This window comes from Anser brachyrhynchus (assembly GCF_964034855.1).
Source record: "Anser brachyrhynchus genome assembly, chromosome: 3".
Taxonomy (NCBI): domain Eukaryota; kingdom Metazoa; phylum Chordata; class Aves; order Anseriformes; family Anatidae; genus Anser; species Anser brachyrhynchus.
In genome coordinates this window covers 101350963-101422832 of record NC_137696.1, presented here as the reverse complement: position 1 = coordinate 101422832, position 71870 = coordinate 101350963, and the positions used below count along the sequence as shown (strand labels likewise).

The 71870-nt window shown below is 44.1% G+C and overlaps 1 protein-coding gene across 4 annotated transcripts; it reads right to left on the bottom strand.

Annotated features, from left to right (window-relative positions):
* Window positions 1–16301: 16301 nt before the first annotated feature.
* ELOVL5 (ELOVL fatty acid elongase 5) lies at window positions 16302–52299 on the bottom strand. Of its 4 annotated transcripts, none has more exons than XM_080586015.1 (8): window positions 52182–52299; window positions 32852–32917; window positions 30759–30946; window positions 24100–24177; window positions 23283–23454; window positions 21683–21807; window positions 19681–19815; window positions 16302–18224 (listed from the first exon to the last, which is right to left on the bottom strand). In XM_080586015.1, the coding sequence occupies exons 2-8, from the start codon at window positions 32907–32909 to the stop codon at window positions 18093–18095; spliced, it is 888 nt and encodes a 295-aa protein (XP_080442141.1). In that variant the 5' UTR covers window positions 32910–32917; window positions 52182–52299; the 3' UTR covers window positions 16302–18092. The 4 variants fall into 4 exon arrangements, with proteins under 4 accessions (XP_080442141.1, XP_080442140.1, XP_080442143.1 ...); XM_080586014.1 differs by having other exon boundaries at window positions 32852–32920; window positions 52182–52290; XM_080586017.1 differs by lacking the exon at window positions 52182–52299 and adding an exon at window positions 51444–51813.
* Between the last annotated feature and the right edge of the window lie 19571 nt (window positions 52300–71870).

The following is a 71870-nucleotide window of genomic DNA, read 5'->3' as shown; positions in this document are numbered from 1 at the left end:
AAAGGAGCACCTTGTGGGAGAACTAGAATTTCCTTCTGGTCGCTTGCTTGGCAATGGGACATAACTTGCTTTGCCCCTGAGAAAACATAGCTGCTCCTCCAACTGGGCTGGTCTCAGTGTCCAAGTGATTGGTGGAAATTACAACAGTGACACAAGATCTGGCATTTTTCAGCTTTCAAAATGCCAAATTACACTTGGCTATCTGTTTTATCCCAGGTCCTCTCCCAGTTGCTCTTAGAAGAGAGGTTCCTTAGCTATAGGCCCAAGCTCAGTAGTATTTTGCGGCCTCCTAAGACGGTTTCTCTGTCATCCCTTGGAATCCCTCAGCTCCCTCCATGTGCCTCATTGGCCTCGTCTTATCCAAACCAATAAAATCATTTCCAATATCCTTTATTCAAAAGTTTTCCCTTTGGTCATCACAGCAGCCTCCAGCAAAGATCAACAAAGACCAGCTTCACTTCTGCCTCACATCTGAACTGGGAACTAGACAAACCCGGACAGACATCCCACCAGCATGGGCAACCCCTGCTTGTACTGATGAGGTGATAATTGTTGCCTCTTGCCTTGTCAAAATCATAGCCAACATGCTCTTTTTTTTTCATTTTATGTCCCATTGCTAAAGTTCATCACATTAGTATATTTCTAAGCTTATCTATTGCTCAAGACTGACCTGAAAAATAATCTGCTTCTTATGGGTTTTTCTTGTCCTTGCTATTGTGTCTCACACAGGAGGAGGGTACATAACTGAGTTTCTCGGGCTTCTGAGCAGGTGCTTGTCACCAACAATTTTCCTGTGAGCAGGAGAACACCCACAAGTTCACTTTCCTTTACAAAAGGCCTGTCTACCCCCACTATTTTCTCCTGGCCTTTCCTGGTCCTAGCTGTGCTAGCCACTTTGCGTACCTTGCTTCACTGGCAGCATGGTTTCGTACTGGGACACTGGTAATTCTGACAAGATAATCCAATGGCACTATGACTTCATCTCAAAAATTCCAGCCAGGTCAGCCGCAGCTGGAGTCCTCACACGCTAGCAGGTGATTTTCCTGTAAGGGGAGGCAGCGCTGACTACCTTGTGAAGCCTTCATGCAGCCTGATCTTCAAGCTCACTGAAATCTGGGTATGTCTCTATAAACCAACGTAGTCGGTTAGGTGCTGGAAGCTGTACAGGGTGCTCTGCCAGGGTTAGTTAGCTCTGCTGGCTGTTGTTTTTCCATCTTGCACTACATTGTGACATGGAGAGTTTCCTTCTGTCTTTCTGCTCAGTTTGAGGGAGGTCTGACCGGCCTTGCTACGAGTCCATCCACAGAAGCAGCACGTTATTGCAGGTTGCTCTGAATCTGCTCTGAACAAACCATTACCCTTTCAGGAGACGGGCCCTGTGTTTGAAACTAAATACAGTACAGTTTCCAGCGTATCTAATAACGCGGTGCAGCAATTTTGTGGTAATCTGATGACACGCTCTGGTGATTGCCTACATACCCACTGCTGTGCCACAGCACAAACTGCAGCGGAGTTTAGCAAGGATCACTGGCTTTTCTTACACCTTGTGCTCTTCTCAGCACAGAAGGACAAGCTTGTCTTTTCCTTTCTCTGTATTTCACTTATCCATTTGTCCTTCGTGAAGAGGAGTTCCAGAAGCTTTTTCAGACAGGCTGTCACTGAATTAGGCCCCCAGATTTGTAACTGCCTCGGTAACACCAGTGGGCGAGGGCAGTGCACAACGCAGTCCTGCCCCACGGATCTGGGGGAATTGCTGTTGACTTTAGAAACTGAAAAGCAGAGACCAAGAACGAAAGGTACAGTGCGGCTTATGCTGAGCCATCACAAGTTGTCACAAACTGCAGCAGGAATAACTCAGATCATACATTTAGGAGAAGACTCCTCACCGTGAGGGTGGTTGAACTTTAGAGCAGACTGCCCAGAGAGGCTGTGTGATCTTCGTCTTTGGGAGACAGATACTCAAAACTCAACTGCACAAGACCCTGAGCACCCTGAATTAACTGTGACGGTAGTACAGCTTTGAGCAGTGAGCTGGGCAGGTGCCCTCCTGAGGTTCTCTCCAAATTGTTCTATAAGTCTGTGTCCAACAGCGTCTTTTAACTGCTCATCCTGTTTTCTGTCTTACTCTAGAAGGTGTGGTTTTAATCAGTCTCAGACATTCGTGTGAGAGAAGTCACAGCCCTCCCCTCGAGATGTTATCACCCTTTCCTATTAACTAATGAGATGGGACCTCCTCCGGCCTTCCTTGTTACTGGCAGTGTTACTCTATGATGAATTCTTAAGTCTCTGAAGTCCTTCACCAGGTTTATGATTACATGAAGACTTGTGCTTCAGTTCAGTCAGCCTGTCAAATGACACAGAAAAATCTTCCTGTGAAGCCCTGTAGCCCCTGTCTGGCAGGAACTCCTGCTGGCTCTGTGCTTGTATTTACACACCTGAAACTTAAGGAAGGAATGTACCTGTGGTGTTATCCACCTCACACCAAAGACCTGAGGCCAAAGTTATTTTTCTGCTGTGTTTTTTTTTTTTTTTTTCCCCTAGCTTTCTTATATGTATATATATATATTAATAGTTGCATTTAGCTAGTTGCTTCTTTGGGGATAGCTTTAATTTTGTGGCAAAATGCCTTTTTATTGCTGTTGGTACATGTGTGAAAATTGCTTCTAACAAACATCCCCTTCCCCATGCAACTTGAAGTCTGCTAAGTAAAAGTCCTTGCAAAATGAGAAAGTCAGGATGTTCTCATCTCTTCTTCGCACAGTACGTGCATGCCTCCAGCTCACCTTGACAAAAGAGGCAAATTGATCTCCATATGAGGAATTACAGCTTCAGAAGTGCTGTTAAAATAGCCTTGTCCTAGTACATCAAACTGGCAGCAGTTTTCATACCTCCTGGAAACAGACACAAATTCCCTCTACCCCCTCCTCACCAGGTGAACCCTATGTCCTTTCAATATGGGTGGGCTATGCTTTAGTCATCTGCTTTTGGAAGTGATGCCTGCCATTCCTAGCTGCTGTTTGCCCCCTTCATTTTGCTGATCCTCCTTCCTGAGTTAAATGCAAAATACATTAAAAGTCTAAATTTTAAATACGTACAAGCAAGAGATGCTCTTATAAATTCCAGAGGTGATGTCTTTTAATCCTACTGTTACTGTGCATATTTGGGACATGAATGTTTTCTGGTATGTACTTTCCCTTGAGGCAGTCAAATCACTGAAAAGAGTCTCTGAAAGTTTCTGTACAGAAAAAAAAAAAAAAACACAAAAAAACAGAGAAAAGCAACATCAAGAAATGGGGCAACACTGACTACTGGCATTAAGAACTGGTTCTGCAGCCTGTCTTGGACACACATGGAAAGTGCACACTGCAATTGCTTATCAGGCCTTTAATGAGCAATCGTCACAGAGGTGGAGGCTGCTGATGTCAAGCAAAAGCTGAGCTCATTACATTTTTTTTTTCCTGAATCATACAATTCAGTTATTTATGTGTAAATGATTTGTGCAAAGGGGCTTTTCAGACATAGCTATAGAAACCACTACCACATTTATTAGTCACTTAACATCAAAAAAAAAAAAAAAGCAGAAGTACAAAAATAGTTGGAACCCAAAGTTTAAGTGGTTACTCGTTCATGGGAAGTTTCTTCTTTCCTTCACATTCAGTTAAGTCTTCAGAGGAAAAAAACCAGTCATCTGGTTCAGAACAAACATCTTCCTGAGGAAAACAATCAATGAGTGGATGGATTTTGGGATAAACATCTACTATTAAGATCATACCTACCATTCTGGGCAACACGGAGAAAAAACACAGGACAAGAGAAAAGGCTTCATGCAGGTGCAGGACACACGATAAGTGCTTACACATTGGTCTGGTCCATTTTCTCCTGCTGCTTTTGACAGTGCATGTAGTAAACTCATAAGCTAAAATGACTTCCAACCATTTTTGGACCATTCCATTGCTAAGCAGGCCCAGTAAGTACCCCTGCTTAAAACAGTGGAGTGAACAGCTGCTGGTTTTAGGGTTTTTTTTCTTCCTTTTTTTCCCTTCTTAGTGGTTCCTCATTTCTATGCAAACTGGAGCTCTGTGTAGTCTACAGGCAGAAGACGTGGCCAGACTTTCAGGGTCTTGAGAAATCACCAGTTTCCTCTGAGATTGCACGGCACAGACCCTCCATGCTGCAGATGCACGGCCGTAACTTCACATTCAGGAATCATCGTTGCAGCTGAGCTTTGCAAAGGGCACACTCCCATTTGAATCAGATGGGAAGCGGAAGCGGATTTGAAAGGGAAGTTTGTAAAGTGGTCACATTTTCCTGGGGAGAAGACACTGTCTGCCCGCTCCAAGTATTACTGGCTCCCCTTTCGTGTGATGTACCTTCATATTCAGCAAAACAAGATGAAATTAAAAAATGTTCCAGAGTCATAAAAGCTGGAAATAACAAACTTTGAAAGTCACCTAAACCTACTGCATCGTAGAACTGCTTCTTTCTGCCCCAAGCCAAGTGCAGTTTTTTGCCTGTTTTTCCAGTTTTTCCTTAAGGGTGTTTGTTGTTGTTTGTCTACTGTTTATTTTTTATTTTTCCTAGGGTAAAGTGCTCTGTGGCAACCCTAATAAATGAGAAATGGACACCTATGCTACAAAAGATCTCAAAAATTGCATTGTAAGTTCAACACTACACAGCTAAGGTATATTTTACATTTTTTGGTGGCAACTGAGCACAAACCTTAAAATTATTTGAAAATCTCAAGGAGAAGTTGCCAAATACTTTCAGAGAGTTGAAAAGAGTTGTGCATTCGGCGATCAGTAACGAGCCCAAGAGGAGCTTTATTCGGTGCAGTTTCACATCTATTAGACTATTCTGTCCTTACAGCAGTCTCCAGAGAGAGCCTCTGGCTGCTTCTTAAGGTCAGTGAGTCATTTTTATACAATAAATGATCTCGCTAGCTGGAAATGTTGGAAAGGCTCCCGGCTCCTCGGTGTCCATACATCAGTGAGTCACGTTAATCCCTGCTTTCACGGGTGAGAATGCACCCCACCCAGCCTGCCCCCAGCACTTTATTTCCTTTGTCTTGCTTTGTGTTTTTTCACTTTCCTAGGAGCATTAAACTGATACAGATCTGTGTATTTTTTTTTTTTAGTCTGTGGATAGAATAAGAATAAAGACAAAAAAAAAAAAAAAAAGGCAAAAACCTACCAACCATGATTCAGATTCCCCGCCTTGGCTTTGCCACTTGTAGGCACTAAGCAGTTAGCGGTGTTCCCACAGGTCCCTGGCAGTGCAGAAGGACAAGCTGTCCCGGGTCAGGAACAAAGCTGTCTTCTGCACACCACAAGGCTTGGAGACAGCAAGTGTTGACAGTCAGGACGCTGAAAGGCTTACTGGTTTAGGCCCAGGTGACACACGTGGTGTGGCACGCCGTGTGATCAGTAGCAGAAGGAATAGTTGGCCCCCCGAGGCGTGACTCCAGCACAGAGCGCAGCGGCATCTCTGAGCTGCAATCCAACAAACGGCATGGAGGAAGCAGACCAACATATCTTTGACAAATGCCCTTATTCCTCCTGGTAGGAGTTAGTAGGCAGTTCCCCTTGTGAAACATTAGCCTAAAACATTGCCTGCAAGCCCTCATTAACATCTCTCCTTACTTCCAACTCTACAAGACATTTCTCCTCCAACTTTTTTTTCTTTAGTTCATCACTATTGCTTGTTTTTCTTTAAAGCTCAGTTTCTATTTGACTTAATCCCTGCAGAACATAGATGCAAGTAAACAGCACTCTGTTAGTAATAGGGTAATTCAGTAGCACTGATTACAAACCAGGCTATTAACACTTTTTCTTCCATGCATTATAGCACAGGCAAGCTTTGATGAGGTTCTTGGGAGGTAAAGTGGCTTTTAATGGAGAAGTTTGTCCTTACCTATAGGAAGCGGAATGCAGAATAAAGGCAAGAGCTCATCAAGGGAGCAAACAGACCAAGTACAACCTGACTTTTTGGTAAAATGTTAAGGTAGCAAAGCAGGGACAGGACAAATAGCAAAGGGTTTAGGAAGCGAGGGTAAATTTTTCTGATAGTAAGTATTAACAAACATGGAACACATCAAAATGAAGGTGGGGCTGTTTGTCCAAGAAGTTAAGTTTTATTTGTTTATTTAGCTACAGCTTAAAAAGACAGGAGAAAAGCATGTTAGTTTAGCATCTATTGTGCAAGAAATGGGGAAGTTTGAGGGGTGGAACCCGATACAAAGAAAAGACATAAAGAAAACTCAGAAGAAGTTTGCAAAGACTTGAAACAGAGGGGTGCAAACATGAGAGATGACCATCACATGTTCTTGAGTGCATCTTCCCTGAGCTCCAGAGCAAAGGTAAAAGCTATGCTGCAGCCAGTGGGAAAGATCCTGTACAGAAACCCCAGAGACTGAGGAACACTTGCTTTGACTAGTAAATATCCAGCTAAGTTTCAGGTTGTTTGAAAATTGTAATTTAGCCCTCATGGGCTGTCCTCAAATGAAACATTCAGGAAGAGGAGGCCTGGTTCTGGAGGAGAATAAGGTAAGGCTGAATATGAATGTCTCCAAGGATGGAGATCCCATGGTTTCTCTGGGCAGCCTCTGCCACATTCGACCGCTCCCTGACAGGGAATTTTTCCTTATATCTTGTCTGAATTTCTCTTGGTGCAACTTGCACCTTTGTCCTTCCACTGCACCCCTTGTTCTCTTGCAGTGACCCTCCACTAAGATCCTGGCTCTTCCTCCTCTGTACCACCCGCCAGGCGGCTGAGGACAGCGGAGAGGTGTCTCCCCTCTACTCTGCATCTCCCTGGCAATCTTGGTGCTCCTCTTTAGTCGGCTAAGAACCTGGAAACACAGATGCTTTGTCAAGACACCCTCAAAAAGTGAGGACAATTGGAAGACTTCAACCTTCTTAAACTTTAAACTTAAAAAAAGTGCAAACAAACCACATCAAATTATCTCACGTGGCCTAAAGGTCGAGTGGAGCCAGTGAAAATAGTTACCGCCACCTGTTGTTAGTGGGCTGGCTATCCAACCTCACTCAATTAGAGGTTAACACGGGATGCTGCCTTCACTTGTTCAATTCTTACCCTGCTAATGTAGGATTGGATCTGAGATCTTCAGTTTCAAAGGACAAAAGAGTCAAGACAGAGCGTCCTCTAAGTTTGCATCTTGCAGACCTCTTCATTTCCTAACTGGATTACATTATTTTTAGAATGTGTTCAGTCTCCTTGTGACCTGGTTTCTTCCCATTATAACACGAATGATTAACGTATAACCTTTCCCTCGGGAAGAGCTGGCATCTCAACAGCCAGCAAAGTTATTACAGTTCTGCAACTCCAGCACACTTCTCATCCATTCATCATTACTTTGATAGGAAGTTGCTGCATTGAAGTGATCTGATCTTTCAGCAGCCAACAGGATAAGACTTGCCTTACAGGTTGTTGCTCTAGTATAGCAAACATCAGGCAGGCTCGCAGACACCCGGGACCGTTCCTCTTTCCATTTATCTTTTAGTACTGCTAATAGGAAAGTGTTTTTATTTTGCGTTTCTCCATAAAATATTTTGACAGAAATGGAAGCAAAAGGACAAAAGAACGACAACATTTCTTTCAGCAAAAGATAAAACAAATGGCAAGAAGATATTGGCTTAGGATCTCAGTGGTAATGGATACAGCATTCTCTCGGGGGGGGTTCTCAGGCACTTGCCAGACCACTGCAGTAATTGCCTGTGAAGGGGCAGTATTTCGATGCAAGAACGTCATGGAGGTGGGAAAGTGAAAGCCCAGGAAGACTGAACTAGGCTAAGGTAATATAACTACAGCTCTGAGTAGGAACTAAGATCTGGGATGTTAGATTTTAGACAAAAACTTAAGTTACTTAAAACAAACAAATGAACAAACAAACAAAAACCACTGATTTTTCCTTCCTAATTTCAGGGATTTCTTAGTTGAAATCCCTATCTTTTCTTCTGAATAGCAAGCGGTAAAAAAAAATAAAGAACCCAAAGGTAGCTGAATCTGGGCAAAAAGCTAAATAGAAACTGAACCTAGTGAACCCAGGCTGTGGAAAGCTAGCCAAATCCAAACTGTGGAAAACAGCAGCTACCGCTCTGCTCTTTCCTTGAAAGCAGGAGTAGGCATGATAGGCATGGAGAAGTAACTCTGCAAACTCTGAAGTGAAGCCTATGAAGAGCGTTAGGAAAGAGACAGCAGCGTGGCCTGGGGCGAAGGCCTGATGCCAGGAGGGAGGCGTTCCTGCACGGCCCCCAGCTATCTGAGCTGCTCGGCCTGAAACACTTCATGAGCTAACGTGACTGTCAAGAGCCTCAGCTGCCATTTCAGGATCAGTACTGGGATATTCTTCATGCTGCTCTGAATGTTGATTATTTCTCTATTGATATTTTAAATGACCTTACTCAGCAAAAACCATCGAGACCTGTGACAGAAGAGGTTTCAGTGAGCTCCATTCCTAACCTACGCCACAAGGCCGTACGGCACACAGCGACATCAGAGTACGTGGGCCAGGCCCACCTCCACAGTCCGTACAGATGAGGGGACAAGAGGCAGGCTGGCTGGCAGCCCTTGGACTCAGAACAACACCTCGAGAAGCAAAACTGTGCCCAGATGGTGAATGTGGCTGTGTAAAGGAAGAAAGGATGGAGAACACATCCTACTGCTACCCTAGGGAAACCCATCCTTGCATGGAGACCGCTCTGCAGGTATCAGGGCTGTTACTGGGTGTGCTCTAAGCTCCTACTGCTGAGGCAGCCGATCAGGGTGCTGATCTGGTGTCTTGTTCCCATCTATGCAGAACTTCCTTGGCCTTGCTGAAAATGAGAACAATTCAGCTCATATTCTCCAGTTTCTTTCCTTGTCCCTCTTCTCCTCAAAACAGTCACTGGAGCAATCTCCTTCCTTGCCCACTAGAGTCTCCCTCTGCCTTGTTTTTTCTCTCTGTCAGTTTATGCATTTTCTCCTTCCCCTGAATGTTTTCCACTGAACCATGTTCTCTCGTTTTTTCCCTAAATAGTCTCCTGCTTTGCCCAGCACAAAGAACATACAGTGGTCTTTCCTCACAGATGAAATCTCTAGAGAACTGCAAGATCTTAATTACCATTGATTCTAATTAACATATCCCAATCCTTCCATGCCTTGTGAAGCTGTTTTGGAAGCTCACACTTTTTATGCTCCTGTATCTGTGAACATTTTAACTTGTGATCACATTGAGGTGCCAGAGCAGGGAGGACAGTTTCTTCTGCACTACAGTGGTGCTGCTCTTCTGTCACCACCTTTCCTGGTGCTCTTCCAAGGTCAGACTTTTCGGGATTTGCTCACCCATCTTCATCTAGTACAAAGCACCATATTGAATGCTATTAAATAATTACGAGCCATCTGTATGTATTGATGATGATGTATTATATCATCATTGCAGATTAACATTTAGATGTGTTTGATTTGAGATTTAGGCTGAGTTTAATGAGTTCTTTCTTTTTTTCTTCCCTGCCTGAACATATTCCCTCACCTCTACCTGTAAAATGCTTTGAAATTGTCCTGGGTACCAGAACAAACAGATCTGCAGTCTAACCATTTTAATCAAAACAGTGCCCGTGTTTCCCCCCAGATCACCACTACTGAGCTTACTTGTGTAATCAAGTCAGATGCAGCACAAAAGCCATTAAGATATGCTCGCTTTTCACCTCCTCTTCCTTTACGACCCCTGTTTTCACACAAGGAAAAGCCATAGCTCTTGATTGCAAAGACTTTGCAGCGGTGAAGTAAAGGGCAATGTCATTTTATTCTTGTCTCCATTATGCAAAACCGCACTCTGATCTTTCTTACTGCTACGAACTCCCGTGTGGGTGTTCCAAGTATCGGACAGGAGACCCGTTTACCTAAAACTTCCCTTTCTGTTCAGTCCTCCTTTTAAAAAGGGTCTAGACATGGCCTTGGAAGAACATAGCACAGCGCAATTGCCAGGAAAAAGTCTCTGATGGAAGACTGTGAAGTCTGTGTTACAGTGTACATATTTATACGCCATTCTCGCTTGTACCAAATACCGGTATATTTGGCCCTTGTGCCAGCTGCAGTTTTTGTTAAATCCTGGTCCTACCGTGCAGGCAGGCAGCAGCCTGTCCCCACCTGTCTCCTCACACGTGCTGCCAGGAGAGGGCATCATTTTAAAGTAAATCTCAGAAAGACCGAGTTAACACCACTTTTTTATACCCACTTACCGTGATGCTCACCCAATTTACCAGGTTTCACAAGGACCTGCTCTGCTTCTCCTTCTCGAGCAGGCAGCAGGGTGTTAAAGGAGGTTACGCCTTAAAGGGGGTGTTAAAGGGTGGATTTTTGGCTGCGAGAGGTGTTTGCTTTTTTTTTTTTTCCTTTACCTTTAAAATAAAATCATAAAATAAAATCTCACGTTGGCTATCACTTTTTCTAAGTGCTCTTGCCGGCTGGAGCCAGGCAGTTGGCTCAGCACTTCTTCTGGAGATTTCTGAAAACCTTGTAACCTCGCTTCCTTTCCGACCCAACTAAATGGGTGTTAGCCAATTCTGATTTTCCTGTGTTACAAAGGAACTTAAATGAAATATTGCATATTGAAAAAATGTTGACGAACCAGGCAGACCACTCATCACCAAATTGCCCGGTCTGGCTCCAGGAGTTCCCACTCCTTTCAAAATCTTCCTGTACGGCTTTGTAACAGGGGGAATGGGCAGCAGTTTTCCCCCAACATTTCCTGCTGAGCTGTACTTACTGTAGAAACCAGAGTGAGATGTTAAAAAGACTTCTTAGCTCTTTATTTAAACTTCTGAGGATAGAGGGGCCTTTTTCATGATGACTTTCCAAAATCTTAAAAAAAAAAGAAAAAGGAAACAAAGCCGGTAATAGTTACGCCATCTGTATGCACAGCAAGTATGCCCTGGTCTTTTCTGCAAACTCATCACTATTCTGGTGAGCAGGAGCTCATTTGCATCAGATGTCTGAAGCCTGTAATAGCTCAGTGCACCAAGAGCGGCTCACACTCTTGCTCCCAACGCCAAGTGCTGTGGGAAGCAAAGGAAACCGATAAAGTGATCTTTCAAAGAGGGAATCCTATCCAAAGGTACACAAACACGTTGGGAGCTCAGCCCTAGAAGTGCCAATGGGACTCAGGTCCCATTGGTTTTAATGGAAGCAAGATACTTAAATAAGTACACAGGCTAAAGCTTTTTAAAATTTATTTATTTCAAAAAGCTCCTTTTTATGCTATATGATCTGAGATGCCGATTTCCCAAAGCAGCTGGTAAAACAGAACTAATAGCATTTAGTAAACATTTGGCTTCTAGTGGCAGATAGAGTAGCTCACGAAGACAAGTTTCCTGCTTGCTCAGTGGGATGTGACACCGTATGTCTAACCAGCTACATAAATACTGCGATAACCTTGCTTCAGTATGCATGGAAGACATTTCACTTGCTTTCACTTTAAACACCTTGACCATGCAATTTGTCATCACATAGCATTAACTCTGTGCTGGCTAATCCTAGAGAGAAAGTTGTGAATAAGGCAGAAATAGTAAAACTGTGCAATAACGTCTGTGCATTCCCCTTTACACCAAATCAGGAGAAGCAAATGCACGGATAGATACACCTCATACAGGATTGCACTTTCATGTGAACAGATTCATTTCTCATCAAGCTTTACCTGTTCCCAAACAAAACGCAATGAGACTGATTCTCCTTTCCCACTGCTGCCCAGCCCGTTTGAAAATCAGGGCTCCAGCTGCCTCTTCTCAGTGCGAGGCAATTCCTATCTTGGGGAAATTTAGGAGGTTTCTGCAGGCCATGGGCTTCCTCCGCACATGGTGCCCTGTGGTACCTGCCCTCAGCAAACAGGAAGTTCAACCATTGCCTTTAAAAATTTTCCAAAGATTATAGGCCAGATTCCTGGAATAGAAGTTGCCTTGTCATGAATTAGACTTGGAAGAAACAAGGTAAAAAAAAAAAAAATAATCCAGTTGCTTCACTCCAGAGAGCACAGTTTCCCAAATTACAAGAGCTCCAGCTGTACCATGGTGCTTGATGATGCTCTTTAGGCCTCCGCTCTCTCACTCTCTCAACAGGGCAGGGGAGAAAACAAGATGAAAAGCTTGTGGGTTGAGATAAAGCCAGGGAGATCACTTACCTCTTAACCTCATGGACGAAACAGACTCAACTTGGGGAAAAAATATTTAATTTATTAGCAATTACAATAGATTTGGATGGTAAGAAATGAAGGCAAAACCTAGAACACCTTCTCCCCACCCCTCTTCTTCCCAGGCTCAGTTTCACTGCCTTGTTCTGACTCTCCTACCTCCTTCCTCCTCGAGCAGTGCAGGAGGGATGGGGAATGAGGCCTGTGCTCAGTCCGTGACAGCTCCTCTGCCACTCCTTCCTCCTCATGCTTCTCACCTGCCCTGGCATGGATCGCAGCTCCTTTGGGATAAACCTGCTCCAACGGGGGCTCTCCACGGGCCGCAGCTCCTTCAGAGCTTGTCCATCTGCTCCTAGGTGGTCTACCATGGGCTGCAGAGTGGAGATCTGCTCCCCTGTGGTCTTCTGGGGGCTGCAGGGGAAATCTCTGCTCCAGCGCCTGGAGCACCTCCTTCCCCTCCTCCTCTCACCTTGGTGTCTGCAGGGCTGCTTCTCTCACTTTCGTCCACACTCCTCTTTCTGCTTGGCAGCGATTTGCTCCTCCTTGAACATGCTTCCATAGAGGCATCACCATCTCCTTTTTGCCGAAACGCGTGGGGGACGCCATGGAGTCCCATCCCCTGGTCCTACAAACCGAGCTGTGGTTAGAGCCCCATCCAGAAACTGACGGATACCGACGTTAAATGTGACCAGTGCCCCATCTTCAAGCAATCCCCTAGGCCTCCACACTACTCTGACTGGAAAACTGCTCCAGAGCCGTATTCCACTAACAAAAATATTCTTCCGATTTCGAGCCAAAGTTTACTCTTGGCAAGCTCATATCCATTTGTGTTGTGTCAACACAATTAAAATAGCTCTTCTTCCTTCATGCGGCCTGCTGTCATGGTGTGTGTGTAGGCGCCGATGGCATTCCTTCACAACCTTTGTTTTGCTCCACTCTCACTTTGCAAGACTCCGTTCCTCAGACCATCCCAGCAGCTCTTCTGTACGGCTGATCTTTTAGATGCAGTTTTCTTGAAAATGGGTGGCCACAGTCAGGGTTGGGGAAAGTGTATTCTTCAGAAGGAAAGCTACCAGAGCCTCACCCTTCTGCTGTAGCACATTCCTGTTCCTACTAAATACAGACTGGTTAGCAAATGAGATGTTTTTCCTTCTCTTTTTGTAGCAGCAGCTGCAAGTTGTTGAGCAGAAGATTATTGATTTTTTTTTTTCTTTCTCTCCTCTTCAGTCATTTCCAACGAAAACTCCCAGGGAAGCAGTTGAAATTCTGGTACTGGTCCCTGAGGGTGTGACTTAACACTTACACTAATCCCATCTCTCTTACTGCAGCCACCGAGGACATCTGTTGTTGTATGTAATCCCCCTTGGCACCAGCGCTGCTTCCTAACATTGCCATCTGCAAACAACGCTGCAAATACTCCTACTTGGTGTAGTCATTACTAAAAACATTATTGATAGGCTCCCTTCAGGCTGAAAGCATCATCAAGACAACCCATTTTCCCATCAGCTTGACCCTGGCTGGTGTGTAGAGCCTGTTGCTGGGTCACCTTACCCTTTAGTTAGATAATCAGGTCTGAGATGGAAATTTTTACCTATTCCCGATGGATGAAATACGTATTTCCTTTTAGACAATTATTTTTGTTAAATAATATCGGTAAGTTATGCGCGAATCACTTCCAGAAAACCATTTTTCCCATTTTCTGTTTACCTCTATGGACTCAACCACTCCCTCCATTTATTCTGAAGCCTTGCATCGTACTGAAATCAGGCTATGAAGCCTACCAGTACTGGGTACCAACCTTTTCCCTACAGAAAATATAGCATCTACATTATATATCCTTGAAACACGTGTATTTTTTTATCCTTCTCCCCATCCCAGCTTGACTCAGTAATAATTTTTTTAGACTAGACATTTGTTACTATTTTTTCCCCATTTTGAGATGATTTTAGTACCATCGACTTAAGATATAATGCCTCTTCTACTGCCACGTCTTTGAAGCCCCTGGGCACTCAGCTTCTCCTGCTTATCCAGATTTATTCTACTGAAATCAAGAAACACACAGACCCTGTTTTGTATATCCTTCAACTTATATTAAATGGTTTGAAAGTTTAAAATTGGATTCAAGTAGTTTCGTGGGTTTTTTTAGCCCTGTTCTTGCAATATCTTGGTAATTACAACTATTCACCTTTGTTGGCTAAACAATTCTTGGCTGGAGGGTGACAGTGACAATACAAAGTTAATCTCCTGTACCAACACAATTCTCAGCAGCATTTATCTAGCAAGAGAGAGATATCTCTATCCATAATTTAATCACCTCCTGCTCGGTTTCCAGCAGATTCCCAGCAGAACCCACACTGTCAAAGTAATTTGGCCTATGATTTATTTACGTTTTCCTTCAGCATCCAGCTTATTTCTACATCTGTTTTTTGAATAATGCATGCCTTGTAACAACATTTCGGTCACACACAACACACACATTTGTATCTGCTTGTTCCTCATCACAGCAACCAAACATCAGAGGTAGAGGCAACCCCTAGAAGACTCTCCATAGGGCTTTAGGGGCCTCTGCCCCAATTTTGGTTGTAAAAGTCCTATCAGAAGCTCCAGCACTTGTTTAATATCTGCTTTGTGTTAAGTAAAACTAACAATGAAAAAGACTTCCTAGATTTCCAGAGGTGTTCTCTGCTTTCCACTACCCTCTGCAAGCACCAGCAACCCCAACACCCGGTGACCCCAGCCCTAGAGGTGGCTCACACTGCAGCAACACAGCACTCAAGGTACTTGCATCAGAACAGCTCTAGGAAAGGCTACGTGATGGACATCCAAGGTTACCTACCCCAAGCACAGTTCAACAAAAGCATTTGCCTCCCTCTCCATCATGAGGAGCTGTAGGGTCCAAGTACTGGAAGCTCGGTCGGCTCTTGATGGAACAGCCTGAAGCTTGGCCACTCCCTTTGCAAATAGCTACCGAAGTGTTTTGTTCTCCCCAGCCTGCTTTTTCTCCAGGCCACTGGCAGCAGTTGGCCCTTTTTTACCTCTCCAGCCTTTACAACGTGAACGGTCTGTTCAGAGGACTCTGACAATCCCGAGCACCCAACCACAGCTGTATCTATTAAGAGAAGAGCAGGCAGTCAGGAAGCTGAGGCAACCCAAAGGCCCCAGGTCAGGTAACTGTAGAAGAGTGCCAAGGAGCCACAATCTTCTGGCCTGCAGCTGTGCACGTTACTGATGCTGTACCTCTTTCTGTCCATGGCTGAGCTTGGAGCGCAGCTGCCCGGTCTCCCCTGGCTCCCTGAGCAAGGCCAGGTCGGTGCCGTGGCTTCTGCCTTGCAGGTACAACCTGCCGATTTGGCTCAGCATCCGAAGAACTGCATTGCTCTTGGTAACCCTCCTGAGCCCTGTTCAGAAAAAAACTCAGTTTCTTTCTTGTGTACTTGCAAATTCGACTGTGGAACTATCTTAGCAATCATCTGAAGCACCTGGAGCTCCCTTCCAGGAGAGACCAGAATAACACAAAACCTCTGAGACTTTCAAACAAAATGCAAAACGCATTTCCTTGGTCTACGTTTCTTGTATTAAGAGCCTGCAAACTCGAAGACAGACAGCTATGTAAGTAGTTCTGCTTTTGCTAAGTCCATCACCAAGCCATCTGAGCTTGTTGCAGTGCACTCACATCAGACAGAGCTCAGAAGTGATCACTCAAGGGCAAAAGATTGTAGAGAAATTGCAAAAGTGTTCTTTAATGCTCACATTCTGGACAGAAGTATCGTTTCCAGTTTACAGACAGTGTATAGGAGGCAGAAAGTCCCTCTCGGCCCCTGTTAAGTTTTCTGCCGGCGCTCAGCCTCAGAGCCATTTGGGATTCTCTGCTTTCAGCGAGTCACTATTTCCACTGGGAGGTTTAATCCATCACACAGATAATAATTTCTACAGCCAGGCAATGGAGCCGTGTTCAGTAACAGCCAAAGGTTTCTGTATGGAATTTGATACCAAATCTCTGGTACGCTAAATTTCTCTGAGTATCTGCAGCTGTCATTCGGCCAAGAGAATTCCTTCTTGGCCTTGCGCAGGAAGCAGCAGTGTGTTAGATCTGTACAAACCCACTATAGAATTCAGGCAGAGATCATCAAAAGTGTTTTAATGATTAAACTATGTCAAACATTAACAATGTAGGTATATTCAGATGAGCCAAGGGTTTATTTCTAGCACATTTAGACAGCCTATTTTGAACACTGTAGCTGCTGTACTGAGCTATGTAAAGACTCTGCAAACCAGTACCTAGAAATGAAGACACACACTCAAGCTTCGATAATGTAAACATAACAGACACTGTCTCCTTCAAAACAAGGAATGAAAACCCACAAGGTTAGCAGGAGAACTTATTAATTCCCTAAAAGATGTGCAAAAATTTTTAAAAAGATTTAATTTAAAAAAAAAAAAGAAAAATTAAACATGTTAAAACTGGCATTTACATAAATATCAAAAACAGATAGCTAAACTTGAGCAATGACCAACTGAACGTCTTGCACAATTTCATTTTTCAGAGCTTAATGAATAAGATATTCATAAGCCAAACTCCACCACTGCAGACACCAGAATAACATCCCAGCAATAGATATTGGCTTTGCAATTAGCTCCTCATACGTGCAAGGCAAGATTTTACAGGAAGGAGCAACTTTAACAAGCACTCTAAACAAATCCTCAGATAGCAAGCCAAAACATTACTGGTGATATACACAACTCACATTACAGAAACAGGCATCTCCAGCACATTTCAGTAACATTTAAAAAACATTACATATGACTTAGACCGTTTCATTTTGCTTGTTTGGGGAAAAAAATGTTTGTTAGGCACATTTTAAAAATGAACATATGCTACATGAAGAACAGTACAGATACCAACTTAAATACAGACAATTCCGTCAGAAAAGCATCTTTCTGTCTTCGTTTTTAAATACGCTTTTGGATGTGTCACAGACTTAAACAGTAGCTTCTAAAGCGTGGATATGGCTATGGTAACAACACTTGAAATTCTGCCAGTTTCCATATTAAAAACCACTCTTCATTTAACATTTAAGAATTCCCAGAAATAAGAAAAAGAAAGAGAAAATAAAAGATGGGTCCACCCTGTATATACCCTAAACCTCAGAGACAATAATTAAGTCTTCCTGGACTGTGTAAGCGCCAATTAATTTTACATTAGTGACATACTTCAAATAAAAAAATAAGATCTATTAAAAAGGTAAAATAACTTTCCCATCTGGTTTGTGACTGTTTAGTCAGTTAAAGCCAAATATACAAAACTAAACGTGCCATTTCCAATTTCACTGTATCATGTAAGAGATACTTAACGCTGTGTATCACATACAGAACAGTAAAATGATCAATGGATTCTTCTAAATGACTTTTTAATAAAAAGTCAATCAACTGAAAAGTTGAAACATACCCTAATTTTTAAACCAGTAATAAGCTTTGGGCCCTGCTTTTTAATTTAAGGCATGTGTGTTTATCTACTGAAACCAGCATCGTACAAATTACCTCTACAATCACATGCACGATCTACAGTAAAAAAATGGAGTTTAGATTACAGTGTTTTCAAATTGTGAATCATAATTCAGCACCTATCATATTGACTAGTAAGGCAACAGCAGTGTCGTATACTACAATAATACTCCCTTCCACAGTCTATAGCGGGGTCAGTGACAGCCCAGAATTATTTTTAAACTTTAACCTACTTTTATGTTCTGTATACAGTTTCTAGGGTGTTTGCACTGGTTAAGTCCTACATAAATCACACTATTCTAGGCAGGAATAGTTACAGTAGCCATTAGAGTATTAGTGCACAACTCTTATTGTGCTTACAATCAGATGATTTTGTTGTTGGGGTTATCAAAATGGTTTTTCAGTTTGGTCTTCAATCCTTCCTTTGTTTTCTTTGTTTCACATTGTTCTCAAGGGAAGAAAAGCTGTTTGTGTACCCGTTCACAGTGGCTGTAGAGCCATTCTGATACTCTTTCCTCCTCGAGGATGCCTTCTTGTTGTAAGTCTAGAATATACGGAAAAGCACATGGTTTTGCTTAAACAGGTATAAACGACCACTTCCTCACAGTAGATCAAGACACACAAAAGCAAACTTGCATCCACCATGTTTAAAGACCTTGTGCTGGTGGCAGAGTCTAATAAGCTTTACCATTTTTTGTGTGTAAGGCTATACTATGTGTTTCATTCATCACAATAAGAGAATTAGTTCACTGGGAAAGAACAAGAATTGTAGTATGATGGTAGCATTGGCAGTACTACGTTAACAGTCACTTAGAAGCAGGGAAGCAATTTCATGAGCAGACTAGAGCCTAAGAATATACCCAAAATGACAAGTCAGGAAAGAGTTTGATGCAACACAGGTGACTATCTCCAGCAATGCCAGAAGAAGTGGATAAACAAGAACAGTTAGGGACGTTTCAGAGACAGAAATGCAAAACAAATTTGCAGCAGCTGACGTGTGAAGTAGGAAAGAAGTAAAGACTAACAGCTCTGAGGAGATTCAGGGCACCAAAAATTACAGGCAGTGGAAAGAATATAAGTGACAATCTTTTTGAAAGATTAAGAGACCTTGCCTGGTAAGAATGCATTGCCCAAAGCATGTGTGTGTGTGAAGGAAAGTTAAAATTTAAGTAAAGCTGATGAAGAAATTAAAGCAATATTTGGAATATACAATCAAGTTTAATTTGCATGTTCCTAAGAAGCAATTTATATGAACCACAGAACTTATTTTAAGAAGTACCAGATCATAAAGGTGAAGCCTGCTATGTTTTCCTGCTATATTCTGGACCTGAAATATTTGACTCTTTCAAGAGACATTTAAAATATGTCTCAGAATTGGTTGTCCGGGGGCTGGAGCTTGCACACGTTTGATTTTTTGAAGATGGGGACATCTCTGCACAGAGCCTGATTATGAACTACTCCGAACAACATAGATCAAAGTCCAAATCTGTTCAGACATGAAACAAATTTCACAGAAACACAATTCCAAATGATAATTTTCCATACAGAAATACAAGCCAATGCTTATAAAGGTGAATCAAAACCAGATTTTTGTACGTTGATAGTTTGGGAAGTTTCCCTGGAAATAGAATAAGCATTTACCCTTGTAAGAACAGTAGGGAACAATTCCTTTGTTTGCTTCAGAGGTTCACAGGCTGCTGTTTTATTTCAGAATGAAAAGCTGTTTCTTACATAAAGCTCCTCCTCTCCCTCATCTGCAGTTAAAATTGCATTAGTAAAATTTGTTTTTGTATTGTGATTTCTGATCATTCTGAATTATGCAGAGAACACACCTGAAGCTCTCAAATTTGAGGGCACACCAGCAAGTACAGTACTCTAAGAATGTATGCATATTACAGGAAGATAGAAAAAGAATACTTGAAGCATATCACCGGAAAGCTGTTTTTCAGAGAGATAAAACCAGCAGAATGATACACAGAATTGATGAATATTACTTTTACCTGAATGTAGAAATTTGTGAAGAGGATAATCAAAGAAATCATATATGAAATCTGGAAATACAGCCACCCCTGAGGAAATGCACATGGCCAAACAACACCACAGCTGGTCTGGAAGATTGTCAGGACAAACTGAGTCTGGGGAAAGAAAAAAATAAATAAACAAGAGAAAACAGAGCACGCTAATGCAAGATGGAAAATAGCCATTACTGACCAAAACCTAATTAGTTATACACAAAGCAAGTCAAAATATGTAATCCTGGGTGTTTGATAAATTTATCTTCTCTGCCTTTCTAAAAGTAAACGTGAGTTAGGAAGACTTTCAGGTGGCAGTGTTCTGTTGATTAAGTGCTTTTATTTAATATTGCTCCATTTTAGAGCACTAGTGTAACTCACATTAAATTGACTTATACGTATACTGAGGAACAAAGACCACCGCCTCCCTCGTGAGAGCTCACCAGGGTTTGACTCTACCAGCCTAACAGAGTAACTCTGCATCTCACTGCTTCAGTTGCGAAGATCTGGGTTCACATTTCGATCCTGCCACCCTCTCCTAGAGACTGGGACTACCCTACATGTGGCTCCAGTGGAGACGTTTTGGGGTTGAAAGCTGCACATATGAAGCAGGGAAGCTGGGGGTGGTCACGGAGAAGGACTGAGGTTCATTAGACCTGTTTAACTATTTTCAATGTTCTCTTTTGGGAAAAAAAAAAAAAGTTTGGGCTTAAGTACTGCACAGGCCCTTAGGCAAAAATTCACCCTTACATGAAGGCTACCACATTAGGGAATGTTTATTTAAAATAAGACAGCTCTGTTCTGCTATTTTGCTGCCCTAACAGTTATGCACGCAGAGCAGGCAGGGAAGTGGAAGTGGCTGTGACAATAGCCAGGGGAGCAGATAAACCACTGAGACACTTGCACTCTGCAGCACTCAGACAACACGGATGAAGAACAGGGCCTAAGTCTGGAAACGAAACAAAACAAAACAACCTGCAAAACCACAAAGAACTCCACTACTTAGCACTGTTCCTTCCTGAAGGATGGCTAAGAAAAGCAGATTTTGAGAATCAAAACTCTGAATTGCTGGTCGTCACCAGCAAATGTTATTAAACCTATTCACAGGTCTGAGAAGGGGACTTCCTAAGTGGGGAGAAAAAAATAATATAATCGTAACGATAAAAATCATCTCTAGGCTTTAGCTTCCCTGTCTATAAAATGGGGAAGAAGAAAGACCCATGCACATTTCCTTGTGGTGTTCAGACATGTTACACACATCGCAACACGTAGTATCACTACAGCATGTGCCACGTTGCTTAATTTCAGGGCTCTTTTCATCTCCAGTACACAGCATTCAGGCTTCATCACTGTACACACAGGAAACAATACAAATGGATGCAAAGAGTCCAACACAGAATTACAAGTGAAAAAAATCTGCCCATTTAAAGTGCAGAAGGAGACCAGAAATATTGAACAGTTTTTAATAAACCATTTGCAACTGCATGCAAAAATGGGACAGAAAATCCATTGTCCTGCAGAAGTAGAATGAAGGGCCTTGTTAGCTGCGGACTGTGTTGCACTCCATTTCTGGTCTGTCATCTCAACATCAGCCTGAGCAACAAGCACCCAGAAGAGCACACGACTCAAAGTGGGCTTGGAAGAAAAGCTTCTCCCTCCTCTCTGGCTCCTGAGTCCCTGAAAACTCAGCAGCATGATTCCCAAATACATCTCGCCACAAAACATGGGGAGGTGGAGAAAGATCCTTCTAAGCTGCTCAGCACTGATTTGTGTACACCATCAGTCCCTGCCTCCCTTTTGCCCTGAAAGCAGTACAAACAGAGGTGCAGAAGCTGGATTTCTAAGGTGATTTAGGAACTTGAAGATACAGAAGGTATTAGCCTTCATTTCCCCTTTTACATCCTGCCAAAACTCTCTAACTCAGTAAAGACAAGAAGTTCCCACTGGAAATACAAGAACCTGCTGAAGCACTGAAGAGCTCGTCACTCACCAGCTGCCCCTGAGTGATGTACTTCTTCCACCACAGATAAGGACGCATTGCTGGAACAGCAGACAACCCATAGTAGGAGTACATGAGGACGTGGATAAAGCTGTTCAGTGTGGCACCAAAGTAAGCTAAAAGAGCAAATGAGAAAGAAAGTACACTGCGTTACCATGAAAATGGTGTTTCTCGGAGCCCACAAAGATAACGAGTTCAAAATGTTACTATTTAAAATATGATTTCCCTTAGAACAAAGGCAAAAAACTCCACTCCCCTTAAACTTTTTCTGTTGACCCAACTGAGTGGTTGAAAAGCTTTGTAACTGCACACTTTATATCAGCCTTCCGATTGTTCTGTTTATTATTCTTCTACATTCTAGTTTCTCAAGGGTATTGAGGAAGCTGATAAAAAGGAGGCACGTAAACATGCCCAGCAATCAATAGCTTCTCTGATCTAATTTTAGGCTGATTTCACTTCCTTCTAGGTGGGAGCCCTTTTTGTCACTTATAATCAAAAGCAACAGGCATCTTCTGAAAGCGCAAGTAGTGCAAGTTAACCATTTTATTTGCCCTTGTTTACAGCATCTTTAGTCATTAAAGAAATTTCTGTTTTAGCTCAGCACCAAACTGTGTAGTACTAGATGACTGAGCCCAACATAGAGCTTGGAAAGGAAGAAGAAAAAAAAAAACAATCACCAGAAATAGCACAGAAGTATTTTCAAGACCACAGAAACTCAAGATAGACGCTAAGTACTTGCACTTTTGACTGTTCTATAAACAGGGATCAACTTCTTTAGAGGAAAATGTGTTTCCACATCCACATTTTTCATAGGTTCAACAGTATTCACTGTTGTGCTAACAACACAAAACAAGTAAGAGTTTCTATGTTGTTTGGCTCGGAAAGCAGACTCCTGAGCAATCCAGCTTCTTGGTCTGCACTGCTGCTAGTTCACATCCAATGGATTTGCAAAGGTTTCTCTTGGAGGAGTGTTCGACAAAGCCAGTACCCGTAAGCTGCACATCTGAACCACAACTAAGCCACTCTAATGCATTAAAGAATCAAAGCAAGATTTAGACAAGAGAGACATGGATATCTTCCATTTAGGAAGCATTTGATCACATTCATTAGTGCTCAGGGGACAAGATTTTAATTGAAATAATAATTTATAGCTACTGGTATAATGAAATTAATTTAAGAAAGTAACATCTCAAGTGAACTTGACAGAGTCGAGGGCAAGGGTCACTATTAGACATCTTGTAGCTGAAACAAACTTCTGGTCCTAACTTGGAAAATAAGTATTGTTTCATCTGAGGGTCTCCAACCACCAGAAAAATGAGAAAGCAAGGTTGACAAGTGTCAGACCTGGACTACTGCGGCAGATAAACATCACACTGCCAAACAAAATCTTCAAACCACATAGCCATGTATTTTCTATATGCTCTGCAGGCATCTTAACATCTGCAAGCAGTAGCTGCAATTCAGCAAAGCAGGTTAGTATCGGAAGGAACAAATCCTGCAGCTGAAGGTACCAGAGAAGTTGGATTTGACCAAAAGAATACCAACACAAGGCCTCTGCTGCAAACATTCCCCACCATAACCCAGTACTTACAGTGACCACAAGGCACCCAGTTCATAACAAACCACCAAATATTCAGCATCGTTGCATGGTGATAGACATGCAGAACGGTGATCTGATGATTATTTTTCCGCAAAATGAAAAAGAAGGTATCCATGAACTCAATGAGTTTGGAGAAATAGTACCACCAGAGGACACGTATGATCTAGAAAGGAGGAAACAAGTTTTAGAAGTATTGCGTGTTGTGGGGGCTTTTAACTCTTTTGCCAAGTAGGTAAAATTCAAACTCCGTCTTGCACTAGCTGGACTGAAGACTCTCCGCTGAGATCTTCTGTAACACCTTGGCACCGAGTTCTTCCATATGAGACCCAGGTACAAACCCATAACTACAGGTGAAAACAGGATGACAGAGAGTTTTACGAGGTTATTGCTGTGCACCTGTGGTGCCCTGGCAGAAACAAGACAACACTTAACCACTGGTGCTCCTGTAGTGCCCTCTGTAAAGGCACCGCCTGAATGGGGACCAGAAGAAATGATCACTATGTTTTCCCTCAGACAGTGAAGGGGGTCATGACACAGTGGCTGGATACGGACCGAAGACCAACTCCCTGTTTTTTGAGCTGGGAAAGCATGAAAATTTAAATACAGCTACTCTCTGAAACTGTAAATACCAAGTATATTGTGGATTAATTATTATGTTTAACTACACATTCCCCTTCCGTATTGCAGAAGGAGAAAAAAAGAACACATAATTTGAACAAAAACTACATCATCAATGCCTTTCTGCTCTCTACTTAGACTCAGGGAGACAATCTGAAATGTAATTAGCTCTAAGTCTCGATTACATTACCTTCATATCAGCTTCACCTCCACTGTGTGTATCCTGACAGAAGAAATTGTATCCTCCTTCCCATACTCCTGTCACCAGCTGGGAAGATAAAAGAACGAAGTGTCATTTTGGTGACAACACCGCGCCTCGCACCTTGACAGCTTGGGATGCCTGGTGCCAAGGCATTCTCTTTGTGACACGAGGCTCCGGGCACTTATTGAATCATAATGGAGGGTGAGTAACACAAATTCTTCCAATTGCAGCACACCAGAATAAAAATAGGAGGCAACATCTTATCCCGGCTTATCCCACATGGCGTGTGTTTTGCATGGACATAATCTACACAGATTTTTAAGAAAGATCTCTCCTTTTTAGCTGATGATGTCACTGATGGAAAAGTGAACAACCAAAGAAACAGTAAACATATTTCTCCTCCGATTATAAATTTTATACACAGGGATCTGACTACAATTTTTTCAGCTGTGTAACAGAGCAAACCCTTCAGCTTTGCTACCCTTAACAGCTAACAACTGATGCTTTGCCACATTTTGATTCTTCAGGATCTTTTTAAATAATTCACTAATCCCAAGCACATTACATCCTTCATTGCCCAAGTGATTTCCTCCACAGTACCTGCCGTTGCCTGCCTGACTTCCTGGCACATCAAACACCACAAAATTACTTTTAAGAGCAATGACCAGCTATTAGCCACGAGAGGATGACAGGGAACCCTTTGCCTAGGAGCTGGCTGAAACCTCTGGGGAAGCAAGATGAAATCTGGATCAAGCTGCCAAGGAGGGGGCCCATGTCCCACCCCTTTTCCCAGGGCTGATGAAGCATGCTGCTGTGCCCGAGCTCTGCATACGACGGGGCCGTGGGGCGGAGGCAGACTGCAAAAGGAGAGGCTGAAATGGGCTCTGAAGGAGGCTGGAGGAGGGGGGAAGATGGAGGAGCACCCAGAGGAGGAGATGCTGAGGGTGGGACTGGAGAAGGACAGTTATGGAGACAGGAGCAGATGAGAACAAGTGTGCCTTGGCCAGGGCACCGCTTGCTATTTAATTTATTTATTTTTAAAACCAAGGATGATGCCTCGGTGGTTCTGGCCTCTGGCTTTTCTGAAGCTGCCATCAGTGCTTCTATTAAATTAATAATCAAGACGGAAGGGCTTGCTTGATGTTTATAAAGATGTTTTTTTCCTCTTGGGAATAGCATTAGAAGAGGAGTAACAAATTTAGACTACTCCCAAGTGAAAAATGAGTTCTTTAGGTATCCAAAATACATTTTAAAAGCAGAGGCAGATATCCTGCACAAGAGACTTGTCCATTTTTGGCCTTATCTACACTCGTGCAGAATAAAAAAGAAAAGCTTTGCAAAGCCACAGTGAAAAACTCTGTACCATAAGCCATTTAAAATGATCAGTTGATGAGAAGACTACAATAACTGGTGCTATTAAACGCTGCTCAGAACTGCGAGTGGGAAACTAATTCTAAAAGGTACAATAAAGATAATCACTTAAACGGTCTACCTTTTCCTAATGTTCTTTCATGGCTCATTTTCTCCTTATATTAGCTTTTAAAATACCCAGTCAGCCTAGGTCATTATTTCTGACCTTCTGAGATGGAATTACCACTGCTATTTAGGGGGAAAAAAAAGAAGAAAAAAGACATCTAGTTATACCATAACAGATAGACCTGGAATTACCTCACGTAATGGACAAAAATCAATATTGCCACGCCACAGTGACATCAGGGCAGCCTTGCGTATCAGCAGCAGACCCAGGCAATTCCTCTATCCAAGCCGCAAAGGGAAGGCAGCCATGGAGACCTCTCCCTTCCACTGCTGTTTAAAGGCACCAGTTTTAAAGCGATGCACCAGCTACATCTCAGAGCAGGCCTTGCACCAAGCTGCTCTGACAGCGTCGAGGGAAAGCCCGTACGGCTCCTTGGGTGCCCGCTGGAATATCAGACAGAAGCCCACATTGTGCTGTAATAGTGTTGCTAAGAGCCTACAGATGGTTTCATACAGTTCTCACAGCTCGAGGAAGTGTGAGAAATAGAGGAATAATCACGTTTACCCTGTGATTACTCCACACAGCCAGGCTCGGTGTCCTGTAGCATCCCTGTGCTCCATGAACTTCTCCAAAGCAAAGGCTAGAACAGCGAAACCCCAAGCACCTTTCCCTGTAAGGGAGATAAGTTCCCCACCTACAGCTTGACATCAGGTGTCTGGATTGATTCCAGCCCTTTGAAGGGTAAAAGGGTAAAAGCATCAGTGTGAATAACAGGCAGCTTCAGCTAAACCTTTGCTTCCAGAAGAGCATATTGTAATATCCTAGGAGCAGTAGTAGTATCTCACAGCCATTGAGTTTTAAATGATATAAGCAAAGCAACATTTGCAGTAAATGGCAGTAACTTTTAACATATAAATAGTATAGTTGCAAAAATAATTTAAACCCTCCCTTTCCAGAATAAACTCAGTGGTCAAAACCTGCTGCCACTGCCACGAGCTGGTGCCACTGCCCACAGACCTTGCTTTGTGCACCACACAACACACATCGGCAGTGCTTTTCCAGAGGGAGCCAGCTGCCCTGCACCGCTATTTGTTATGTCCACAATACTTTCAGCACGTGCTGGAAGGCTTCAGAAAAGAAAAAAAAAAAAACAATTGGTCACTCTGATACCTGACCAACAGCAGTTCCCAAATGGCTCTGCTGTGTACCTTCATCTTCAGGTTGGCAGCAGCCCAGGCTTGCTAATGGCACTGCTGATGCCTGACCACAGGCACATCTCCTCTTGAGGAATTAGCCTGTCCAGAAAAGGCTGACTGTAATCATTTTCACCAGAGTCCACGATTTTTAAATGGCACACAAAAGAGACAGCTCCCTCATAATCCAGTTGAAATGGTACTCAAATTCAATGCAAAGTTCTTCGGTTGCAGGGCAAACCCTGCAGTTCAAGGTTGCTTTTCTGCTTGAGCAGAGCCTCTTCCCTCTCTCCGGCCTTTCATTTTCGTATTACTTTCATTTTGTAATTCTGTTGCTGGATTCTTTAAAATGCTGCGGCATGCGCTTTTTATCACATCTGCTACCGAAACAGACCAGCACGCTCACACCAGTGTGAAGTGGCTGCCACAGCGGGCTGACTGGGACGGGTTTGCTGTTCTCATGATACCAGCCAAGGTCTGAGACTTGCTGCAGAGGGCCAGGCGAGGGACCCAGCACTGCAGCACGCTGTCAGAGCGTGACAAGTTACTTTACGGGCTTCCGAACAGAGCTAGATCGGAGCAGAGGTTCACGTGTCCGATCAAAGAAAGGAAATGCTTGCCAAGACGCAAAACTGCCCCGGTGATTACCCGCTGCGAGCCACCTGCGGCCTCTCCTGCGAGCCCACACCCTGCCCCTCACCTTCGCTGCCTCACAGGGCACCAGCCCTCGCCGCCCCTGCCCACGGGAGGAATGCTGCTCCCACCGAAGTCCAAAGCCAGCCCTACCTCAGCCTGACCCCGCCAGGGGCATACGGCACACCTGTGGGTCCTTTGGGCACGCACAGCTCACAAGCACCCTCCACGGAGGTGAGTGCAGGGCCGGCGTCCCTTGGCGTGCACGGCCCGGGCTCCCCTGCTCCCCTTACCCTTTGTGCTCTCACCCTTGGTGTTCGAGCAACGCACTTGTTAATGACTGCCTCAGATTATAAGCTTGACGTTATATCAGTTAATGAGGACTAACATGAGTCCACATGGCCTCTCTCAATCACTAGGCATTGTAAATTTACATGAAATACCCTGTTATTTCCCCCTAATGAGCATGCCCTCCCCCTACAGTACAGAATGACGATGCTGCCCTCTGCTACGCTCGCAGGTCAGCCGAGGGGAACCTCTCCCACTCCCTCAGACCTGTCTTGCCTTTTAAATGATCTGGGACAAGCAGCCCACTACTCTCTTTTACTTGTACCAGAACACGCCCCACCTTTGTCTAGTTATTAAATGCCTGAACAAATAATTTACAATAATGATGTACGTGAAATACTACCTAGATATCCCAAATAAGAGGTATAAGACTTTTAGTGACTTTAAAATGAGATTATACCACATTACATCAGCAGACCACGTGGGGCAAGAACACAGTAGCTGGAATTATGCAAATCCCACAGTTTCTTTTCTACGTTACTGCATACAAACATTCAGACATAAAGGTCAGAAAACCAAGTAGGTCATCTTTCTCATCCTAGCTGGGAGCATGCCTCACTTTAATACCATGCTTTGTTCATAAAGTATTTAAACCGAGCTGTGATGCTATGATTCACGAGCTGACACCCTGACAGCTGCAACTCAGGAAAAACTCCCAAGCAGGATTTGAGGTATATTGTACACAAGCTATTAAAACAGCTTATTTTCGGACAGGATACTGAACAAGTTCATACATGGTGTTGTTTTATGCAGTATTTCCTCAAACTAGGACTGAAAACAGTTTAATTCAATTGAAATACAAAGTGACAAGGAAGGGAGCAAGGAGTAACATAAGCACTGTAAGGTATTATCTCACCCTCATCTCTTTTTGAATGCTTCAGCATTTTAGCTTGAAAGAGAGCGCATGTACCATGAAGTGCTGCTACTGATGAATCACTAATCCTTCAAAGGGAAATTTCAGTGCCTGATGTGATCTGAGCGAGGCTACCACCTGCTTTGCACTGACACGGGTAATTACAGCGGCACTGCAGCTAGAAAACATACCTGGAGGTTCAGGAAGCTGATTTTTTCCCTATCACCTGGCCCTTCGGCTCTCACCCTGCAACATCAAGCAGCACGGTGTTATGTCAGTAAGGCTGTCTGCTCGGCAGCATTTTCATGGGATCAGGCCTTGCTGCAGACCATTGCTTGCCCTCAAGACCAGCACAATATTGCTGCATCAGCAGAGATGCAGCACGGCATGTGTACAGCAGAGGACATCCAGTGGTCTTCTAAGACAACGTCGGCTACAGAAGAGCAAACTTGCTTGTAAGATGTTCTCAAAAGCATTTTCGTTGTGACTATCATGAGTTTAATAGTCTTCATAACACTGCAGTTTCGTGTGTTCCCATTTATAAAGTATATTTCCAGTAATACCAACGAACAATCCCGTAATATTATGTTAAGAGCAACATTCACTTTCATATAAAGTGTTTCACTTTATAGAAAGCAGAACCTTAATATTTCACTGTATTTTAATTGTGAAGGAATGAGATAATATAAAGGCTATTCAGCTGGTTAGAAGTATGAGGACTTCTCTAACACACAATAATCAATCTTTTCTTGGTAACTTATTCACTGTTAGCAAGAAAAGTCAGTTCAAATCTTTTCTATTGTTTAAATTTATCATTTTTTTTAACAGAGCAGAATATTACAATAACTTCCACTTGGAAACTATGAGTATTATTCCAAGTATTCAAGAAAAAAAGATCGGCTAATATGAGAATTTTATCCGTACTTAGTACAACTGAAGAAAAGTTTGCACTTGTAAACCTCCAATATAATAATTTGTATTATTTTAATCTCAAGTTATTGTGTAATTATAAATAATCTCATCATAAAAATAATAATGCAGATGTAGTATATAAGTGCACAGCAGCGCTACATTTTAAAAAATTAAAGAGATCAATATGCAAATTCTGGATGCACTCCTCACACACTTGTATTTAGAATATCCTGACGGGAAGATTAGAAATGTAAGCAAATCAAGAATTCAAGTTGTTCTAAGTACCTACTGAATCCCAAAATGCTCATCCTAAAGAATCAAGTGTCAAAATTCTCAATAATCCAACTGAACACAGTGATTTCTGAATAAACACTTCACTACACAAGAGAAAGAACTTGAAATTTAAATCACTTCCTATCTAAACTCACTTTGTAAAACACTATAAACTACAAACTTCAAGAATTATAGCTTTCATGTACTTCTAAGCAAATGTCCCCCTCCTCCACAAAAAGAAATTAGTAGTTTTAGTTCTTGTTTGTAATCTCATGTTGGAAACAAAATGCCTCCTTGCAGAAAGGAGAAACGCTTTTGGTTAAAAGCGAGCCAGAGTATTCCGTACATTAAAACCACATGCTCCAACGTCTACTGACTACATTCTTATTTACATTGCCATAGGTTTTTGGTTTTGCGTTAATCAAAAACATGCAATGCTGATTAAAAGCAGCTAAACTGCTCTATGAAAGCGGAAAACTTTACAGCGCCTAAATCTCTGTTAAGAAAGAAATTAAGTCCACAGAAAGTCCAATTCAGTTTGAAATACATTTGTGTGTTCAGATTTCAACTTTCAAAACCAGATGAATCACAATTGCCCAGATGTAATTGTTTCAACAAAAAATGACACAAGAGAAGCTATTCCAAGCTTGCAGAAATAGATGCAAAGAGTGCGTGCATGATTAAACACATTCAAATAAAACACGTTTTGTACTCCAAAACAAGACACAGTTTTGCTACCAAGTACTTTGCACAATCCACCAAAGCAATCAAGCTAAGCCTGTCTTTTAGGCAAGCAGTAGTTTTCTCCTCTGAGAAGGGACATTGAAGAACAGTAGCAACATTTTTCAGATGTTTCCCCAGATTTATGAGGAATATCCCCATAGATCATTTTCGACACATGCCAATATAATTAAGCCAGACAATGCAAAATAACCCCAGCCCAAACCCTTTCTCCTACCTCATAAAACATATACAGAGAAAGCAGCGTGAGTCCGAGGTTGTAGACCACTAGAATACCCCTGCATGAAAATGGTTGTTTGTTCCGCATGTACTTTGGTCCTAGCCATACGATTAGTAAGTACAAGACTGAGAAGATAAAGGTAGGTGTATAATTCTCCAGAAGAAGCCATCCTTTTACTCTGGGGTCTGAAACAAACAAACAAAATTACAAAACCTTAGATTTTTGCAAGTGGAAGAATTTAATGTGTCCAGAAAAAGCTCTACCCAAGAATGCTTCTAGTGCCAGAATTACCAGAGAAAGATGAAGGGAGAACAGCAAGTCCTTTCTATTAAGGGCCAGGTTGCTAATTATGAAAAACTTACACAAACAAGAAGATTTTAGTTATACAGTTGTTAAAGAAAACAGAAATAATCCTCTTCCCGAAACAAAGATATTCCTAAATTATTACCTAATTATTATGAGTGAAATACTCACTACTGTTCCAAAATGTCATTCATCCTGAATACCAAAGATGAATTTAAATGATAAAAAAAAAAGGCTTCAGTGACCTTTTTCCCCTTATTCTCTCAAATTAACCTTTCCAAACAGTACCCTTCTTATTTCCCCAGAACAAGCAAAGCTAGGAGTGAAGTGCACACCTTTACAGGTATCAGCGGATCATTTCTTTCTAGTCTACGTTGTACCAATACTAACCCCAACAGATATCTATATGTGCTGCTCAGGATACTTAAATTTTGGAGTCCTCGTGTTAGCAATGAAACACAGAACAGTCAGTCCAGTTTGACCAACCAGACCAGCTGGCAAAATGTCGACTCTTCAGAAAAAGCACGGAAACTGCTCAGAACAAGAGCACTCCAGAGGAACGCTTGAGGCAAGCACGTGACACTTTTCTACACGGTCACTGTTGACCTACAAGCGCATGGTCCAAGCCCAGTAACAGCACGGCATTTCACTCCCTTCACCTGATTCCTGCCCAAAGGACAGAAACCGTGCTTACCAAACCATAAGCCAACAACATCTTCATTTTAAAGGAGTCAAATGTGGATCTTGACTGTAAGAAACGAGGCCTTAAAATGTAGGTTGGGAAATAGTTAAGAAAGCCTGGGAATTGTTTGCATTTGCTGCTTTCAGTTTCAAGACATGGCAAATACAGACCACATGCAAGCACAGACTGTAAGTTTTATCGCATCATTTGAACAGGTTCAGCATGAAGATGAGTGCAAAGAGGGCACAGAGCAACTCAAAGCAAACAGAAGACACACTTTGAAGGATCGGAGGCTTGTTCCACAGCAGAACAGGAATTCCCTGGTGGATTTCGGCCCCCAAGGAAGAGGCATCATTGCAGGAGTTTCACTTGGAGAGAGAAAGAGGGTAAGAAGCAGTAGGGAAGATGCTACTGAAACAGCCAGAAGAAGAAAGCACAAGCCACTGAGGAACATCGCAGGGGTCAGCTGTGCACACTGCCTACAGGATCATCTGAATCCTGGATGAAAGCCCCCACCACAAGGGCATTGCCTGCTCTGGTCCCACTGCCTCTCCCTTCTTCACACTGACCAGGATTTCTGCTCTCCACCTGTGAACCTCTTCCAAGTGAAAAACCCACCAAACCCACAGTTTGTTTAAAGAGGTTTTCAAAGAAGCACAGGTTTCTAAAAATCACAGGTTTTTTTTTTCTGTAAGTGAAAACTGGGTGAGCAGCTTTAATTATATGGGGAAGAGTATTTTTATTTCAAAATGCAAATTCAAAAAATTTTTATTTTTTTCCCCCAACACAATCTATTATTAACTTCTAAGAAAAAAAGTGCAAAGATCTGAGTGAGATAAGTAGGTCACGAAGGCTAACAACATTGGCTCTTAACTGGTAATAAAAAGAACAGCATTGCTGAACAACTAGCAGCTCTTCAGGTCAGAAAATTGCCAGCATTGAGAAGACATTTTCCATTTATTATAGGATCACACATTTTGATGTTCTGCCAATACTAAGAAAAGTGGTCACCTTTCAAAGTCAGGATGCTAGAAATGTGCTTTCTTATGCTCTAGTGTCTACGCTTTCATATCAGTCTTACTGTTTTATTTTTGAAAAAGCTTACCTCTGGGTCCAAGCCAAACGTCAAGGTAGCTATTGATTGTTTTATCCAGACGTTCCATTCTATAATCTGCTGAAATGAAAAGATGCAGAGAAAGTTAGTTCTTCAGCTCATGGAAACACTTTAATTGTCTGAGCACCAACTGCTATGGTCAACAGAGAAAATACTAACATACAAAAAGTGCAGACAGGTACTGGACATTACTAGCATATATCAAGTGCGGAAAGCTTACTCTAGTGTCAGAGAACCACTGGTGTAAAAAGCCGCATTTTCTGCTGAATTATTTAATTATGGATATAGAATAAAAAATGGTTTAAAACATTAAGTTCAGATTAACCCAAAGTTCCCTCTAGTTCTCTATTTAAGAGTGCAAATACAGGATGACATCTTGCAAGATCCCTCTGCAAAGAGGAGGATGAGGCTTGGATCTTAAAAAAGCAGCAACACTGAAATTCCCATATAAATACTATGAAGCTATTTTAACAAAGAATCCCAAATAGCTGGCAACACTAGCTGAGGAGAAAGAAGGGAAAGAAAAATGTAAAAACTGGCTCTACTATCACTTTTATGAATAGGTGACTGATTACAGCTATGATTAACAGCCCATAAAACTAACAGATGAACAACTCTGGAATGAATGACATAGAGGGTTGCAGAGGCGAGGGAGGAAAATATTGCAATTCACAGCACGAACATCTCCAGTTCCACAACTTCCTTACTGGCAAAACATTGTGAAATAAAACTCATCAAATATCAGTACAGAAAAGTGATTGAGTCATCTGTCATCTCCTTACATGGCCAATATTTATCTGGAGAACCTGCTACACTGCAGTATGCAGGTCTGCCGTGCCTCCCTACAGTTAAAGCAGGAAAGAAATACATGAAATTGTTCCGAAATTGTTCTTGTGAGAGTGGGAAGAAAATTTATTTTTGATTTAAAAAAAAATTAAAAAACTCCTTTCAATTTCCTCTTTTCTATCCAGAAATCCTTCCGATTTCTTCTAATTATTACAGATGCACTGAGCTTTCACTAAAAGAATTTTGCCCATTTTCACTAGGATAATTTTCACTTCTTGGTGTTTCTCTTCCCTTAAGTACTCATATTAACAGCAATTTTTAGTTACATGGAAATAACGTAAGCAACACATAAGCTGTCAGCATACCCACAGTGAAACCTGAAATGATTATGCAAGTTTATGCCTTGCTGCCAACAACAAAGAAGTTCATCTTTTTTTTTTTTTTTGGGGGGGGGGGTGGTGGTAAAAGATGCATTTACATCACTTGTTGTTCTATATAAGCCTCATGTCCCTCCTACCCCATTGCAACCACAAGGCTCCCATGCTCCTAGAGGATTTCTGGCTGCAACCCAAGCCCATCTTTCCCCACTGCAGTCTCAGGGACACGCACAGAAGAGGATTTTCTAATCTGTGTGCACAAAGTATTTTTTACTGGTTTGGACTACACAAGCACACAGAAACTTCCCTGAAATTTTGTCACCAGAAAAAAAAAAAAAAAAAAAGAAGGAAAGAAAAAAAGAGCTCGATTAAAATAATCAGAAGCCTTAAAAGACTCTTGTAATCCTGATTCATAGCAGCTGTATTTTCCAACTAAGAATCCTGAAGAAGTCCGGTCCAAATAACTACACACTTCACAAGAATGTACATTTTTTGGATTGCCTTACAGCACCAATTATGACATGAATTATGAATGCCCCTGGCATGCTGGTATCCTAGGAATAGTGGCGTTTAAGAAGGCTATTCTATGCTAGCACAAACACAAATATCAGGAAGACTTTTAGAAGTAAGTATCTAAATTCCAAGGAAAAGAAAGAAAATTATCCAGAGCATGTTTCTTTCTTTTTCTCTCTCTCTCTTTTTTTTTTTTTTAATCTGTTAGCTATTAAATATCCCCAGGAAAAGTACTCCTCAGCTGATAAATTATTTTATTGTTTGAAATCCTCACTTACTCAATTTGTCACTTGTTCCTTTGATCCAGTAACAATTTACTTACATATTTATTCATCCAATAAAACATAACCTGCTTCTAACTTCAGCTTTGAAGACACAGACTTCAGATGGTAGAGTTTGATTGAAAAACAACAATTTGTTATACAAACTCAGCTCGGTTCATTACTGGCGTGCTATTTATTCTTGTTTGCTGGACCGTATAAAAATTCAGATATGAAAATGAAACAACTAAGAAAGCAGAAACAAAGCACACCTCGCTATAGCAAAGAAGGCAAGAAGCGAAACTCCATGGCCATCCTTTTTCAAAAAACTGGAAGGAACATTCCTTCCCCAACAGGAGGCTTTCTGCAGGGGTCTCACCTCGGAGAGCTGCTACCCCAAGAAGCGTTCTGCTGTGCTGTTAGCATACAGCGGATTGTAAAAGGAGCAGCGAAGGAAGAACTACTCCTGGTGTCAATTTCCAGAATTTGCAGAAAAAGAATTTATTTCAAAAGGAACTCATTTGTATAATGCACAAACAGAGTGAAACAATCTGCTTTTGTTCCAGAGGGGGTCATGCGAAAATGCATCAAGTCTCCTGCCAATAACTGCACAACATTAAACACTGCTTCAACTGCAGCAACTACAAGGGCTCTTTTTTTTAACTGGAATAGTTTCCCAATTCAGAGGAACATCAACTTCCAGAAAAATTGAACCAGTTGCTATTTGAAACACTGTAACCGGCACATTTCCTAACACTGAAAATAAACAAATCCTGCAGCTTGTCACATACACCAACAGACAACTAGCAATGCTCCTTTATCCAGAAATCATCCCACAGCAAGGCACACAATTTGGTACCTAAAGTTAGAAAAAGGAAGAAAAACACAACCAATTATGTTACATTGCTTTTTAAAGCAGGTACCTTTATATACATTATTTTTCCTAACCTACAGTGGCCAGGAAATGAACCATCCTCTCTGCTCCCAGACACTCCACTACACTCTGAATGCATTGTGCTTTTAATGCTCTCCTGGTACACACCAAGACCATGGTAGTGCACCTAAATAAGCCCCATCGAGGTCATCCTAAATGAAGATAAGAAAGGTTCCATCCTAATTACCTGACTTTATCAGTTATGTTCAGTAGCATGAAACCAGCTCCTATTTTCTCTTGCCCTATCATTTTTATGACTGTAAGCGAGCAGTTCAAAATTCATCAAAAAATCCATTAAGGCTACTAGGAAAAAGAAGTCTGTGATGTGCCCAGATCCATTTCTGCTCAGGTGTAGAACACAAACGCCTTCAGCATCTCTGCTCTCCACTCCTGTGCTGAAGTCGAGCCAAATGTGTGAATATTTTTCTTTAGTGCAACCTGCAGGATAGTACTGCAGGAAATTTGAAGTTACTATGAAAATCTTCAGAAGTGTTAAAATATACTAAATGTCAAAAGTAAAATTACCAAAGGACTGGTCAGAATTCAGGGCTCAGACATCTACCCATTCACAGGTGACCACCCAACCCACCAAAAGTCATAGTTCAGGGGACTGTGAAAACAGAATGGAATTTCCTTTTTCTTGGAAAAGACCTCTAAGATCATCAAGTCCAACCTTTAACCTAGTACTGACAAGTCCACCACTAAACCATGTCACTAAGCTCTACATCTACACGTTTCTTGAAGACCTCCAGGGATGGTGAGTCAGCCACTTCCCTGGGCAGCCCATTCCAATGCCACACAACCCTTTCAGTAAAGAAATTTCTCCTAATATCCAACCTAAACCTCCCCTGGTGCAATTTCAGGCTATTTCTCCTCATCGCTTGGAACCTGAATTGAGGTTAAAAGCATCGGATGGAAGCCAACAGCTAGAACATGCGAAGGCTGTGAGACGTCACTTTGCGTTTTGCCACAAAAATCCGGCAGAAATCCAAAAAGGGAGCTGCTAACGAACAAGCTGGCAGAGAAGGAAGGGTGAAGGCCTCGTCAGCCTGAAGAAAGCAGCTGCGTGGTTCTAAGATGAAGGAAAAAAGTCCCTCCCAGTCAAAATAATAAACACCTTTCCACACCCACAGAAAAAACGCGTACACTGCTAATTTGTTCACACTAGGAAGAGACGTGTCATTACTTCAGGTTGATATTTTAAAGTACCAAGTCTCAGTTTCCTTGGTATATATACAACTACTTCTATGACTTGCATGCTGTAGGCAGAGATGCGGTACTGTTAGGCTGTAAAGCACCCGTTACAGATGATATATTACAAGAACACTTCATAAAGCTATCAGAAGCCCAGACAACCACTGATTTCTCAAAACGAGATGAAGTTTAAAGCTGGCTGACAAGAGGCTGTGGTCTCGGCTGCTGCAGCTAGCTGCACGGCATCCCCCGCCACAGCTGAGGCAAGCTGCATTCAGCACCAACAGGCCTGGGTCGAGCATGTCAAAGCGGAGCTTCTGGGGGGAAGAAAGGTTTGGACAGAAGATACTAAAAATTTATATATATATTTTTTTTTTTTCCCAGCTGTTTGCTTTGTCCCTGACCTCCTGAGGTTTGATGCTTCATCGTATCGATGAGGGAAAATTCATGCTGACTAGGTGGCGTGGAGCATGGACACATTCAAGTTACTCGGATGACACAGTTCACGAGAAAAATGATCCTACATTTTTTTAATTGGAACAGGAGGTGGAATACAAAGCTGTTCCTAGGAGGACTGTCGATATGAACATGAAATGCAGAACAGAGATGACTCTAACTTGGCCTTTGCATCAAGTAGTACCAAGTACTGTTCCAAAGAAGCAACAAACACGTTGAGAGATCACATCTTTGACCTTCTCCATATTTTTAAAGCTATTAGGCATCTCTAGGCAACTCTGACTTTCATAAAACTATTCCCATGTCCTTTTAATTACTGGACTTGCAATTCTCCAACACAAACACAACAAAGGCCAAAGTTTCATCTTGCTCCAACCAGATTGAGGCCTCTCATAAAAATACAATCTTTTTTTAAAATCCTCTGGACTTATCTAAGTAGGGGTTTTGGACATCTACAGAATGTTTTGCATGCGCAGTCTCCTTCTAGCGTGTCCATGCATATCCTCAATAGGCGGAAAATCTGAATGATATTGAGCTGCTCAGTCTGAACATGAGTGACCCTTGGCAGCTGAAAATACAGGCCAAAGGCTACGCTCAGCTGTATTTTTCTTGTTGAATTTTATTTATCAATGTTTTTTGTACAGCTTAAAAATACTGAGAATCTGCTCTTTTACGCACATCGCGACTCCCCGACTGAAGAGCTACTGAATACTGCAGTATTTTACCAGCTTCTGCCCTTCAAAGGAAATTCTCTCCTATGCTTTCAACAGAAAACACATTCTGGTAGGTTTATGCCAAAAACTGATCTAAGAATTCTTGGTCCATCTTCATGTTGATTTTTTCCTTGGAGTAACTTCAGTTTCCAGGTCCAAAGACCAGTCACGGAAGCCTGAAGGTTTTCACCCCCTGCCTCACACCACCCTTTTTTAAACAAACCGAGCAGCAGCAACAAAACATTTGGGGCTGAATGCTCAACACGTTAGGGGCCTGCTCCCTTTAAGCAAGAGGCTTCAGCTTTCATCCTGCTGCTCCAGAATTCCCCAAAATAACAGATCCCATTTATCAAATGTAAGTGCCTGAAGTCGAGTTCCAAAAAAATCCCCAAATAGGCAACTAAATAATTGTCCTGACTTCTGAGCGCAACGCGTAGTCAGGCCTGCTTGCTCGGCATTCTTGGAAATCAGCCACTTTCTCAGTTCTTAAATTAGGACTTAGAAGCCTAATTTTAGGTACTTGATTTTGAAAATGGCGAATGATATTTTCTAGTTAAACTGGTGTTTCCCAATCCTTACCGCTGCGGAGGTGACTCCTCTTTTCCCTCCTCCGAAAGTCCAACCAGCCCCTCATCCAAAAATACCACCATCACACCGCTGTTTGCAAATGCTCAGCTGCTTGACACTGGGAAGGCAGCACTAGGAAGCAGACTTGCCAGCTATTACTGTCTCCTTTACCAAAGCCATCCAGATTCTCCTTCACATTCCCAGATCTTTCACTTTCACACATATTTTGTCTTCCAGCTTGCCACCAGCCCCAGATTCCTTTTTCTGCCTTTTATGAACAGGACTCGAGCATGCTTGATGTCAGCAGTGAAAGGAATTTTAGAAGAAGCTACGGTCCATACTGACCTGAAAGTGCAAGTACATTTATTTTATCTGAAACCATATGAAGTACGAGTGCTGTAGATTTTGCAGTTTATACATTTTTTTTGTGTGTGAAATGAAATAAACTGATTTTAAACTTCATTTTGCAACTGTATCCCTAGCAAAGCAATGCAGATTTTCAGCCCACCTTGCAGCAGTGGCAAATCATCCCGGCTGCTGCTGACTCACCAGGACTCAACAGTGCTGAGCTTTCATGCTCACCATCAGCACAAGCGTAAAGAAGCTTAGAAATAAATTATGTGTACAAAACTCATGGAAGTGTGGGGGAAAAAAAAAAGGCAGGACAAAGGGGAGAAGCCAGTCTCAAGCAGTTTAACCTCAATGGTATTTCAAAAACTTTGAAAACAAAGGGAGTAAGGGAAAGCTTTGCCCAGTTAATTAGGGTGTGATTTCATGCCACTACCTTTTCCTGTCATCCCTCCCACTCCTTGCCAAATCCTTCAGCTGTGACTGCCTTCATGCTGAAGCACAACTGTGGTAATTGAAGCATTTTACGGAACAGGAACAAATACAAGAAAGAATTCAGAATTCTGCAAAATGGAATTAATTGTGCTCGATACTCATACCTCATTAAACTAGAATCTAATCATCACACAGACGATAAAGACAAATCATAGATCCTTGCAATACAATTCACATTTTCAGCAGATCTAAACAAGCTCAAATTAGGATCCGAACGTCCTAAGATTAGGACATTCACATGCATTTCATCCCTTTGTGGTCAACAGTTTGTGCTGTGCTGCGGGACAACTTTAGCCTAAGGGAGAGCACTGAGGACGATGGCCAAGTGGGAAAAACAAACTGGAAACACTCAAATAAACGCACGCAAGTGCTGAGAATAGGTGGAAAAGAGGTACGCCATCACCTCTCAATCCCAGAAGGATGCATCCAGCTAGAAATAATAGTCTCCCTGTACTGCAAAGTCCCCATTAGCAGCAGAAAAGCTAGTGCCCATCAGCGGTACGATAAAATGCTTTTTGCAGCAGCATGCATTTTCCAGGAATCGAGCGTTCGACACGGTATCCTTTGCCCGGCCGCTGCGCCTATTATCCAGTAACCACAGGGCTGCTCATCACAGCTGCCAGCTTATAACGTTGTGGTGTTGGAGTCGTAAAGTGCACGTTGCAAAAGTATTTACAGAAATCAAAGGAGGAGGAAAAAAAAAAAAAAGGCAAAGCACGCAGGTTTATTCAACTGCCCTGTTTGGAGTAGCACAGAACTACAAAACGTGCAAGGACACCAGCAACTCCCTCTGGGCTGTTCAGAACTGATTTTTTTTTTTTTAATGGGAAAGAAATCAGGCAGAAGAGAGGATAAAACTGTAGCAAACTGCATTGGGTGGAAATATACACACACAGCGGATGAGTTGCAGGCTGACTGTTTTGGAAGTGAAGCTGACACACAGCATTTCCTACAGAGCTTTGCTCCAAACCCCTCCTCACCCAGCAGTATGAAAGTACTTGGTAAACAGCTACTGTTTAATGGGAAATTCTCTCTTTTTCAAAAGCTTTGCTGTTAATGCAATTGCAAAAATATTGCTAGCTGTAGTTTATTTGTTGCAAGGCAGCAACAAGCAGCCTGGGAAGCTAAAGAGAGAGCTGACAGAAAGGAGGAGCCACGAGCTAAGCCCAAAGGGCCATAAGGACCACAGCTTTCATTTTGGGTCTCCTTCCTCCCATTCAAGTGCGACCTGCAGCAAGGACTGCAAAACTCCTCTGTTAATAAAGTAACTTCTCTAACTTCAGACTGTGCTTATCACTCGAGCCAACATTTTACACCCACAGGAGAAGATAAAGGCCTGGTCCCTGAAGCCGTTTGTAATGAGCCTTCTTGACGAAAACATCACAGCCCCACCACTCACATGCACTGGCACTGAGCTCTATCAGCAATACACAGGGAAGTTATTTTCTAGTAGCAGAGCCAACAAAGTCCAAAGGACAGAGAAGCCCAGTCTTGCATGATCATGATGAGCACCCAGCACCAGCGGCAGAGTTCAAGGGTACTGCACGGCTTCAGCAGAGTGAGCTTCAGCCTTTTTTTTAAATACCCCCATCACGTAATTGCATATATAAACATAAAAAAGCATTAAAATAGCAATAAAAAGAGTTGCAAGTGGAGCCAGGCGAACCTTCATTTCCTCCAGCACCCCACAGCAGTGTCACTGACTCCTTCTGAGCCTGGCGGACATCTCAAGAGTGAAACAGAAAGTAGAGGACGCCTCAAACTCTTAATTATTTTCTTTGCATTTATTAGCTTGATGTACAAAAGCTTGCAATCTGCCCCATAAAGACCTGAAACACCGTGCTAAGCAAGAGAGCACCATGCACAGTTATCCAGTAAACAGGGCTAGCTATAAAGAGGTTATCTGGAGTCCACACGGTGACTAGATGCAGTAATCCAATTAAAAGCTGAGAAACTTGGGGAAGATCGTGAAAGTGAGGGTGATGGTCACCAAGATAACACTACACCATGCCATACTGATGAGTACTGGCATAACAGAGCACACAAAACCAAAACCAGGATGCCCTGCTAAGCTGTGTAGCCACAACCCATGTTCAGATGGGTAAACAATACCTTTTGGAGGACCACTTGTGCTCGGGAAACCAAATCCCACTGAAAAAACACCTACACAACCAAGTCAACATTAGGCAAGTTACTGCACGTTATTTGTTTGAGTGCTTCTCTGGTTTCCACTGAGCATGGATTGCCAGGGGAGATGGGAAATTCCCCAGTGGAATATAAGATGCAGAAAAATACATGCAATACACTGCATTAGCTACAGTCCTCAAAAAGAGTTTCTATACTTTAACCCAAAGGAAGAAAAGATGCACACTGACACTGTAAACCCAGCCCACAGCTTATCTTGCTGCCGTTTCTTCACACAGCCAGTCACGCTATGAGAAGTCACTCCCGAAACTTTTGCATTCTCCTGCTGTACCCCTGGAAGACACGAGTTAATCATCACGGTTGCAGCTGCACGGATAGTTGGTGCCTTCATTTTACGATGCTAAGTATCCTGCCCAGCAGCACCATTTGCTACACACAGTTGTGCTATCAGAAAGAGTCAGGCAAGCGTGAATGACTGCTGGCTTTAAATAGAAGAAGGTGCCAAAGAAGTTCTCAGAATGGTGGGAAAAGTAACATGGAGAAGAGAAGAAGGAAAAATATTTAGGGTACCACTGTTAGGCAATGGCAGCGTGCCACTCAGAACAAAACCCTGCAGCTAACAAATTCTGCAAATGCTTTCCTGGTGCGGTCTCTGCGTTGAAGAATTTTTAAATTTCCTTGATGAAATGATTGACTCATGAAACACAGACTTAAGTCCTGTTAAACCCCCCTGCCTTCAAAAATATGGTGCTCATCACTCAGAAAAGCAACTGCCTTTGAAGCATTCAGATCTTACTCTCTTTTCCACGGGACAAAGGAGTTAAAACTCATCGGTGGAAGACAAGATGGATTTTTTTTCCTGCCCAGCAATGACAAGCAGTGTCAGAAGCGAAGATGACATGTCCTAGTAAAGGAACAGAGGAAGAGGGGGCAGGAGATTTCTTACAGACGCCTCATTCTCATCACTCCCTCCTTTCCCTTCCTGTACAACACGAGCACCTGGCAGCACTTCATTTACAGATTTGCTAATAAGCCCAGCGGGCAGCCAGCTGGCAGCATTTCTGTTACAGAAGCCGAGAGCCAGGGGGGGCCTGAAGAGCTTTAGGATGTACCTGGTGCGTGACCCTACACTGGCTTTGTGCTCTGCTGCCAAGAACCAGCATTTGATACGGGGCACCAAGTCAACAGCCTAACAAGGGCTGCTGGAAGGATGACTGAATCCTGGATTAACTAGGGAAGAAAGCAATTCTACCTGTAGATTTCCTTTGATGCTGGCAGCACTTTTCATAAGCACTGCTTCATCAGAAGACCCTGCTCCAGGATGCAATCCCTCGTGTCTTCTTGTTTGCTTTTGGGTGAGAAAGGCCAACCAAGGGGAAAGACAGTCACGGTAAAGCTTGCTGTGATCTTATCACTGATTCCTTCTAAGAACTTTACAAAGATTACTCAAAGGAAAAACACTGTCCGCAACACCAACGGCTGCCAAGCCATTCTCTACAAGTCCACAATACAAAAAATTCAGGCACCTGCAGAATCCAGCAGGGAATTCCAGCACAGTGATTTTCTTTCCTATAAAGAGAAGGATGCCCCTATTTTTAAAGCCAAATTATAGAACACTATTCAAATAAGGCCAAAATGAAATGCATTGTACACACTGCATTTTACATGTGAGAAAGGTTCTGGGGGAAAGTGCAAGAACTGCAGGCAAAAAAAAAACGAAACTTAAATAACAAAAGGTCATACCAAATATGCTCATGTCACGCAGAGCTAGCTTGTAGAGATGCCTTAAATATAATTATTATAGCATGAACTGACAGATTATTGCACTGAAAGAGCAGCAACAAAAAAGAGATAAGATGTTCAAAATACAAAATGAAGTAGAATTTAAGATGCATCACTATCTTTCCGTCTTGAAAAATGTGGGCCCGGGGATGGACTCAATCCAAGCCAGCTGTGAGAGTGCAGGGCTTAAGGTGAAGGAGGACAAAGTGAACCACCAAGAGAATGCACAGCTGGGGACTAAAGATAGACTTCTTTAGCGGGTGTTAGTTGACAAGAAGCTCGACATGAACCAGCAATGTGCACGTGCAGCCCAGAAAGCCAACCATACCCTGGGCTGTATCAAAAGAGGCGTGGCCAGCAGGGTGAGGGAGGTGACTGTCCCCCTCTGCTCTGCTCCCCTGAGACCACACCAGGAATAGTGCATTTAGACCTGGGGCCCACAGCACAAGAAGGATATGGATGTACTAGAATAAGTCCAGGGTAAGGCCATGAAGACGATCAAGGGGCTGGAGCGCCCCTCCTGTGAAGGAAAGGCTGAGCGAGTTGGGGTTGTTCAGCCTGGATAAGAGAAGGCTCTGGGGAGGCCTTACAGTGGCCTGCCAGTACCTAAAGGTGGCTACAGGAAAGCTGGGGAGGGACTCTTTGTCAGGGGGTGTAGCGATAGGACAAGGAGTAATGGCTTTAAACTAAAAGAGGGGAGATTTAGATTAGATATAAGGAGGAAACTCTTCACTCAGCGGGTGGTGAGGCACTGGCACAGGCTGCCCAGAGAAGCTGTGGATGCCCCATCCCTGGAGGTGTTCAAGGCCAGGCAGGATGGGGCCTTGGGCAACCTGGTCTGGTGGGAGGTGTCCCTGCCCATGGCAGGGGGTTGGAACCATAGGACATTAAAGGTCCCTTCCAACCCAAACCATTCTGTGATTCTATGACGAGGCTACTTAAATGCTTCATTTTATCTGCAAAAATATTCTGACAGAAACAGAGACAGTGAAAAGAAATAAACAGAAAATTATAAAAAAGCTAAACACAGGGCTTTGGGTAAGTGTGACCGAAAACTACTACACAACAGTCAGTCTGCAGCTAAAGACGTTAGAAGACAGAGGGGATACTCATCAGTATCCTAACTCTCAATGTTAAATCGCATTATACTGTAAGAAAGAATAATCTAAGTCCTTAGTAGCGATCTGAGACAAGCCTTGAGTACAGCAGCCCAAGACTGAATTTCAATGACTTTCATTTCTGATAATTCCAAACAGTTTAACTCCATGCCCAGAGCTTATAATTAAATTCATTATATAGAAAAACACATTGCTAGATAATTAGGAAGTGATTTATAAGGGAAAATGAAGCTTTCTCCTTTCTGCTAACAGCAAAGTGAAAATCTAACCTACGCTACATGTTATAAGCACTAATATTTTGCCAAGAGTGGAAGATGGGCAAGAATTAAGTTGTGCTTCATTAGCCACTCTTGTAAAGCAACTCTTCAAACTCTAGGAGAAAGATAAGCTCTTTAGCCTCCATAGCAGAACTTTGTGCACACCTATGACATGAATAGTAATATATTAAAAGTTGCTCAGGAAGCAACACCAAACCTTTGCATTCTGCGGTGCACCTATTTTGTATATGTTTCGTACAGACTGTATAGGATACTGAATGTTTCAGACAATAAAACTGCTTATTAATAATGTTGGCAGCTCTGTGAAAGTTCCCCACCAATCTCTCGCCACCACCATGACTCTATTTTTCATGTACATTAAAAGCAAAACATGCTTTTGTCCAAAATAACCTCTTCCATGAAGCAGATTTTTAAACATTAAAAGACGATGCTGGTGGCTGGAGGCTGTTGTTCCACAATGTTTTTATCACCGCGAAACACAAGTCCTACAAACAGGTGTGCCATCTCTAAAATAAAAGACAGAAAAGGGACTCTTCATTATGTAGGCCTGCTATTCCAGACGAGGGAAGCTAAATGCTCGAGTTCACAGCCTCACACAGCAACTGTTACGTGGTGGAGGAACAGAGAAAGAAAAAAAAAATTGTTTAACATCCTGTTCACATGTTCACAATGAGAATAGCTTAAGGTGGGGATTTGGTTAGGCTCTTGGCAGAGAGGAACCACGTCTTTCACCCGCCGATCCCAGCCCAGGACTCCTCCAACAGCTCAGCACAGACCCCAGCCCTGCTTGTTTGTTTTGCAGAGCAACCTCCCCGAGCACCTGCTGAATCAGCTTTTACAAGGCAACGCTGGAAAAATAGATAAAGAGAAAAACAGAGAAGAGAGAAAAGGCACAGCAAGGAAAAATGAAAGGGGAAGCGGGGTAGAAACCCCCTTAACTTTACTGATGATCTGCTGCATGCACACGCCTGCCAATTCACTTAGTCCCTAGCACTGTAGGTACAGCTGTCTCCTTCAAAGGAAGCACAGCACCAAAGCATACACATCGCTCCAAAATGATCATTTTTCACGCTCTAAGTGGTGGCTAAAGCCTGGTGAAATCCCCATGTTCTCATCAAGTGTGTCCCTGAGGACTCAAATCTATATCTTAACAGCTTCTTAAATATCTATTTTAACAGGCAAAGCCAGTCCACACAAACACGCAGAGACCTGACCTGTACTACATCCAACTGACGCCTAGGTTTGTGCATCATTTGAGCCTGACGTGTGTTTTGTAAAACCAAGAAGCATTTAGCCTGCACAACTGAAAATTCATGATAGCTTTGCAGTTATTCAACTAGGGCTTATACCTGAATACGTTATCTAAATGAGCTCTGCACTGACGGCAGAGGAAACAAGTCAATTAGGTGGTCGACTTCAAAAAAATGATAGAAAAACCTTTGGAAATGACATTAGTGATCCCTTCCTGTATCTTAATACAACCACTTAGCAGCAGTGATGGAGCAAGAAATCAATATAAAAGATAAAAAAGTATCAAAGCGTGTTATTTTTGTTCTGCAAGGCATTGTCAGGCTCACAGCTTGCCTTTGCTTGCTTCAAAGGCAGCTGATGATGGCTTTGAAAGGGCAGAAGAAAGGATAACGAAGTTAAGGGTTTCGGGAACCCGCCAGGTAGAAGCGAAGCACTGAGTACTGCCTCAAAGACCCCTGGAGGTCTCGGGACTACTCGGGAACTTGATAAAGGTTGCAAAACCAGAAGACAGAGCTAGAGCCATGTAAAGTCTCACAACAAGGGGTACGACACCACCATCGGCTCTAAAAATGGCTTATTTCTCTGCCACATTTTTACATACAAGCAGCTATTGCATTACCAGGGCAATAATCTAGACCGAAACGCGGTGACCCTTCTGGGACAACTGTATTTTTTTTTCCCTTTTTTCCCTCCCTGTTTGGAAAGACAACAGGCAGAGCTTCCCAAAGGCAGTAGGAGTAGGAGTAAGTCCTTACTGACTTGCCTGGTGTCTTTTCCCTCCATCACCGGGTACTGGGTCTGCCACCCCATATATCGCTAGTGCTCCCTTACGGTTATGTCTCCCATAGCCCTTACGCTACCTTTTAAGAAGGCGATGGGGATGCTTGCCCAGAATTTCACCATAAACATCAACTACCCTGCAACTGGCACAGCATTGTAAGCATGTACATAAAAACGCAAGCATAACTCACGTTGTGGCCTCCAAAGCCAAATCCAGCTTCATGTCCCTCTACCCGCAGTTGTCCTACAACTGCCATGTAATGAATAAACTGAACGTACGTGCATTTAGCTAAGTGCAAGAGCCACACAAAAACTGCCACGCGAGTTAAACTTCAGCAGGCAGGAAGGTTTCTCAAGTTTCTTTTTCTAAAGGGCAGGGTTAAGCATCGCAGAATGTCACCCTGCGAACTGGTTAATGGTTTAATTATTGTTATTTAAGTCAGAGGTTCTCCCTACTGTTTGGCGAGGAGATGGAGATGATCAGCACTTCTAAAAGCCAGCTGGGAACAAGAAATAATCCTTCCGGAAAAGGCTAAGAGAAGCTTTCTGATTAAATTGCGTGCATGGAAATAGCATGCCTAAGGGGAAGCCTACAAAGATCAAGGCACAAAGATTTACAGTTTCCCAGATCTTGACTGAAACGAAAGCTGAGGACACAGGACCAACACATGACCCACACCCCTATGCTCGGATAAGTCTACTGACAGTTGACAAAGTAGCCACAAACCTACAAGCAGATATTTTTGCCCATTTCTAAGAGCTTCAAAGCCTAATTTCTCCCTACCTAAGTAGGAATTCCATGGTTTAAGTTTATTTTGCAATCTGGTGGCAGGCTATTCTTGCTGGAATAGCCTCAGAGTTGGTGCAGGGGCTCTTCCACCACGCCATGGTCTACTCCAAGCCTGCCAAACCCGCACCGGTGTCTGTAGGGCACCCACGGGATGTCAGCATCTCCCCGTCACCAGCCCGAGCCAAGGACCCCTTCGGCAGAGGGGCAAAGACTGCCCTCATCTTCCATGCTCCCCAGCAGGTTTGTAACAGTATTAACAACAACAACAACAAAAAAAAAAGAACCACAAAGCCTATGAGCAAAACAGGCAGCAATGCAAATACGCGTGTTTATGAATTACTAAGTTAAACTTACAGGATTCTCTAATGTGTACTTGGTCTAATAAGCCTTAAGGCAATATTCTGCAATTTCGTACCTGCTAGTTTTGACCTATCGTGGGTAGCATCCCTAAGAATTGTGACACCAACACAAACATCTATCAGCACACGCATTCCTCAAAAACTTGCGTGTTACTTGAACTCAAGCCCATCTCCTTCGCTTTACAGCAGAGCCCTCAGCCTGTGCATGGGAAGAAAGCCCTTATCCTCCAGTCACAGCAAATACAGCTGGCAAGAAGAATAACAGTTTTCTCAAGGTCACGAGAAGGAGAGAGAGAGAGGAGCACTTTGAAGCGATAGCAGAAGAGGAATAGTCACTTTGTTTAAACGACTGACCGCAGATCCTCAAGGATGCGATTGTGTAGGAATCACAGAGCACGGCAGAACTTGAAACTGCAGGAAAGAGAAGTTTATTCCATGTCTGCTATTGCTTTTCACAAGCAAGTCTTGTTTCCCGAAAATATTACTACAACTTAGCGCGTTTAGTCATCGCCCAGAAAACATCCCGCTTGGCAGACAAACGTTCAGCACGGAGCCTTAACACAGAGGTCAATTAAATCCAGACAGCTGTAGTTTAAATACAAGTTCGTGAAAGGTTTTTATATTTCTACCTCCTCGATATGCCATTGGTCGTTAATGAAGCTACCATTACCGAAGCACAACCTATATAGCTAACAAAGCTTTAATAAGGGCAGGCAAAACATCAGATGCAACGGGATGATGCTGAGACCCGATCCCAGTTTACATTAGTGAGTTCAGCAGAAGCAGGGTGATTCATTTGTTCCTGGAGAAGTGACAACTACATCCAGCAGCCTGCATCCGTAAAAACTGTACACCTGGTGAGGGAATTTATTAGACTGCCATTGTGCTTTCCAAACGCTCGACGCTTTGTGCTTGGCGTGAGTCAACCATTTGATCGAGGAAATTAAATAACTCTTCACCGCACAGACCGCGCTGGGAAGCGTGCACAAAGCGCATACTTTGGACAAGTTTGTTCTTGTGCTCTTATTTACCCCGTCAGATAATGTGTCCTAAACACCAGCACACAAATAGAGAAATCAAGGCAGTGAACTTTAGGAAGTAAAACTGATTTAAGCAGAGTCACTGCACACGGAGTCCACTGCAACTCCGAGAGGCGTCTTGGTAGCAAAAACGACGGCGGCAGCGATCTGAGCGTGGCACCTGAGCAGCACTCGGCGAAGCAGCTGAGCTGGAAGCCAGTTTCCAAACAGACTGGCTTCGACGTAATTCCTTAATTATTCTCTTCATTTGCCTGCACGTGGACGAACGCGTGTGATCTTTAAGGGGAAAAGCGTTTCTGACGCTAGCATGCAGAAGCCCCGTGGACTGTGGGAACAGCGCATTTGGGAATCACAGCACAAATCAGAGAGTACGCTGCAGATGACAAGACAGCTACAGGTTACAAGGCTTGTTGTCAGTTTTGCGCAGCGTTTTGGAGCCTGAAAGGCATGCAGTAAGCATCGATTTCTGAAGTCGAACAGCTTAAAAGCACGTGTTGCATCCCTGAAGGATATAATCTCGCACTTTAAAGACAGGAGGATGCTGCTGTGAAGTTTAGGCCAGCAGCCTCAAAGCACTCGCATGTTTAAACAGCTTTAAGGATCTCGCTGTGAGACTGATTTCAGATACTGCAATGAAAGAGGACGAAGATTAAGAGGACAAAACAAGCAAGTTGTTTGTCTGCTCGGGGGAGAGGTTATGGCAAAAAGCACCGGAATAAATACGCGCCTTCATGACCTCCGCAAAGAGCTGGCAAACCTCAAGAGGAACTTGGGTTCCTCAGAATAGGCACAGGGTCAGCTCGTGCACGGCCTCAAAATAAGCAAGAAACGAGATGCAGAAGTATTTCCCTGGAGGTGCTCAAGGCCAGGCCGGATGGGGCTTTGGGCAACCAGGCCTGGAGGGAGGTGTCCCTGCCACGGCAGGGGGCTGGAGCCGGGTGGCCTTGGCTCCTCAGCAGCGAGGCAGCACCCGGCCTCTGCGACAAACCCTCACCGCGGGCAATAAGGAACCCACCAGGACCCTGTCTGCTCCTAAAGGCTTTTCAGGTCTTCTCTCGCAAAACATTTCCCTTAGGCGATGCACGGACGGCATTAATCGGGGGGCTCCACGGAGACCACCAGGCAGGGGAAGGCAAAGGCAGCGAGTGCTTTAACCTGGCGAGAGCTCCTCTACTCGAGCGCTGCCTCTACACGGGTGGGTTTTTGAGCTCTGCAGCAACGCAAGTGTTTCGTGTTGCAATGCCTGCGGCCCAGAAATGAGGAAGGTAAAGGAACGGGGTCTGCTTGTTGTGTGAAAGCATTTAACCAGTTATCAACTGAACAAAACTTACAAAGATCACGCTCCTACCCGGGCAGCTCTGATTCACCCTCAGCACTGGGCTTCCCACCTGTCACCACCCGAACGGGAACACCACAAGCAGTGTGGAAACCTGAAACGTTCGGTTCTGCAGCCAAAAAAATCAAGATTTTTCAAACACATTTCCCAAACTCTGCTCCCAGCGAGCTGCAAAATGAGCAATTTAAGTTAGCGCCCAGCAGCCTGTTATTTCCACCTGACACATTTACACGTTTTGTTGTCCTGCTGAGGGCACCTTCTCTAAGCTAATTCCTCTTGCAAGCAACACAAAAGGAAGGTCAGCAGGAAAAGAAGAGATAAGAGGAGAGAATTCAAAATATTTTATTTCAGCTCCCACTGCACTAAGGGCGAGGAATGCAGCAGGAGGAATTCTTGCTGAGAGACGTGAAGGCAACAACAACTTACTAAAAATACTGCGCTGAGCATACCCAAAGGGTGGTCAGAGAGCACACCAGCTGAAAAACCCTACGGATGCTGCATTTAGGCTACAAATACACATACATCGAGATACTTCATCTACAGCTGCTACGTAAAATACCCCAAGCTACACAAAGTGCAATTGCTTTTTACAAAGAACATGCGCTTCCAGCAGGCATCGCTGGTGCTGTTTGTAAGACACCCAGCCCGGAACCCACAATTCTGGCGCCGTTTTGGGGCCACGAGCCCCGTCGGTGGGTGTCACCGAGGACGAGCCCATCGCTGACCTCGGCGGTCTCTTTTGCACCTCCCTCGGCTCCTGGGGAGCTGGAAGGGGACTCCCACCGAGCTGATCCCCGCCAGCTACAGGCACCGGAGGTTTTGAAGGGAAATCCTCGCTCTGTGCACGCCAACACGAACGCCCCAACAGCCAGAACCACGCTGGGGCCGTCCCCAGCCAGCAGCCAGCAGCGTGCTGAGCACGAGCCCCGGCGAGCACCACCACCACCACCACCACCACCACCACCACCACCACCACCACCACCACGTCCCCCTCACCCTGGGAGCGACCCAACCCCAAACTTGGCCACCGAGCCCTGGCAGGAGGAGCCCCGCGCGCTCACCCCGCTCCGTCTGCAGCCGCAGGGCGTGCTGCCATCCGCACAGCGCCCTTCGCCGAGGCTTCCTGTCCGGAAGCATCCTCCATGCAGCTGCACCCGCTGCTTCGGGGGGCTCCTTCCCTTCCCCACCATTTCCTAGCCCCCTGCCCCCCAGCACCAGCACCAGCACCAGCACCAGCACCCCACTCGCGATCTTCCCCCGCTCCCCACGGCACGGGATGCTCGGAGCCGCCACGCTCAAGCCACACGGGGAGCTTGGAGGCCGTGCGTCCGTCCGTGTCCGTGTGTCCGTCCGCGTGTCTGTCCGTGTGTCCGTCCGTGTCCGTGTGTCCGTGTGTCTGTGTGTCCGTCCGTGTCCGTGTGTCTGTCCGTGTCCTTCCTACGGGCCGGCCCGTGGGAAGACACGCGCGGCGGGGTTACGGGGACAAGGGGAACTACCCCCCCCCCCCCCCTTCCCGTGCGCCTCTTTTTTTAAATTATTTTTTTTTTTTTCCCTTTTTTTCATGCCCCCCCCCCCCCCCCCCCCCCCCCCCCCAAGGACTTCCCGTGCCCGGGCAAGGCGCAGCCCCAAGTTGGGAGATGCGGTAGCCATGGCGATGCGGGATTGCATCATGCTCCCCAAGCTGTCTATGGGGGGACCCCCCCGGCTGTCCCCCCCGCGCCCCATCCCCGTCCCGCACCCCAAACCCCCCCAAATCCCCCCAAACCCCGCTGCCCCCCCCCCCCCCCCCCGGGCCGTACCTGGGGCGCGGGCGGCACCGGCCGGCACTGGGCGCGCTGCGGGGCCGGGGGGCGGGGCCGGGGGCGGGGCTTGCGCGGGGAGGCCCCGCCCCCGGGCCGCCCGTGGGCTGACTGTGACGTCACGGTGGTGCGGGTGGGGAGAGGGATGCGAGGGGGCGGGCGGGGCGGGAGGGGGGCGCGCTATGACGTCATGGGCGGCGGGGGCCAATCCGGCGGCGGTGGAAGGTTCGGGAGAGGTTTGGGAACCTCGCGGCCACGCCCCCGGCGGTTGGCGCCGGACCGGGCCGAGACGGACGGACACGGACGGACCCGAACGGACCCGAACGGACCCGAACGGATCCGAACGGACCCGAAGTGACCCGGACGGACCCGAACCGACCCGAAGTGACCCGAAGCGACCCGAACCCATCCGAACAGACCCGAACGGACCCGAACCGCCCCGCGTGTGGCGGCGGGGAGGGCGGCCCCGGGGGCTGCGGGGACAAAATGGAGCCCGCAGCCCCCATCTTGCCCTCGCCCCCCACGTCTGCCCCTCTCGGGCTGGCCCTCACACCTCGTGCCAGAAGACGAGCTTTTAAAGACTTTGTTCCGTCTCTTTGCTAAATAAATGAAAACGTTGTCGAAGTTTTCTGTCTGAATGTGAGGGAGTGCTTCTTAGCTGTGAGGTGACACAGCACTGGGACAGGCTGCCCAGAGGAGGCTGTGGAGTCTCCTCCTCTGGAGGTGTCCCAAACCCGCCTGGATGCCATCCTATGTAACGTGCTCTAGGGGATCCTGCTCGGCAGGGGATTGGACCAGGTGGTCTCCAGAGGTCCCTGCCAACCTCGGCCATGCTGTGAAATAAAGAGCAGCCCTGCTCCACGAAGGAGAGGAGCAGAGCAGCAATTTGCCCGAGCTGTAGTCAAGGCCAAGTGTCCGTGCTCAACGGGCAGCAACAAACTGCACGGTTAGCAGTTTTAGAAAGCTGCAGGAGCAAGGGGGTGATGAACTTTTCCTCTGGGTGTACAAAGAGGCCGTGCAGGTGAAGCCACCGAGGCTAACCTTGCCAGCCCGATATCCTACAATATCCCTTTCATCCTGTAATAATTCGCTGTTCCTGTGTCCGTGGCCAGTTGGCCTAAGCAGAGTGTTGCAACCTGACCTGGTTTGAGTTCAGAGTACCAAGAGTTCCTAAGGGTGATGCTCTGTTGTAAACAGGCAACGTCGTAACAGCTTGTTTGCCCTGTGCGATCAGAAAAACAAACAAAAACCAAACAAATAAAAACCTTTCTTTAATATTGGAACAAGAAAAAAAAAAATCTTCAAGTATCTTTCTCCATATTGGTCGTCAGGGCCACACCACAGTGTTACCTTACTTCTTGACCACAGTAAGATGTTAATAGGAATGTATTTTGGTTTTAAAAGCCAAAAGTTTCCCATTTCCCTTGCTCTTTGAAGGAACAGCCCCCCCGTATGATTTATTTTGTGTGTGATTTGAGACTGTAGCAGTTTTCAGTAAGGTGTGAGCAGTCACAAGTTTTAACACTTTTGGAAAAAAACATGAAAGCTAACGTAACTCTCAAATGAGTACACCCTTCTAGAGACCCCTTGCCCGAGTCTGTATTTTGGATGCTACAGAAGCATTCCTTCTGCTTTGAGGGGAGATCCTGTGATCCCTCCTATCTTGCTGGCAGCAAAGTTAATGGAATAAAGTACAAATCCCCTTTTTTCTCACTTTCACATCAGCGAGCTAAAATATCATGCACTTGTTGAAACGTGACCAACGTTAGGTCTTTTCGCATCTATAAATCTGAACTTGACTTTGAAATGTGCTTTAAATAAAGTTGCTTCCTGACAGGCGTACCCATTTTTTCCCCATGGTTTATTGATGAGATATGATTGCACCGGCTGTTACTTTCACAGCCAAAACAGCTTTCTAAATCTGGAAGATGCCTAAATAATCAAGACTCAATCGGGTAGCTTAAAAATAAAAACTAACAGCCCCTGCAACTTCAGATGCGAGAAGGGATGGAGCAGAGTGTAGGGAACAGGGTGTAGGGCTGGTAGCGGCTGGAAGGCGAGCGGTTCCCCGCGCAGGAGAGGGACGTGCTGCTGGCTGCCTCCCTCGTGCCTGCGACGTGACCTGCTTCTGCCTGTGTGGTGACAAGCAGCAGGGCACATGGCAGCTTCGTCTCCCTCTGACTCAGAGCGTGCTCTTGTCCCTTGGACTTACAACGTGCTCTGTATACCTGCGGAGCCCGGGTGCTTTCCTTCAGTCGAGCAGCGGGCACTGGAGAAGAGAGAGTTACAGACCGGGGGAGAGGAACGCCGGGGAGTTTGGGCTTTACCGGCACGGTACCGGCTCCCCGAGCTGCTGTTTCTTTTCCTCTCCTGACCTCTCTGAAGTGCTCGTGTTCTTATCAGTCAGAAAATGAGAGCGAGGTCACGCCATGGGAAATCTTGTTTCAGAATTACCCAGTCAGGAGAACTCTGAGTAAACAAAGGGGTTGTTGTTCATGCTTGTTTAAAGAGTTAAAAATTTGCTGAATAGTTTTGGCACCAAGTATTTGGCACCTGATCAGGGGCAGGGGCAGGCCAATGTCATTCTGGGCTGCAGATCTACTGAGTCTTGGTCTTCCAAGTGTTTTGTTGGAGCATCTGCAAGTTTTTCACAATGTGAGCGTTGCTGTTGGCCTCACCACCGAGTGCTGATGAAATGCTGTCATGAAATGTTTGCTCAGGATGGGCTTCAGAGACCTCGCTATCAGAGTGGGATCAATGAAGCTGGAGTTCACAACGGGGCCAATTAAACATTATCAGGGATTTAGACCCAAAAGATTGCCAGGACAAGTTTAAAATAAATTATGCCTTGCATTTTGATAACATTATTCCTCCAGAGGTCTCCGACTAGTGGATTTACATGCGTCTCGTGACTATCGTATCCTGCTTTTCAAGAGGGAGAAGAGAAGAGTCAGAGTGCTGAGCACGAGTGGCCTAGCCTAGGTAGCAGCAGCAGAGATGACGAGGCCTCAGGAGACACGGTTGTCCTCACTAAATCAACTTCTCCTTACGCAACGGTTAGCAAAGGGAACTGGTTAAATAGCTGCTAGTGTTCGGGAGTACAGATAGGAGGACAAGAGCTGGAACAACTGAAAGTAGAATTGAGAGTCATTGGGGGCTATGGCGCAGGAGAAAGAGTTTGGAGTAGAAGGTCCATCGGTCTGTGATGTTTGAAATTAGCATGGATAAAGTGATGGAAGTGTGCGTTGCAGGGAAACGAGCCTAAATTTCATTATTTGGGGGGGCAGGTGATTAACTTGACCTTTTCTTTTTAAAAAAAAATCAATTAGAAATCCTGGCTATGCCTATTTAGTAGTGCTTCGTCATCCGCACTGTAATGAATAGTTCTTTGCTTTGATTAGAAACAAATTAATCCAGTTTTTCTAGAAATGAACAAATTGATTTGGATAAACAACCATCGTTTGCGACGCAGTCATCTCAACGCAAATCCTCAGCTCTGCTTGGGTTTGCCTTGGCTTCTGTCCAGGCTGACTGTGGCAGTCCCATGTTCTTTATCAGTGAGATAAGTGGGATATGATTATTGTTCCCTTTAAATCAAACAGTGGACTAAAGTATCAGGCCTGAAATTTCAGTATCTCTCTGTGTAGAATATGGCATTTTCTTCTTCTGTGTGAAGCACAAATGCTTTATGCTGTTTGTAAAACTTTGTCTAACTCTTTTAATTACATGGTCCTTGTGAAAAAGGCTCGTGGCCAAGGTTTTCTTGATAATTTCGTACTTGGCAGGTATTGTTAACAAGTGGCTGGGTGAAGCTGTTGTTTTCATATTTCAGCACAAAACTGTCGTGAACACACTCGCTATTCTGAGATGATCCTGTTGCAAACTGTCGTTAACTTCTGAGAACTTCTGCTATCTGCCATCACGGGTAAAACTCTCACACGCTGGACTGGAGGAGGATTTTGCCCCAGTGTTCCTAATCCAATTTCACGCGTTTCCCCATTAACAACAGTTACGTTCCTGCATTTCCTCTTCCTCTCCTTACATCTGCCTCCAGCGTGCAGTGCTGTAGGCAAACGACTTTTTTTCTAAGACCGCATCAACTCACCAAACTTGCAGAGTATTTGAAGAGCCAGGTTTACCCCAGAGGGCAGAACAGATGGTGTCCCGGCCGGTAGCAAAATGTTTTATTTCTAACCAAATAGAACACAGGTCAAATACTTGCAAACTTTTCTCTGCCGTTGTTGCTAGCGTGTTTTTCTATCCCACGATGCCGCTTGTCGTCTCAGAGAGAAAACTTGATGAAAACCCACCCCTGTCAATGCAGCTTATCTTTGGTGCTTGGGCTATGCTCGTTTTCATTTGGTGCCGTTAATTGGCTGCTGAGCTTTGATTGCCCTGAGCTTCGACAATTAACAAGACCTGGGAATCTTGCCACTGTACACCAGCTGGTTGGCCCCCGTGGCACTGCGAGATAGCTGGCTCCGGCAGCTGCCGGGGCTGCTAATAGGAGGCGCACGGGGAGAATTAAAAGGCGTTTCTGGTGAGCAAGTAGTAACGGAGCAGGTAGTTTCAAAAGGGGGATGAGGGAAAAATAGTCACTTAACCAGGGGGTACACAGCTAGCCCAGGTAGGTAGTGCCCACGTGTCCCGCACTGATCGCTCCTCCTTGTCAGCATCTGTGTTACAAATGACCGTCAGGGGCATCTAATTTTCAACACCGTGCTCAGACTGTACCTCTTTCTGGGGCAAACCCAGTCTCTCAGCCACTTAGCTCAGCCCATAAGGGGCTGGTTGAGGCAGGGAGCGGGCTGTAAGGATCATTTCAGCCCCGAGGCAGGGGCCGTGGCCGGACCTCTCTGTACTCTGTCCCGCTGGCTTCGGTCTGGCCCAGAAAGCCCTGGCAGCCTGGCCCTGCTGTCCTGCCTTCTTCTGGGTATTCCCCTCACGATTTGTGCACACCAGCGGTTAAGATTAGAAGGTCTTCAAGGGAGAAAGTGTATTGTGACTTCATCTAGAAAGCTGCCAAGGAGTGATGTTACAAGAGCTAATGGTAATCATAGCAGGGTAATTAGAACTGGAATCAAAGTATTAAACTGCATTATTTTGCATTAGTAATTGGATGCCTGCTCCCTGACTATTCCTTTTATGGTGCATTTTTGTTGACTTACTGTAGGGATTGCAACATCTAATCCTTCCAGACAACATTCGTTCTTCCAAAACAACATCATAGACATATCCTTGTCCACTGCAGCCTGTCACCAATTTTCTGCTTTATCTTTTATTACTGTCCCAACTCAAAAGTAGTCAGAATGGCATTTGGAGCTGTTACATCACTCAGTAGAGCAGAGCTGGTAGGAGCACACCACTGTATTTCCATTAAGACTATTAGATATTCTGGTTTGGGAAAGCAGTTAAAGGCAGCATTTGTTTTGGGGGAAAAAAATGTGAATGCAACTTTTTGTTAGGTTTTCTTATAGATGGCTGTAGGCTAAGGTAGCTTTGTATAAGGAATAAAGGAATGAAAGAGTGAAGGACAGAGAATAAATAAGAGAACAAGGAGGAGAACCAGGCTGTCCTCACTGCTGAAATAAAGTTAGTGCAGATTTCAATACATTTACTAGACAATTATACCTATTTGACCCCAAGCCCTGGGGATTTTTTTTCCTGCCTCGGAAAAGGGAGATTGCCAAAGGTTTAAAACATGCACTCTTTAACCACTGGGTATTTAATTAAGATAGCTGGAACACTGTCTTTACAGAGAGCACTGGCAGTCAGCGGTGGTGCTGGTTCTCAGCACTGTGCTCCCACGTAACCTCAACTGAAAAAACGCTGGCGGCTGTTCCTCAGGGGAGGTGCGATCCCTCTTCATGTGCCATGTTCCCTGTCCACTACTCTTTAATCACAGCCAGCGTAAACCTTTTGAGATAGTTTTGTTGTTGAGGAGAGAGCGCTGTCCCACTGCTTAGAGCTAACTGTAAGTCATCCTGTCTTAATGCAAAAGCAACAGGGGAAAGGATTTTTGTAAATGCCCTGATTTATCTAAAAACATGTCCATAAATCTGAATGGTTGTCACTCCTTGCTGGAATCGTGCAAGTATTAAATCCATTCACATTGCCTTGTGGCTTCACTTTGTGCCACCAGCTCTTGCCTGAACAGTCGGTGTAGTTACGAAGTCATCACTGCAGTCATATTACTGAGGAGGATGTTTCCAACAGAGCGCTCAGGTCCTGCTGTAACTCCTCTCCTTCTTCTCCTTTTTTTCCTTTTTTTTTTTTTGTGTTTACAAAAGATCTTTTCAAGAAGCCATTATACCTGGACGTTTGTCCTGAATGAAACCTACTGCATGTGATTTTAATAGTCTGCTTTATTCCAGGATCGCTGTCTGTACAGCCCAGCTTGAAGCCTCCCTTCCTGCCTGCAGGATAGTAAAGCTTCAGTATGCAAAGCTGAGCCCTCCCCTGCATATCTTCTCCCCAGGAGCTGAGTTCACTGCATATCCAATGTGCTGTCTCTGGTGCTTGCTCAGCCTGCATATTAAGGTGAGGGTAACTGTTTTCCCCAATATAAAGTGTTCAGGTATCTTTTCCCACTCCCAAGCATTGCTTCAGTTCTGAAGCAGAACCTGCCTTTGCCCTGCAGTCTCTGCAGCCTTCTTGGGACCTTCGCTCACACAGCCTGGGAAGGAGAAAGCCTGAGAATATATTTTACAGGCAATTACCAAAAAACACCAAGGTAGAGCTTAAACGTATGAAATAACAATTTTTTTTTCTTGTTCTCATTGATCATTGTGGGCTTCAGAGAGTCCACTCTGAAACACTGAAAACTCAGTCACCCAAAACAGTGGAGAACTGTGGAAGGCCCCTGAGTGTGTTCCCTGACAGCAAATTACCAGAAGTCGGGAATAATCCTTGGTAAGAGATAAGGCCACAAATCCATGTCAACTTTTGTATAGGGGATACCTTAGCCTAAGTTTTCTTCTTGTTAAATGAAACGTAGTTTGGTTTTCCTTGTGGGTGATAGTATGATAGCTTGGATTGGAAAGGACATTTAAAGGTCATCTAGTCCAAACCCCCTGCCATGGGCAGGGGCAGAAGCAAGGGTGGTTTGCTTTTCTCTCCTAGGAATCAGTGCTGCATTTTTTTTTTCCAGATGTGAACAATAATGGATATAAGTAGCCACTGAGATAAATAAGAGTGGATATTCATCTCTTTCTCCCTCACCCTTTACCTTGTTTGACTGCTTTAGACTCTAAACTCCTCAGGGTAGGGATGGTCTCCTGCTATGTGTGCGTAGAGAGGACCCTGATTCTTCAGGAGATAGGTGAAAGGTATAAAGGCATTGCACCCCCACTGGAGTCATTTGGTTAACGACCCAAGGAGCATTAAGGGAATAGTCCTGGAGGCTCTCCAGAGAGGCCTCACAGACTCATCACAAGGTCGTAAGTAAGCAAAGGTCTTCAAGCTGATCTAATCCATTCCCTCACCCTTAAGCACAGTGAGATTTTCCTGAGTACAGCAGAAGACACTAAACTATTCCTGCTGTGCCAGGTTAGCAGCCAAAATGAACGTCCCTTGTCACAGATGTTAGCACCTCCCAGGTTTACAGGTTGAGACTGAGACTGCCAGCCAAGGCCCTGCCTGTGCTAAAGTCAACACGAGGGTGACGGTGGGGTCCTCAGAAAGAAGAAGTTTTCCCTTCAAAAAGAGGCTGTTGTTCTAGGGGGAATTGGGCCTCAGGTGCAGAATTTAGCCTATAATCTTAATTCCCATTTCCTGCTTACATTTTTTTTTTTTTTTGCATTTATAAAATTTCCAAGATGCTGTCTCCTGACACCTGTTTATTCGTCTGCTTCAAATTTTATTTCCAGTCCTCTGACACAAACCTCATAATTATTAGGGTTTCTTGAAATATATATATATATTTTAAAGGGCAGCAGGAGCAGAACTGTAGGTGAATGACATGATTGCACTATTGTCAGACACTATGTACTAGCCTGTAACATCAATATCTGTCCTACCAAGTTCCAGTGTGCTGAGTGTATTCTGTAGGTTTTGTTGACCACTTCCAAGAGTGGAAGGTTAGTAGATCTACACATATGAGCAGCCGCTTTAAGAAAATATTGGGATTATGAGACCCAGTTCTTGTTGTGTTTTCTTTCTTTCCTTCTTTCCATCTTTTTTTCTTGTCTATCTTTATTTCTCTTGCATAACTTCAATTTAAATGAGTCAAGTTCCTCTTTTTGAGACAGTTTTGTCTCTTACATTTGACACTAATGTTTCCAGCGATTTCTGTGGTAAAAGATTCTGTTTCTAAATTTGATCTCGTTTTCTGGTTTGCCTTTATCAATGTCTAATAGCTGTATTGTTATTATTTGCTAACTTTAAATAGCAATTCTTTTTTTCTGTAACTGTCTTTTTCTCATTCAAAAGGAAGAGATTCAATACGTTTGTTCTATTAATCTGTTTTTATTATTATTATTGGAGTAATTTTATGCACTGTTTTTTTTCTAAAATTGAAAGCTGTAGTGATATATATCCAACCTCAGATTATGTTTGTGTTTTGAAACAGAAACAAGAAGTTGCTTTCAGTGCTCTGAAAAATTGACCAGAGAAGCCCAGATATATTGAAATCAGCGGTCTATTTGAATTTAGCAGTAGTGCAAGGAAAATAACTTGTATTAAGTGTAAGTAACTCCTGCAGAATAACAAGGTTGTAGGCTTGCTGGAGTTTATTTTTCTCAAGTTTCATTTTGTTTATTAAAATAAGAAAGAAAGTAAGTATCTTTGTGTCTACTTCTCTTCAGCTCTGCAATCCCGGACTTTATGAGACCTCAGCTCTTGTCAGCCTTAAGTCAGCCTTGATTTAACTTATTAAAACATGGTAAGGACCAAACATTTCTGAGCAGTCGCTGTGGCTCCAACTGCAGTGTGGATGGGAATTGCTGCTCTGGGATGTCCCCAGACTCCTTCATCTCCAGGAGGGCTTCTCTGTGTCAGAGGGAAACAGCTGGAACTCAGAAACTCCATGTTACTGACATTTAATGAGTTACCAGGCGTCACTTCAACCACGGAAATAAATTGTTTGTACTCTCACTTCCTGTTGGAGATGAGAAATAAAGTATATAGCATAAATCCCCACAAGTTGAAGCTGGCATGCATTGCTCTTGCTGTGGCGCAAGCTTTTAGCTACTGCTCGTGCACAGGAACTTGCTCAGCTGCCGGGACTCAATTAGGTGTCTGAGCACTTACATACATTTGAACTACAAGTAAATTAGCACTGTGTATACCAAGGACACTTATGGTTGCTAACAGCTCTTCTTGGCACCAGAAGCTCCTCTAGGCATATATATGAGAGTGCCTCCATACTTGTAATTATAGTATCACTACCGACATGCTATAATTAGACAAGTTAAAAATTGCCTGAACTCCTACGTATTGGTGAAGTGTGCTAAATTCCAGATGCAGTTGTTGCTGAGAAAAACCACTCTGAAGCTTTAGCTTAGCATAGGCGGTATGGTATCCTCACACCCTCGTCACCTTTCACTTGAATGGAGCTTTTTGTTCAGACTTAACCTGCATGAATGGTCACTGTAAACAGCTCTTGTCATCTTTTTGTTATATACCAGGAGAAGCATTACAAGCTCAATGGAGCTTATTTAAAAAAATATATTCTTTTATGTATAGGCACCTACCAGCCCTAAGTGTCAGGATTTTATTATATTATTGCAGCAGTTTCACACTCACACTCTCACTGAATATGTTTATCTTCTGTGCTGGGCACTGCATAGAGCATCCTCTGAAACATGGGAGGAATAATCAGTTCATCCCTTTATTCTGTGCGAGGACTCTGTGCTCCTCGTCCTTTACCTCTTGCACATAGCAGGTGCATGTTCTGCACAGCATGAACAAGAGGTTCTAGCTTTGAACTGATGGCAAGTTCAATACACTGTCAGCTTCAATATATCTTGCTTTCTTCGACCTACTTTTATGAGAAAAAAAAAAAAAGCATCACCAAAGCCTATTTGCTTTTTGCTATAAACTGCTCCTCCTCGTATCATCTTGACAAGGTAGCTGCCTTGTTACATCCCTTGTATGGATCATTGATCGTGTCTCTCTCTATAAACATCACATTTTTGCTCCAGCTCTGTTGTTGGAGCACCAACCCTACAGGAAAGGCAGCTCGGCGTTTCAGCTTCTGGCCCAGTTTTCATGACTGCAGTGAATTCATCATCAAGGGCTCACATCAGAAATCCCCATTCCTCAAATAGTTTCTTATTTGTCTCTTAGCTCTTGGCAGGTTTTCGGCTTCCGCCCACATGGTGAAGGCTTGTCTAATAATGGCAACAGCACGAAACCCATTAAGATCAGAATTACAAGCTAACTGAGCGTAACTCCCCCTTTTGATAATGGAGGTTTGTCTTCTTTAAGGAAAGTAGGGAAGTGCATTTTGGTTTAATAATAGTAGGGCTGGCTTCAGACATTTGAGCAGTAGTGTGTGTGGCCCTGTGAGTGCCTGAGCACTGAGTTAGAGGGCTCTTCTTCAGCTGTGTTTGTAACGTGCTTGGTGCAGTGATTGAGGCCTTGCTCCCTCTCTGGGGAGCTCCCCTGGGCCACGGCCTGAGGGCAGGGCTGTTCACCGCCCAGCTGCTTCCAGCAGATAGCTTTGTTATACTCAGATCTTGCATTTATTTCAAGATACTGCACTCGCCTTTCCTCTGCCCTTTCCTCAGCCCTAATCTCTGTCTGACCGACTGGAAAGTCGCAGTCACTTGCTCCCACCTGGGGTGATGGTTCTGACAGGGAGGCTTAGCGTTCCCACCGCCAGCACTTCAGAGGACGTCTGTCCCCAGGGACAACACGATGGGCCACACGGGCTCTGAAAGCCTTTGAACTCCTCTGCCTGTACGTTAGCACCACAGCTTAGTTCCTGTGTTTAATGCTTACTTTACTCTGTTTCTCGCTACGCCAATACACTCTATGTGCAATGTGGGTTTTGAATCAGCAGGGGAAACATATGGTCCCAAAATGAATTCATGTACACAACATAACTTTGTAAAGTATGCATCCCCAGTTCATTCTTGCAGTACAACATCCCATACCTGATAGCACTCGTGCAGAACTGTGCCAGCAACCTGCTGGGCAGCACTCAGTCAAGGCGTTCATCTGTTGTGCTGAACCTGTTTTAGTTTAAACATGGAATAAAAGTTTCTGGGAAAATGAAACCTAGCTATTTAAACCCTTTTTTTTTGCCTTGTGGGCTGTATGTGTGGAATTTTCGTTCCTTTTAAACTCCAGAACACATCAAGCAGGCCCCAGATCAGTAGGACAGGTCCCTTCCCTTGAAAACTAACAACTTGTGTAGACATCCTGATAGCTGAAAGACTACAGAAAGGCTGTAACAAACGACTCATTGCCATTCACCTGATCTCGGGCTGACCTCGGGCTGGAGTCTAACCTAGCACAAGCAAGGAAGAGTTGCAGAAAGGCTACACCAGAATTAGGGAGCTAAGCTCGTCCTCCTGCGTTGTTCTCAGACACCGAGGCCAGCCAACGTGTGGCTGCCCATGTCCGTGCTGTCAGACCTACCGTCTGGTCACCACCCACAGCAGGGTGTCCACACGCAACCCGTCTGGTGAGAGTGGTGTCTCCTTGTGCTAAACTCCAGATCATGCCCAGGAACTCGTCTGGGAGATGGCCAGAAGTCATCGCTTTTATTATTTAAGCAGAGATGCTCAAGCCCCTGTGCCTGGTTACCGTTTCTGGCACAGCTTAATTAAATGAATAGGCGTAGTCCTTAATGTGGCCGTGTGACTGATCAGCGAACTCCTACGACAAAGGAAGGCTCAGAGGAAGTAGGCAAGGATGATGTTCTTATGAAGCTCAGGAAGGAATGTAGAAAGTGACCACAACAACTGTAAAGGAAAACGAACTTATCTCAACCCAAGTGGACCGGAAGATGATCATTGTTGCAGATAATCAGCTCTATCGGTTGGGTGGATCAACTGGTTGTGTAAATGGCCTAAATTCCCTAAAATGGTCAACAGAAAGTATCATCTTCGTGAGCCAGCCAGGCCAGCACGGGGGAAGTGCATATGTAGCTCAGCACAATATGGGCTATAAAAAATGAATAACCATCAAAACGAGCTTTGAAGAGAACAGACTTCAGCTGGCTTCAACGTGCCTCTTCCTTCATGGCGACTGGGAATGCAAGGCATCATGATTGTGTACATGTAGATACCAGTATTGGCAGTCATGTTTGTATAGTGGTTCAACTGTATATTGCAATTGCTGTATTGTACTTGTGAGTTCAGTATATTGGTGCATCACTCTGGTAACTCAAAATCCTGTGTAATGTCAAGTATCTTCAAATAAGTAAATTTGATATTAAAACATGACACCCTGCTCATGTGGAATGTTTAAAAAGAACGTGTTCAGAGAGTAATGGGCTCTGGCAGGCTTCATGAACACTGATATGAGTGCAAGGGAGAGGATGGGAATGAGAGCTGGGAGCAGGGCATAAGCACCCCTTCCTGCTCCAGTGAGCACTTATTCAGAACTAACAGACCAAGGAACTACAGCGTCAGTTGTCACTGCAGACAGATGTGGGTGCTGTGGTGCTTACTGCACCGTGCTCCTGATGGTGGTCTCCTTTTCTAGAAGGTATCTAAGATTAGACCTCTCATCTCCACTTCTTGTTTCAAGCAGACTTTTGCAGGTATTGACTTCTTTTTCTGCTTTAATTGCTTGCAGCCTCTCAAAAACGGGCACTTAATACGTTTTCTAATTTTGTTCTTCAGTATGTTTTGTTGTTGTTATTGTTTTTCTTCCCCAGAAAGGTTTATTCCCCTGCACTAGCTCCTCTTTCATTGCCTGAAATTGCAAGGAGGAAGAAAACCGTGCTGTCAGAGCTCATACAACAAGAGCTGAAAGAAAGCAGCTCTACAATAGCGTGTATTGACTGGACCTCTCTCAGTTCAATCAGGTTTTCTATTTGTCAGGGAAGCCTTAGAGCAAATGAATGCTGTGACTAGCCTCAGAGAATCGCAGCATGTCCGCAGGTGGTAGGAGCAATGGCTGTGCTTTGCAGGGTCTCAGGAATGTCTCTGAAGCTTGTTAGGATGTGCAGGGTAAGACCCCCGAAGTCACACAGCTACAAAAAACAGTCACGTACACTAAAGCTGTCCAGTCCTGTGTACTTTGGAAAACTCACAGAGTTGTTGAAAATCCACAGATCCAGTTATATGGGTAATATGATATAAAGGAAATATTTGAGTCAAAAGAGCAAAATGTTTTTGGAATTGTCTTTAGAAACTTTTATTTAGAGCAGAGTGAAACTTAACGTGGTGTAGATTTGCTGACTTTCTTTTTTAAAAAAGAACAGACATAAGAGAGAATGATCTGGTTTAGGTTTTCACAGAAACAGGTCCCAACTTCTTCTTAAATTGCCATTGATTTTAACAACAGAAGGCATGAGCCTCACATTGATTTAGACAAAACTAAAAATTAGATTTCATCTGGCAAACTCTTCTTAGATCATGACAAATTGTATCACTTTGGGTAAAAGCTATTAAGAACACCTTTGGGTAAAAGCTATGTATGTTCCTCTTTTAAATACCATTTTGTCTGAAATAATCTCTCATGAAGGAGAAAAACAAAACAAAAACACAAATTCGTTCTTCAGTTCAGTTGTAATTACTGGACAATAATTCTGCATTCTGTACAGAAATAGAGAAGTGAAATTACAGATACCACGGACGATGATCGGAGAGCAGTCAGCCTGCCTTTATAAGAAGTCAGCGCTCACCAGCTGAATCACAGAACATGCCAATGTGCAAATAAAACACATCATTTTAAAACTCCTTCAAAGACAAGGCTGGGAACGTTGCCTCAGGCACTTCTTTAAATTCAGATGACAAATGGTGACTTGCCAAACTCTAGTCACCTAGCTGTTTGCAATCCCTGTTGTAAAACGCCAGGTGCCAACCCACCAGTCCTTCTGATTTTGTTCAGACTGCTTTAAATCTAGAGGAATTCCACTAAAGCCAGGGGATACGTTTTGATGCCTTTTTGGATATATTCATAGCCTCACCTAGGTTCAGATCTAGGCTTTCCCAGCTGCCCTTTCCTTTGCTTTCCATTACTGCCTTACCACTCTCCTCTAAATCAAGCATTTTTGTTTCTTAGCTGTCTTGTTACCTAACTGACAGTTTCGACAACAAAATTTAAACAGACCATTAATACTGTGAAAGACACTTGTCAAGTTCCTGCCCCTGAGCATGATAAAGACACGTGGCTCTTCCCTTGCAAAAGCTACTTGGTGGCTGGCGGTATATAAACTCTGAGCTTGAGGCGGCAGGCTTATTCAAGTGCATTATCCCTTGGGAAAGGAAGGAGAGCCATTAAATTCCCCTTAATGTGGTGATTTAGGGTGGTTTGGGGCCTTGCTACCCTGCAGCCATCTTGTCCCAGGTGTTGGACCTAGGGTATTTTTCTCAGAGGCTCAAAGGGAAGATCTCAGCAGACCACCGCCGTTTCTGGTGCCCTGCACGCTCAGTGTTGTCACAATGTCCCCTGCTGCCTACCCTGAGAAATCCTGGGTATTTTCGTTTTGCTTTCTGGACTTGAAGAAACACATAAAGAGCAAACTGCTCCACTGGTGCCAGCCGAAGCGCTTCCCGTTTGCACAGAGCTCCACACCAAGAGACTGGACGTGATACCCCTTTTCCGAGGGTGTGAAGGAAACGTTGAAGCAAGCAGCCCCTGCCAGGGCAGGCGGGCTTTGCACGGCACCGGAGACGAATGAAACGAGTGGGGTTTCCATTGCAGTTTCCACTCAGGGATGGTGTGCCTGTGGTGCGGGCCGGGCCGGCCCTGGCCAGGAAGCGCGTGGTTGTTTTCCCGGCCGTGAGTCAGGGCTGCCTCTTGGCCTCCTGCCTCGGGATGTGCAGTGGCAGGCCGCTCCCTGAGGCACTGCGAGGCATGTTTTCCTGGGGAGGCTGAGGGATTTGGGTTAAACCCACAGACAAGCAGCCGTTCGGCCTGGTTCAAGCTTGCCTCCTCTCCCCAGCTCTGAGGCGCCCAAGGGCACCGCAAGCTGCCGATAACATCCGCGGCGGGGACCTAGATGTTACAGCAGATTTGTAGGGACTAATTGCTTCTGCCCTGTCTTCTTTGCATTGCTTTGGCCTTACCTGAGGTGCAAGCATGCCCTGCCCTGCCTCGGGGCAGGCAATACCAACTGTTTCCCTGAGGTGTGAGGTGGAGGCAGGACGAGCGCATATTTATTGCAGTGAACAGGAGGGGCGAAGTCCTCCGTCCTTCTCTAATATCTATTCTGTCGATCTCACCCATTTGCAGGGCAATTTTTTGTTAGTAACATGAGCAGCTGCTTGGGATTTTCTGCCCCCGCAGACTGTCCTACTGACTAATGTGTCTTCCAGGTTGAGTCCATGCTCTTCTGACCAAGGCTGTTGACTGCAGCCTTACAGCCCAGCATTGGGATCTGTGGGACTAATTCGCCAGAGCAACACAGACTTCTCTTCCTTCACACTAAAACTGTGTGGTCATGTTGTCGTCTTAACTTAAGAACAGACTGATCCCTGGGGCCAGGAGATAAGTTCCTCCATCAGGCCAGAATTCATCCCTCAGATAAATCCACGTCATAAAAGCATCCGTTGCACACACAATTCTTCCAGCACCCCCATTGTTGGCCTCTCTCTGCAGGTACTTTCAGAGCATCCTTTTTTTCTTCTAAAATATGTTCTTCCTTCCTGTGCCTCCATTCTTTTTACGTTATAAAGTAACACCACAATCACACGTATTTATGGTGTTGGCAGTTCATTTTAGTTAGCTGGGAAAGAAAGGATCAAAAAAGAAGCTCTGAAAGCAAAATTGAAAACCTAAGGAAATGATGCAGAATGCTGGAAAGGGAAAACAGTGAAGAAAACAAAGGAAAGACACCTGAAGAACAGTAGCTGTGCAGCAGAAAGAAATTAGATAAGGTTTGAAGAAATTGTAACAAGGAAACGCTGGCTGAAGAAGAGGACGAAATTTTGAACAGGCTGAACTGTAATACCAATAAGGATACAGGCAATCATATAAAATCTGTTTTAATATTCTCTTTTTGAAATACCAGCAGTGAAAAATAAGACCACAAATATCTTACTTTGAACCAGCAATAGAAGCTATAAGCTCAGCTTTCTTGCAAATACTCCCTTGCGCTAGCAACATAGCCTACTGAAGGCAATGAGTTCAGACTTCACTGCTCCCAAAGAAAGACAGAAGAGAAGAAACAAAAAATACCAAGGACCGTAACTGCTTCCAGCCAGCACTCAGGCCAGGCCATGGTACAAAGGGCAATCCTTTATGCACCAGCAGTGCTTTACTTTCCTGGGAAACAGAGGGTGTATTAACATGCCTCAAAGCCCTCTGCATGCCACGGAGAGGGCACACGAGGGTAAGCACCAGGAGAGCCACCGAGCACGATGGAGAACACAGTGCTCTGCATGCAGAACACAGCAGCAGCAAATCAAATAGCCCTGATCATTGGCGATCCCCTGTGGCTTTTTGTAGGGTGCTAATCAGCACCTTGGCTATTTTCCAGCCTGCGTGATTACATTCTGCCTGCTGAAATTACTTTCAGCAGTTTAAACTGAATTTGACATCTTTTTCGTTTCCCAGCCTGAACTGCTAGGTGGAAGTGCTTGTGCTGCATGGCAGATGGCAGACAAGACTCCTGACCCATGGGATGGTTGTGCTTCGATGGTAGGAAATGCCCTTGTACCTCTATCTTTTTTTTTTTTTTCTTTTTCCCATGTGTTAGTAAAGCAAGTTGGTTAATATTTTTGCGGTGGTTTCCACATGGCTGGAAATTGCTCTCAAAGTACAAAATGCAGCCCCAGCCTTATTAAGGGCTGATGTCTTGCAGTGCAAATGCCTTCTTTGAAGGCTGTAAGTGCCGTCTAGTACTTAAGGAAGTGTGCACGCAGGCAATCAGGCAGGTTCCCAGATGACAGTTGGCCTCCACTACCTGTTTGCTGTCAGCCCACGGGATTATCATGTAAAACCTGTTAGCTGCAGGGATTCAACTAACCGAGCCTTATTTCACAACTGCCACGGGCTGAGAAGACAAGGCAGAGCTCGCCGGTGCTGCACGCGGAGCAGGAAGCTGCCTGCAGGAACAAGCTGCTGGGAGCCGCAGGCTGCGCTCACTTCCAAATGGCAGGCACCTGCCGCCCACCCTGATCACACCTCGCGCCTCCACCTCCCCAGACCCACGAGCAAAATCTGCTCTGCCACTGCTGCAAGCTTGAATTTTGCTCACGCTGCTGAGAAACCTTGAGCCGGCTGTCGCACACCCAGTTACTGCGCTCCGGTTGACAAACATTAACTCATTAATCATGGTAATTTACCCTCAGAATACCATTGCAAGAAAAGGGATCAAATTCTCTCGGCTCGTTTTGGATAATTGCACTACTTTTGGGAGCTTAGCGAGAGGAGTATCTGACCCTTAGTCTCCCAACAGTCCCAGTTGCTACACGGAGCTCCTCCTCATGAATCCTCCAGGTTCTCAGGCAGTTCTCCTGTTCCCAATTGCTCTGAAATTAAAAATAAATAAATAAATAAATCTGTTCAGGCAAGCTTGGCTGAATGTTTCATTGTTCCTTGGTTTCTAAACACATGGAAACACATTTACTTCTGCTGCTGTCTAGCTAGGGAGGAACAGCTACTAAAAAAACCTCTGAGAATGCAAGGGGAAACAATGGGGTTTTGAACCTGAGAAGCTGTAAGCCCCAAAAGAATGACTTCTGACAAAGAAAAAAAGTATAAAAAATATTTATTCCTGCTATATACAAAACAAACTTTTTTTTTTTTTTTTCCTTTTTCTTTTTTTCAAACCCGTAAGAACAAATGCCCTTTGTTTTCAATGTATTTTTGAAAATGGTGGCGTCGATAGCAGGGAAAAACAGTTTTAATGCCTTGTTTGGGGAAAATGCATCAGCACTTCCTGTCTTTGTCAATGAAACGTTCCTCAGCCTTGGCAAACAGGCAGGCCCCTGGGCTGCGCTGCCTGAATACCCTTGTATTTCTCCCAAAAGCCGTGTTCCCCCTCTCCACTTCCAGCTGTCAAGTTCAGTGTTTGCTCTGAGGTCACCGAGCAAGCCTGTTAGGTGAGCTCAAGGTATTGTTAACACAGAGATATTCCTAAACTGACCTTGTGACAAAATTTTTATAATACTACAAAGGATATGCCAGCTCAATATTTTTTTTCCGGGCAGCAACTGCAAGGAGCCAGACATATGATAGTTACAAATGTGTTTTTGTGGTCCACGGAGGGTTTTCCTGAAGGCAGAACAATAAACTATAAAGTATGCACACTCCTTTTGCTTGATTTCTTACTCTTTCTTCCAGGATCCATGAGAAATTTAGCTTGCAGCAAGAGGTAATTTTGGGTTTGCTATGAAAACAGCACAAATGAATAGTTTTCACCTTAAAAATCTTAAATTGTTCACTAATCTTAACTACCAAAAGATGACAATAATTTAAGGGAAACCACTTGGAGCATTTTGTGACCTAATTATGCTTTTGTGTCCTCTGGCAGCGAGAAAAAGCTTTAAAATGTAGATACGCTGCAGGCTATTTTACCTTGCCAGAAAGATGTGTGTAAGCACATGTGTCAGTAGGGCAATAACCACTGTCTTGTGTTGCAGTAATTTGAAATTGTACGGCATTTTCTTACATCTGCTGTGAAAGGGAAATTAAGGACAAGGTCTAAATTCAGCAAAGTCAAATATCATACCTTCTGAATTTTGTGAAGGATCAAGCTTTTATCAAAACTGAGCTTTTTGACTTTTGTCAAAAAAGTCTTTTACTTTCCCTGTTCCTGTAAAACGCACAATTCATGTGTACGGTTCTGCACAATACTGAACATTCAAGAGGGGAAAATGTTCCTTAGAAACAGCTTTATCTCTCTACCCATTTGGTGCTAATATCTGCTGTAGTGGAAAGGACGTGGCAGCAGACAAGTGTGCCGTACTCCTGGTCTGCCTTCCCCTTGTAAAAATCTTAAACAACATTTTCCCTGAGATAAATCCGGTGTATTTGCAAGGGACTTTAAGGACATTGCCTTTATATGTTTACACAAACCCTGACTGCATGCGTAGCTTACATAACAGTGCCAATGAATGGGTAAGCAGATAAGATCAACAGAAGATAATCTGTTTACCCCTTTCAATTGCTGAACCCTCCTGCTGGATGACATTCTGCTGTCACTTAGTGTAGGCATAACGCTGAGGTAACCTCGGAGCTCTAACCCTGCTTTTGTAGCAACACAGGTGAGAGAATCGGAATTTGGCTGCCTGCCTCATTTGGTACAAAATGCTCTGGACATCAGTTACCATCAGGCAACGAATCAAAGATCTGCATGGCTCTGCACGGTCCTCACAGATGAGCTGCTTTCAGGTGCTATCTTTTTTAGATAAATGCCATGCAGCTGGTAGAAGTTGAGGGGTGAAACTTTGGCACTGGAAACGTGCCTTGCACTGGAAATCTGTATGAACAATAAAAGCCTGAAGGAAATGTGGATGGGCATTTGTGTTTGAAAGAGCAGGAAGGTTTCTCCAGGTACAGCAAATGGTCTAGAGAACGGGCACTGAGTTGGAAGTGGAAAGCAAGCATCGGTGGGAATAT

What these genes read in the sequence shown, in the direction of transcription:
- ELOVL5 (XM_080586016.1), bottom strand. Translation starts at nt 51,519, where the DNA reads ATGCTTCCGGACAGGAAGCCTCGGCGAAGGGCGCTGTGCGGATGGCAG. An exon ending in CTCTGTATATGTTTTATGAG is followed by an intron (nt 24,178 to 30,758) that starts GTAGGAGAAAGG and finishes TTATCTTCCCAG; the next exon opens with CTGGTGACAGGAGTATGGGA. An exon ending in CTGGGTGCCTTGTGGTCACT is followed by an intron (nt 21,808 to 23,282) that starts GTAAGTACTGGG and finishes TTGCTCTTTTAG; the next exon opens with CTTACTTTGGTGCCACACTG.